This window comes from Pseudochaenichthys georgianus, chromosome 3 (genome assembly GCF_902827115.2).
Source record: "Pseudochaenichthys georgianus chromosome 3, fPseGeo1.2, whole genome shotgun sequence".
In the NCBI taxonomy this organism is placed as follows: Eukaryota; Metazoa; Chordata; class Actinopteri; order Perciformes; family Channichthyidae; genus Pseudochaenichthys; species Pseudochaenichthys georgianus.
Genome location: NC_047505.1, coordinates 32,455,343 through 32,526,917, shown reverse-complemented (window position 1 = coordinate 32,526,917; position 71,575 = coordinate 32,455,343). Strand labels below are relative to the sequence as shown.

The 71,575-nt window shown below is 42.4% G+C and overlaps 4 protein-coding genes across 5 annotated transcripts; 2 read left to right on the top strand and 2 right to left on the bottom strand.

The window, feature by feature from the left end:
* The first annotated feature begins 23,429 nt into the window (after window positions 1–23,429).
* Window positions 23,430–26,924, top strand: LOC117468238 (chemokine-like factor). Its single transcript, XM_034112268.2, has 4 exons — window positions 23,430–23,785; window positions 25,160–25,315; window positions 25,409–25,504; window positions 25,755–26,924. The coding sequence occupies exons 1-4, from the start codon at window positions 23,696–23,698 to the stop codon at window positions 25,887–25,889; spliced, it is 477 nt and encodes a 158-aa protein (XP_033968159.1). The 5' UTR covers window positions 23,430–23,695; the 3' UTR covers window positions 25,890–26,924.
* Window positions 26,925–26,995: 71 nt separating this feature from the next.
* On the top strand, window positions 26,996–33,855 carry cmtm3 (CKLF-like MARVEL transmembrane domain containing 3). Its single transcript, XM_034110089.1, has 5 exons — window positions 26,996–27,307; window positions 30,947–31,102; window positions 31,226–31,321; window positions 31,478–31,598; window positions 32,559–33,855. Exons 1-5 carry the CDS (start codon window positions 27,191–27,193, stop codon window positions 32,585–32,587), a joined length of 519 nt encoding a protein of 172 aa, XP_033965980.1. The 5' UTR covers window positions 26,996–27,190; the 3' UTR covers window positions 32,588–33,855.
* On the bottom strand, window positions 32,823–53,763 carry cmtm4 (CKLF-like MARVEL transmembrane domain containing 4). Its single transcript, XM_034110076.2, has 4 exons — window positions 52,903–53,763; window positions 45,132–45,308; window positions 37,329–37,427; window positions 32,823–36,828 (listed from the first exon to the last, which is right to left on the bottom strand). The coding sequence occupies exons 1-4, from the start codon at window positions 53,086–53,088 to the stop codon at window positions 36,664–36,666; spliced, it is 627 nt and encodes a 208-aa protein (XP_033965967.1). The 5' UTR covers window positions 53,089–53,763; the 3' UTR covers window positions 32,823–36,663.
* A 1,126-nt stretch (window positions 53,764–54,889) lies between these two features.
* On the bottom strand, window positions 54,890–68,638 carry dync1li2 (dynein, cytoplasmic 1, light intermediate chain 2). 2 transcript variants are annotated; one of them, XM_034110056.1, is made up of 11 exons: window positions 68,525–68,638; window positions 68,165–68,395; window positions 63,285–63,448; window positions 61,507–61,600; window positions 61,204–61,339; window positions 60,908–61,019; window positions 60,747–60,806; window positions 60,087–60,131; window positions 59,832–59,949; window positions 58,936–59,073; window positions 54,890–58,194 (listed from the first exon to the last, which is right to left on the bottom strand). In XM_034110056.1, exons 1-11 carry the CDS (start codon window positions 68,547–68,549, stop codon window positions 58,082–58,084), a joined length of 1,236 nt encoding a protein of 411 aa, XP_033965947.1. In that variant the 5' UTR covers window positions 68,550–68,638; the 3' UTR covers window positions 54,890–58,081. The 2 variants fall into 2 exon arrangements, with proteins under 2 accessions (XP_033965947.1, XP_033965956.1); XM_034110065.2 differs by having other exon boundaries at window positions 58,080–58,189.
* Window positions 68,639–71,575: the final 2,937 nt, after the last annotated feature.

The window sequence follows — 71,575 nt, the reverse complement described above, 5'->3', positions numbered from 1 at the left end:
CTGGACAGCAGATCCGCCCCGAGGTTCATCACTCCTGGTACGTGCGTCGCTCTCAGAGAGAGGAGACGTCCGCAGCTCCATAAGATCAGTTTGCGTGCCAGCATGTGTAACTGGAGAGAACGCAAACCCCCTTGGCGGTTTATATACGATATTGTGGTTGTGTTGTCTGTCCTCACGAGGACATGGTGTCCTCTGAGAAAAGGCAGAAAGCGTTTCAGGGTGAGGAACACCGCTAAAAGCTCCAGATAATTGATGTGTGACCGTTGGAGGTCTCTGCTCCAGAGACCCCTCACAGGTCGATCTTCGTATATACCCCCCCAGCCCGTCAGACATGCGTCTGTGGTGACCACCTTCCGCGATAGGACGGCACCCATAGGCACGCCCCGTACTAGAAAAGTCGGGTGCAGCCAGTGGCGCAGAGCCATTATGCATTTCATAGTGACCATCACTCTCCGCGCGCCATGACACACGGAGTCCAATCTGAGGGCAGCTACCCAGCGCTGAAACTCCCTCATGTGTAAGCGTCCCAGTCGTACCACCAGGACGGCTGACATGACCGCAGACATGATCTGAAGAGAACATATTTGCGTGGCTCTAAATGAGCGAGGCAAGCCCTGAAGGCTTTCACTCTCTCTGCTGACAGGCGGGCTGTAAAGGGCACGGAATTCAGGCGTAGGCCCAAGAAGAGTACAGTCTGGGCTGGAGACAACATGCTCTTTTCTGTGTTTATTACGAAACCCAGGTCGAGCAGGTGTTTTACGAGGACATTCGTCTGCGTAATAGCCTCTTGCTCCGACTGTGCGAGAAGGAGCCAATCGTCCAGATAAGTTGCCAGGCGAATACCCTGTTGTCTTAACGGGGCTATCGCGGCTTCCGTACACCGTACAAACACTCGTGGGCTGAGAGACAGACCGAAGGGAAGTACTAGGCTTGTTTGAGACACATTGCGGCTCGCCTCGAAAGTAGACGAGAGTAGCCGATCGCAGCCGGGGGAGGTGTCAAAATGCTCGTCTTAAGTCGGACAGCTCGGACTCGGAGTCGGCTTGACTGGCTGGGTTTGCAATGGCGGAAATTGCGTTGGCGTTTTTCGTTGCAGATGAAGTGGATGCAATAGAAATCCCACATGTATTGTATGGAGAATGACATGATCTAAAGGGACTGTGATTGAGAGAAAATTAAATATGTGTTTACAATAAACATGAATATGTCATTTGTTTGATTTGCATTAAAAGACAATATCATTTTTGATTTAAATGATAGATTACCTTGTGCATTTGTTGCAGCCCTTGCTTGCTGCATAAGTGCAGCTGCTAAACTGTTATCTGAAAAATAATTTACATCATTTAAAATCATATCCAGATTGTTGGAATGCAATTTAGTTGTTTACTCGCCATTTTGTAGTCTTTGGGAAATGTCTTGTGAGACTCTTACAGTGATGTCTCCCTGTCCATCACGCAGTGTAAGCACCACAAATTCCATTTTACCCACTGTAGACAAAGGTGATCACTATTGCTTTATATAGGTTTGTTAATTCAGTCATGATGAGGAACCACACCAGTGACTGGGTTCCATAATTAGAAATGCTCCTCCCTCTTAATGTTTGCAAAACTGATAGGTGGACAGGCTACAAATGATCAGTCCCTTCAGATCCGCACACATGAAGCTTCATGAGCATGAATTGAACAGACCTGCTGCTGTGTTAATTCTTTAGCTGCCACTTTAAGCTTTATGATGTGTACAACATGGATGTCATTTGATTTAATCTTGCCATTTTAAATGATGTATTCAATAAATAAGGTTAAACCAAATCATTACATTACAATAGATTTTATTTTAATGATTTGGTTTAACTTAAAGAGAAACTTTATTGTTATTGCACATATTACAGGTACTGAGACAACGAAATGCAGTTTAGCTTCTAACCAGGTGCAACAAGCAGCGAAGTGGAAAGTAATGTACACAATCTACAGAATAACATATAGAATGAATTGAATGATGAATACACAGTGGGGTATGAATACACTAGATATCAGCCTGAGAGCAGTATGAACAGTGTGTATTAATACACTAGATATCAGCCTGAGAGCAGTATGAACAGTGTGTATTAATACACTAGATATCAGCCTGTGAGCAGTATGAACAGTGTGTATTAATACACTAGATATCAGCCTGAGAGCAGTATGAACAGTGTGTATGAATACACTAGATATCAGCCTGAGAGCAGTATGAACAGTGTGTATGAATACACTAGATATCAGCCTGAGAGCAGTATGAACAGTGTGTATTAATACACTAGATATCAGCCTATGAGCAGTATGAACAGTGTGTATGAATATGCTAAGATATATAAAGTATGAAAACGGTAAGCAGTATAGTATACAATATATAGATATTAATTTCATGATGATAAACATTGTGGAACAATGATGAAAAATGGGAATGGATGTGGCGACGTAAAACGGACACAAACCAACAACAAACTTTTGCCAGCCAATTGGAGAGCTTCATCAGCAGCACGTGGTAAAACCCACCAATGAGCGCTCAGCTCGAGATACCAGCGAGCCGTTTCCCATCAAGCATTTCGCTTCCGCAGCTCGTGGAGAGCAACTGCGCCAACTCGCCTCGCTCTCAAGGCTGCGGGCGTCTTTGTCCCGCGAGATTTCAAAGTCTCATGTGGGCGAGCCTCCAGAGCAAGTCGGACAAAATGACTAACCATCATGCAACGCACTAGCAAGACGTTGATCGCAACTGCGCAGGTCTGCGCAGGTTTTGCTTGTCTCAAACAAGCCTACTCTGTACTCGTAACAGACACCCTGAAAGGCGAACCTCAGATATTTCCTGTGTGGATTATATACTGGGATGTGGAAATACGCGTCTCTCAGGTCGACTGATGTGAACCAATCGTTTTGGCGCACGAGACGCAACAGAGATGTGAGTGAGCATTCTGAATTTGTATATTTTGAGATATTGTTCAGAGCCCTCAAATCTAGTATAGGCCGAATCCCGTTCCCTCCCCGTTTGGGAACGAGGAAATACTTGGAATAAAAGCCGCTCTGACTCTGTTCGGAGGGTATTATAGATATAGCCTTCTTGTCTAATAGCGAGAGGATCTCTTGCTCTAGAATATGGGCCGACTCTCCCCGGGCCTGCGAATGCAGAATGCCCGAGAAGTGAGGGGGGGTGACAGTGAATTGGAGTCTGTAACCCCGTGTTATTATCTTGCAAACCCAAGAAGAATCTGTGAGCATCCTCCACTTTTCGCTTCTCAAAGCGAGTGGAGATGTCACATCCCTGTCGTCTGCCCTCTGTGTCTTTATTTGTTGTGTTATGGGGCCCTCTAGTGTCTGAACACGGTGGTACCCCAGGTTGACAACCCCGGTCGACACTGCGCATGCGCGTGGCGGTGATGCCTTCACAGCCCCGTCCATCGTCCGCCTTCTGAGAGCGGTAGCAGCCACTCTTAGAAGGGGGTAGACGTCAGACTGTTTATTGTTTTTATTGTCTTTCTTTTCATTTGTATTGACTGCGCCCTTGGCTTTAAGCCTGGAAACGACAGTGGAAAATTATTTATTAAAAGACAATAGTGATGACATGTGTTTGTGTGACTTAAACGAGCATTTCATTCATGGCGCGAACTTGAGGATGACGTTCTGACATCACTCGAGGCGGCGGGAAGATGGGGGCATGGTTGCACCCCGGAAACACATGAGCATCTAACACTGGAACGTGTTCTGGAGCTGGAGAACAGGGAACTTCCAGCTCCTTTATCGAGGAGAGGAGAGGAGGCTGTCAGGCCACCCTCTTCTTCTTCCTCGTCTGGTGGCTGAAAGTCTGGGCCGGCTGTGCCTGAGCGGCTGCTGCCGGAACCGGAGACTCTCTTGGCCAGCCCGTCCTCGCCTCGTGTCTGGGCTGGAGACACGGGCGGGCTGTAGCCTCTGCTGTTTCAGATCTTGAAACAGGCAGGACATGAGGCAGCTTGAGCGAAGGACTGCCGCGGGGGCCGTTGAAAGCGGCGGCTGGACCCTTCGGGGAAGACAAAGCTGGAGAGCCTCATCCTCCACATTTTTGGATGCATCGAAGCTAGAGCGGAGCCACATATGCCCTCGGGAGGTGGGCTACTACCAGCGGTTCCATGGGCGGCATGCGGAGCAGGCCGAGCTTCTCCATGCCGACACAGTCCAAAGAGGAGGCACCCTGGATTGGGGCCTTGTTGCTGAAAGGGCGGGTCTCTCCACGAGACCGACACCTCGTCCAGCATCTCTGGAAAGTCTGGGAGAAGCTGCTTCCTCATCCTCGTTGCTTGGGGCAAGTTCTTCCCCTCATAGCGAGATCTGGAGGTCTCCTTGGCCACTTCAGGCCAGGGGATGTCCAGCCTGGACGCAGCACTTTGGCACACGGCCTGAAAGTCCATACTGAGGCAGGCAGAAGCTGGTGTGCTTTCGCCCGGGGGAGCGGACATCGCCTCCGGCTTGGCAGCCTGGGCAGATGAAACGAAGATGTCATCTTCGTGCTCATCCGAGTCAGATAAGAGGAACTCAGAGGCATCTTCTTCATCCTCCTCCATATAATCCAGCTGTAGGACATCCTCCGCGGGTGGAACCACGGTTGAGGTCCAGTTGGGAGCCCCAGCTTGATATAGCGCGGGGGCTCCGCTCTCGCGGCTCTTGCCGCCACCGGGCCCCAGCCTGACACGGCGCGGGGCTCCGATTCCGCGGCTACAGCCGTTGTTGAACCCAGCCTGACACAGCGCGGGGCTCAATCTCCGCGGCGGTCGCCACCATGTCCCGATTGCCGGCCGGCGAATCAACGGTCATGAATGGGTCCCGTCCCGACAGGCTAGCTTGGCACGCTAGCCGTCGGCGGAGGCTCTTGATGGTTGAAGCGGGCACGATGCCCGCACGAACCGGGGGTATCGATAGCTTCCTGGGCGTGTTCCAGCCCAAGGCAGGACGAGCAGACCTGGTGTGAGTCCGTGCCCGAGATCCTAAGCTCGCAGCCTCCGAGCCGAGCCTCCGAGCCGAGCCTCCGACTCCTCTGGTGTGAGGGAGAGAATGGTCCATCCTCGTTTGCCGCGGTTGTCGGCGCGGAGAGACAAGCTAGTAACAGGTATGTTACCGAAAAACATCCAACATTATCATGATTCCGAAAGGAAAAACTACGGGGTGATTTTTCTTTAAAAAATATTAACTGGTGTGTTAATATCTTTCTTATCTCCGTCTCCTCTGGTGTGAGGGAGAGAAGAGTCCGTCCCCGCTCTCCCGTGGTGTCGGCGCGGAGGGATAACTAGCAACAGTTATGTTACTGTTTGAAGAAAAAAATCAAACCTTACCGTTATTTCGAAAGACAAAACGGCGGGGCAGATTACAATATTACTGGTGGTGTTAATATCTGTTAAATTCTTCTGCAAAGCAAAAAAGTAACAGGCAAGCGCCGTCGACTGAATGTTAGCTTGGGTTCAGTCTGTGGACCGTTAAGCTAGCCCGGCTACTGATATTCGAGATGTGCTCTGAAGCGAGAAGAGGTGTTTGAATGACGCTGCGACGTAGCGCAAGCTACTTAAAGGGCGGGTGGATTCCCTGACATAGACGTCAAGATCACCAACCAATCAGGATTGGCGTAATGACATTGATGCTTCTGTTTGCATACGCGTTGAGGCGCATCCCATAGTGCAGGGGTCTGCAACCTTTTTGAACAAAGAGCCATTTTGCTCCTTTTTCCAAAAAAATGTTGTCTGGAGCCGCAAAACATATTTCATAGTTTTTATTGTTATATCAGACAAAAACTACAGTTTTTTGCATTATTAGGCTATTTATTACATGATATAAAACTGTTGACCTCTAATAAGAAACAAAGAACTCTTATAAGGAGAATTAAAAATAATACACAGGCCTACTTTAAAATAAATTAAACACAGCACTTGGGGAGTCCTCTGCACATTTGAAGGGAACAAAAATATTATTAAAATGGGCCCACTTTGAAATAAATAAACATATAGCTGCACCCTAAAAAGAGTTAAAGGTAGGGTAGGTAAGAATGGAGAAACCAGCTTGAGTGCGCTAGAATTTGAAAATACACAACCTGAAAAAATATGCCTCTTCCTTCAGACTTTCTTACAGAGTCCCTCCTCCAACACACACGAACGCGCACATGACCAATGAGTGCACGAGATAAGTTTGTGCACAGATGGAAGGCTGACAGGCAGGTCGGCCATCCAGTTATTTTAGCAGATGATTGGTCGTGCTTTTTACAGCGCTACGGCTTCCACAGATACATTTTTGTATGTATTTATTGTCAAAGCATTTAATATATTCATTGCTATCGGGACGTTAGTGTTTTCTGAAATAAATTACATACCCCATTGAATTATGACTGAAGATCGTCAGCTGGCTTCCTCTCCCTTGTTGTTCCTCGATACGTAAAGGCTGCACCACCATTGACAACTTCTCTCTACATATCAAACATACCGGTAAACCAGCATCGTTTGCTGTGAAAGCAGGATACCTGTCCCACACAGAATTAAATCCTGTGTTCCTCCGGTACTTTTCTTTGATTTATCCATAGATCACTCATCGAGCCGGGGTTATTCGCCTCCAAGAAAAGGCCGCTCGCGCGGGACCGGAGCAGGATTGTGACGCATATTTTAGTTGACCTAATTAAAACCGTTTTGTTTTTTATTTATGTGTCACAGTATCACCTCAAAATACAAGATACGAAACATTTTTCCACCATGCAACAAAATATAATAGTCCTACAAATACTTTTATTTTATTTCCTTCTTATTTTTGTCTAAGCTCAAGGGAGCCAGAGCAGAGGGCTTAAAGGGCCGCATGCGGCCCGTGGACCGCGGGTTGCCAACCCCTGAGAGACATCGAACGGAGTGTTATGAATGAGAACTGTGAAAAAGTACTCGCTAGCTGGAACTACACCTAGTAGAAACGCAACCAAAAACGGGCCGGCACGGCACGCTTAAAACCGCGCTCCGCGACGTAGTGGAAATGCGCCATTAGAGGAACGCGGGATTTTGGGTCCTTAGCCTAAAATAAATAAATAGAGGAGGCGAAGCTAATGCCTGATCTGAAATCTACCGGAGATAAAGTTTAATTCTGCTGTTATAAAACGCCATCCTGTTCTAAACCACATCAAGGATTATTTCTGACACAGCATAGAGCTCAAATGCTTTTTCTCTTGCGGGTTTATCACATGGTGAGTTCCTTTTTTTATTTCCTGCATTTTAAATACATGTGCTCTGAGTGTTAGCGAGGCTTGCTAATGTAAACAAAGACGAGATTACGTCCAAAACACGTCAGGCATTGTTTCTGATGGCAACTTTCTGTGGGTCCACCATCCGAAATTACGTCATATCGGCAGCAAATCTGTATCGCTCATTGTACCCCCACCCCAGTTTTTTAACGATTTGGGTACAGAGGAAAAGAGGAAAGGGTTTTTTATTTTCGGACTGCGTGAGTTTTCCCTGACACACATATTATGTATTAAAGACATCAAAGTGCATTTTGCATGTCCCCTTTAAGTGATTGTCAACCAAACTCTCTAGCCTACTTCCATTTGATGGATTCTTGGCCTGGTGAGATTATGTTGAAATGTTTTGTCTGTAAAAGTCAGAGCTCATACTGTATAAAATAGCAGTATGGCCTGGCTCATAGTTCGTGGCATCTGCAGGCAAGTGGCAAGTCCTTCAGGAATAGTGCCACAGAGGCCGCTACTCTGTGGTAGCTGTGGCAAGTACTTCCGGCATATGCCACAGAGGCCGCAACTCTGTGGTAGCTGTGCACGAAACACACACACTCGTGAGTTTCGCCAACAGTAATCCAATGAAATATCTTCCCTCCGTAGTATTTTGATCATTTGCTCCGCTAATCAATCAGATCGATGGATTCCAGAGATTTTTCTCAAACATGATGACTCCGAAACAGTCAGTGGGCACCACTTAACAGCCAATCAGAATGAGAATATGTTTCACATGTGACTTATTTAAATTGCGAGTGATTGAGTGACAGATGAAGGTTGTTTAGGAGAAAAAGTTTGAGAAGAAAAAGTTTGAGAGTGGTGCTCGGGAAAGGAAATTGTTGAGGGAAAAGGAGTTTCGAGACAAGCAGCTATTACAAAACATGTCGAAGCTTACAGGTTATTTTAAACCTGTAGGCCAGGATGAGGAGAAGGACAGATGAGTTCTGTACCGAGCAGCAGCGGTGCCGGCCGCGGGGCCTCGGGGCCAAGTAGGCCGCCTGGTTCTGATAGCGATGGACTAGCGGCAGAGGAAAAACAGACAGGAGGGAGGGAGGGGAGGAGATGAAGAGGAAGACGAGGACTTGCTACGTGGAGGGGAGCCAACGGCAACCGGACAAATACATGAGGGAGGCCCGATACGTCACTCATCTGGAGGAGAGGACCAGGCGCGCGCAGAGCAGAGTGGAGAAGTGCGATCACAGAGCCTGCCTAGGCTATAAATGACTTTCATTTTTGTTGTTTAAATAGGGGGCCTACAAAACCTATCAGCCCCAGGGCCTGATGGCAGGTTAAGGCGGGCCTGGCAGCATGTCTGTGAGGCCCCGTCCCCGCACGCAGATGAGAGAGAGATCTCTTTTTAAATATATTGAAAGTTAGAAACGGAGATGGTTCGATAAAACGTGCAAGATAACGTTTATGTAGCATTTCTTTATTGTCGAAATTATGACATTTCATAACTGGATCAAATCAAAGTGAATGGCCTGCTGCTGCTGAAAGCATGGGGCAAATATAAGTCCTTTGCCTAATTTATAAAGTAAACTTAGCATCTCACTAGCAGTGGCAACTGCAATCAGTTACAGCTGCCCTAAGTCTGTAGCCAAGTCTAATAACACCAGTGTACACGTTGCTGTGTCAATACAGATATTTATTTGTTAATTATTTGTCTTTACTAGTCATAATACACCTGGTTTATCGTAGCAAGCAGTGGAAACTCCCCTCAAGAAGCGACAATTGCCAAGGGCGTTGCAACCCTCACTCGCCAATATTTCATCATAAATATAGCACGTTTGTTTTTTTAGCAAACCATGCTCCAAGTAAAATTGAATAGAAATGATAATGTATAATCTTTTTGAAAAATAGAGATCGCACATCAGCTCTGTGTACAGATCAGTTCGATAAAGTCATGCCTAAACAGCGACATTTTACACGATAAATACGCGTTTAAATAGCTGCATTTGCCACGGAAGGCGAGTGGCAGCTACAGTAAACGCTCACAGCTCCTCATATCTGTTCAGACACTAGGCAAAAGTTAAACAAGTACAAACCACAGACTGTCTGTGTCATGGCGAATACAGTCGCTGGTTTATTTATGTCTGTATAGGACGTTGTTGTGAGTGTGGACGGTCGGAGCATATACTGCGTTAGCTTAGCCTTCAGAAAATACGCATTTTAAAAGGTTTTTCGCCTGCCGTCTTGTCTGCAGACTTGTCAAAGCATTAATTCATGGTTTTTCTAACCGGTATCAGCATGTTGTTACTTCGGCATCATTTTGAAACGTGTATTACAATTAAATCACGGTAAAATATGTTTATTTTGTTGTAGTTGCCAGCGATTCTCTCACTAGTTTAGCATACTCAGCCCGGTTGTTGGCCCGGAAAGAACCTCGATTTTGGAGAGCCGTAAAACTACAGGTTACTTACGTAACCCCAGTATTCAGAGTAACATGAAGTGAGATGTCTCACTATGGGATGCGCCTCAACGCGTATGCAAACAGAAGCATCAATCTCATTACGCCGATCCTGATTGGCTGGTGATCTTGACGTCTACGTCAGGGAATCCACCCACCGCTACGTCGCAGCGTCATTCAAAATAAGCACCTCTTCTCGCTTCGCCTTAGCAAAGAAGGGCCGTCTGGTGAGACATCTCACTTCATGTTACTCTGAGAACTGGGGTTACGTAAGTAACCTATAGTTCTCATTCATAACAATCCATTCGATGTCTCACTATGGGATATTGAAACTCCTGTATTGCTAGACATGCTTATCTCGAAAATCACCAAAAACAACCAGAACTTAACGGGTAGACCAATGTCTTCAACACGGGGCCCAGCACTGCACGGGGCCACACTTGGAGCAGAGACATCTAGCCTGTATAAAGCGGGCAAAAGTGAGCGGTGAGGACCAGCTCGCTGCTGCACAAATGTCCTGGATGGAAACACCCTTGAACAAAGCCCAGGATGTAGCCAGTCCACGAGTAGAATGAGCATGCAGGTCTGTTGGGTGCCTGCAAACCCTGACTCGTATAAACCAGAGCAATCGCTTCCACAATCCAGTGGAAGAGCCGTTGCCTGGTAACGGGCTTGCCCTTCTGAGGGTTAGCCCAGGATACAAAGAGTTGGTCATTGCATTCGAAACTCCTGTCCATATAGGTGCGTAAAGCACGGACTGGGCACGGCAAATTCGGCCGCTGTTCCTCAGAGTGCATGAAGGATGTACAGAGAGCACATGAATGTCACTGACTCGCTTGGCAGATGCCAGAGCCAGTAACAGCACTGTCTTCAGTGACAGGTGTTTCATGTCAGCTTCTTCCAGGGGTTCAAATGGAGGTCGAGTGAGCCCATCTAAAACCACTGCCAAGTCCCATAAGGGCACCAGTGACCTGGAAACATGGAGGAGCCTGCGAGCCCCTTTCATAAAACGGCAGACCAAGGGATGTTGGCTAGCCTCCCTCAAAGCCCACATGGCCAGGCCCGCCTTAACCTGCCATCAGGCCCAGGGCCTGATGGCAGGTTTTGTAGGCCCCCTATTTAAACAACAAATGAAAGTCATTTATAGCCTCGGCAGGCTCTGTGATCGCACTTCTCCACTCTGCTCTACGCGCGCCTGGTCCTCTCCTCCAGATGAGTGACGTATCGGGCCTCCCTCATGTATTTGTCCGGTTGCCGTTGGCTCCCCTCCACGTAGCAAGTCCTCGTCGTCCTCTCCATCTCCTCCAACAGATAATGTCCCTCCTGTCTGTTTTTCCTCTCCCGCTACTCCATCGCTATCAGAACCAGACGGCCTACTTGGCTGCGGCCGGCACCGCTACCGCTCGGTACAGAACTCATCTGTCCTTCCTCCTCATCCCGGCCTACAGGTTTAAAATAACCTATAAGCTTCGGCATGTTTTGTAATAGCTGCTTGTCTCGAAACTCCTTTTCCCTCAACAATTTCCCTTTCCCGAGCGCCACTCTCAAACTTTTTCTTCTCAAACTTTTTCTCCTAAACAACTTTCATCTGTCACTCAATCACTCGCAATTTGAATAAGTCACATGTGAAACATATTCTCATTCTGATTGGCTGTGAAGTGGTGCCCACTGACTGTTACGGAGTCATCTCTGGAATCCATCGATCTGATTGATTAGCGGAGCAAATGATCAAAATACTACGGAGGGAAGATATTTTCGTTTGGATTACTGGTCTGGGGGAAACTCACGAGTGTGTGTGTTTGTGTATTTTTGCGTTTGTGTGTATTGTGTTTGTTTCCCGGGGAAAACACTCACGAGAAACACCGGCTTGTTGTTGTGCCTGCTGTGACGTCAAGTTACTCCGTTCTCCTCTTGTAATTATGCCGTTACAAGCTTCAATGTTGTATTTATCATCTGAATTTGCCGAAACAATTTTAATATTCTGAAAGCCAAGACTTTGTTTATTTGAAACCAGATGAAAACAAACTGTAACGGACCCTGCCGTGTTATCTATGATTACTATACGCCTTACATTCATAATGTCAGCCGGAGGGAGGGGGAGTGAGTGGCGAGTGAGAGCTGTCATCTTCCCTTTACAAGCTTCAAACATTTATTTATCGTGTGATTTTGGAAATAAAAGTTTCATATTCTGAAAGCCAAGACTTTGTTTATCTAAATGTTTTTTTAAAAACATCCGAAAAAGAAAAAAAATGTAATTAAATGTTTTTTTTAAACTTTTTTATTGGCTCATGATAGGCACCTGATCTCCGTAGGCCCCTGGGCTTCAGCCCAGGTCAGCCCGTGCATTAAGGCGGCCCTGCACATGGCATGCAGCAATAGCAGCCAGGTACACTTTGATCGTAGAGAAAGCTCTGTGTTTATCAATCAGATCCTAGAAATTATAGAATCACCCCGACAGGACATTGAAAAGAGATGTGTCCTTTTTTAAGGCACCACTCCTCAAACACCCTCCACTTACAGTCATAAGCCGCGTTCACACCGCAGGACTTTCCCTGGTACTTTAGTTCTTTAGTTCCGTTAGTACCAATAATGTCGCGTTCACACCGCCGGGACTACTCAGTGCCGGGAACTCTTTTGGAACTCTTTTGGTACTTTTTAGTCCCTGCTAGAGAGGTGGTACGAACCTGGTGACAAAAGAGTGCCAATTTCTATTCTATTTCTATTGGCTGGGCGAATTGCAAACCACGCCCCGTTAGACTCTGAATTTGTTTTGTTAGGCAGCCATTTTTTTCCTCGCTACAAAACCACATCCACACCTGAGCGAGTGGTTTTTTTGTACTTTAAAGCAGTTATGACCACACGTACTACAACACCGGAGCGGTGGAATGATGAGGAAGTGTCGGTGCTTCTGGCAATTTACTCCAAGGACGGGATGCAGCAGCTTCTACAGAAAGCAGTTCCCAACTCCAAATGTTTTGAGCGATGTTCGCTACTTGAGCTGGGAATCGTGCACAGTGCACACGGATGCCGGGTAAAAATAAAGAAACTCAGGCAGGACTATAAAAAAATGAAAGACCACAATAATAAGAGTGGTAACGATTTTCTATTGTTATTATATATATATATATTGCCACTGTTTTTTAATACTGACACCTAACTTGCACTAAGGCGTGTCTGCTGCTATATATATTGCCACTGTTACATTGTTTTGAAACTACTTACACTTTATTTTACATTTCACACTGTTATTTAACTTCAATTTACATGCATACGACACACCTGGAACAGCATGATGCCGTTATTGTTATGTCTTGACTGTGCAATAAAACAAACAAACTGGCGAAGCTTTATTTATTGTGTCCCACCCCAAATTTGCAGAATAGAAGAATGTGAGAGCAGACAGGTGTCGGTGGTTGAATTTATCAGAAACACAAGTCTTACACACATAAACACAAGTAATTTATCATGTCATTTGTTTTAGATAAATAAGGGAAAAACACCAAACAAGGGTTGATGTCCTTTTCCAAAATCAGCCTGAGGGGGTAATATATAATAAATACATAAAGATAAAGTCCATTGTTATAATGGGGTATTTTATTTGTAAATTACCCTTATGAACTCCATCATGTCTGAGGTCGGAAAGTAAACAAACGCCTCATACAGCGGATGGGCTTTATACCCCCTCCCCCCCGTGTAGTTCTTCTTCTCTCGTTTTTTTGTTGTACTCGCCGTGAAGTGGTTTTGCGGCCTGCCAGTAAACCCAGAGAAGAAGAAAACGAAGTGACGTCAGCGTAATCGTGCCTCAGGGAAAGTACTGCGGTGTGAATGCGATTGGCACTAGCCCCCTGGCGGATTTAGTGCCGTGGTACTTTAGTGGTACTTTAGTGGTACTTTAGTGCCGGCACTAAAGTACCGCAAGTCCTGCGGTGTGAAAGAGGCTATTGAGGGACCTGGTGGAGGAAGCTCTCGCACTCTGAATAGTGTTTATCACCTTCTGAGGGAGTCTCACTGTATTCAGGTTATACCACTCACGGGCCAGGCCCATAGTGCCAAGCTCTCTGGGTGTGGGTGAAAAATGGTCTCCCCCGCCTGAGACAGTATGTCCCTGCGTAGCGGGAGCTGCCACCGCTGCCCGCACAGCAGCTGATATATCTCCGCCAGCCAGTACATTGCAGGCCAGTGTGGAGCTATTAGGATCAGTGTGTGGCGTTGTTCTCTCACTCTGGCCAGAGTTGGGGGTATCAGAGCCAGCGGTGGGAACGCGTACAGAAGGACCGGAGGCCAAACGTGCGTCCACGCCTAACGGTGCGTTTAAATCGCGCATTGAAAAGAACAGCTGACATTGAGCGTTTTCTTTTGATGCAAACAGATCCACCGCGGCCCGGCCGTAACGCACCCACAGCTGACTCACAATCATTGGATGTAGAGTCCAGTCTGCATATAGTGGTGCACCTCTGGACAGCAGATCCGCCCCGAGGTTCATCACTCCTGGTACGTGCGTCGCTCTCAGAGAGAGGAGACGTCCGCAGCTCCATAAGATCAGTTTGCGTGCCAGCATGTGTAACTGGAGAGAACGCAAACCCCCTTGGCGGTTTATATACGATATTGTGGTTGTGTTGTCTGTCCTCACGAGGACATGGTGTCCTCTGAGAAAAGGCAGAAAGCGTTTCAGGGTGAGGAACACCGCTAAAAGCTCCAGATAATTGATGTGTGACCGTTGGAGGTCTCTGCTCCAGAGACCCCTCACAGGTCGATCTTCGTATATACCCCCCCAGCCCGTCAGACATGCGTCTGTGGTGACCACCTTCCGCGATAGGACGGCACCCATAGGCACGCCCCGTACTAGAAAAGTCGGGTGCAGCCAGTGGCGCAGAGCCATTATGCATTTCATAGTGACCATCACTCTCCGCGCGCCATGACACACGGAGTCCAATCTGAGGGCAGCTACCCAGCGCTGAAACTCCCTCATGTGTAAGCGTCCCAGTCGTACCACCAGGACGGCTGACATGACCGCAGACATGATCTGAAGAGAACATATTTGCGTGGCTCTAAATGAGCGAGGCAAGCCCTGAAGGCTTTCACTCTCTCTGCTGACAGGCGGGCTGTAAAGGGCACGGAATTCAGGCGTAGGCCCAGGAAGAGTACAGTCTGGGCTGGAGACAACATGCTCTTTTCTGTGTTTATTACGAAACCCAGGTCGAGCAGGTGTTTTACGAGGACATTCGTCTGCGTAATAGCCTCTTGCTCCGACTGTGCGAGAAGGAGCCAATCGTCCAGATAAGTTGCCAGGCGAATACCCTGTTGTCTTAACGGGGCTATCGCGGCTTCCGTACACCGTACAAACACTCGTGGGCTGAGAGACAGACCGAAGGGAAGTACTAGGCTTGTTTGAGACACATTGCGGCTCGCCTCGAAAGTAGACGAGAGTAGCCGATCGCAGCCGGGGGAGGTGTCAAAATGCTCGTCTTAAGTCGGACAGCTCGGACTCGGAGTCGGCTTGACTGGCTGGGTTTGCAATGGCGGAAATTGCGTTGGCGTTTTTCGTTGCAGATGAAGTGGATGCAATAGAAATCCCACATGTATTGTATGGAGAATGACATGATCTAAAGGGACTGTGATTGAGAGAAAATTAAATATGTGTTTACAATAAACATGAATATGTCATTTGTTTGATTTGCATTAAAAGACAATATCATTTTTGATTTAAATGATAGATTACCTTGTGCATTTGTTGCAGCCCTTGCTTGCTGCATAAGTGCAGCTGCTAAACTGTTATCTGAAAAATAATTTACATCATTTAAAATCATATCCAGATTGTTGGAATGCAATTTAGTTGTTTACTCGCCATTTTGTAGTCTTTGGGAAATGTCTTGTGAGACTCTTACAGTGATGTCTCCCTGTCCATCACGCAGTGTAAGCACCACAAATTCCATTTTACCCACTGTAGACAAAGGTGATCACTATTGCTTTATATAGGTTTGTTAATTCAGTCATGATGAGGAACCACACCAGTGACTGGGTTCCATAATTAGAAATGCTCCTCCCTCTTAATGTTTGCAAAACTGATAGGTGGACAGGCTACAAATGATCAGTCCCTTCAGATCCGCACACATGAAGCTTCATGAGCATGAATTGAACAGACCTGCTGCTGTGTTAATTCTTTAGCTGCCACTTTAAGCTTTATGATGTGTACAACATGGATGTCATTTGATTTAATCTTGCCATTTTAAATGATGTATTCAATAAATAAGGTTAAACCAAATCATTACATTACAATAGATTTTATTTTAATGATTTGGTTTAACTTAAAGAGAAACTTTATTGTTATTGCACATATTACAGGTACTGAGACAACGAAATGCAGTTTAGCTTCTAACCAGGTGCAACAAGCAGCGAAGTGGAAAGTAATGTACACAATCTACAGAATAACATATAGAATGAATTGAATGATGAATACACAGTGGGGTATGAATACACTAGATATCAGCCTGAGAGCAGTATGAACAGTGTGTATTAATACACTAGATATCAGCCTGAGAGCAGTATGAACAGTGTGTATTAATACACTAGATATCAGCCTGTGAGCAGTATGAACAGTGTGTATTAATACACTAGATATCAGCCTGAGAGCAGTATGAACAGTGTGTATGAATACACTAGATATCAGCCTGAGAGCAGTATGAACAGTGTGTATGAATACACTAGATATCAGCCTGAGAGCAGTATGAACAGTGTGTATTAATACACTAGATATCAGCCTATGAGCAGTATGAACAGTGTGTATGAATATGCTAAGATATATAAAGTATGAAAACGGTAAGCAGTATAGTATACAATATATAGATATTAATTTCATGATGATAAACATTGTGGAACAATGATGAAAAATGGGAATGGATGTGGCGACGTAAAACGGACACAAACCAACAACAAACTTTTGCCAGCCAATTGGAGAGCTTCATCAGCAGCACGTGGTAAAACCCACCAATGAGCGCTCAGCTCGAGATACCAGCGAGCCGTTTCCCATCAAGCATTTCGCTTCCGCAGCTCGTGGAGAGCAACTGCGCCAACTCGCCTCGCTCTCAAGGCTGCGGGCGTCTTTGTCCCGCGAGATTTCAAAGTCTCATGTGGGCGAGCCTCCAGAGCAAGTCGGACAAAATGACTAACCATCATGCAACGCACTAGCAAGACGTTGATCGCAACTGCGCAGGTCTGCGCAGGTTTTGCTTGTCTCAAACAAGCCTACTCTGTACTCGTAACAGACACCCTGAAAGGCGAACCTCAGATATTTCCTGTGTGGATTATATACTGGGATGTGGAAATACGCGTCTCTCAGGTCGACTGATGTGAACCAATCGTTTTGGCGCACGAGACGCAACAGAGATGTGAGTGAGCATTCTGAATTTGTATATTTTGAGATATTTGTTCAGAGCCCTCAAATCTAGTATAGGCCGAATCCCGTTCCCTCCCCGTTTGGGAACGAGGAAATACTTGGAATAAAAGCCGCTCTGACTCTGTTCGGAGGGTATTATAGATATAGCCTTCTTGTCTAATAGCGAGAGGATCTCTTGCTCTAGAATATGGGCCGACTCTCCCCGGGCCTGCGAATGCAGAATGCCCGAGAAGTGAGGGGGGGTGACAGTGAATTGGAGTCTGTAACCCCGTGTTATTATCTTGCAAACCCAAGAAGAATCTGTGAGCATCCTCCACTTTTCGCTTCTCAAAGCGAGTGGAGATGTCACATCCCTGTCGTCTGCCCTCTGTGTCTTTATTTGTTGTGTTATGGGGCCCTCTAGTGTCTGAACACGGTGGTACCCCAGGTTGACAACCCCGGTCGACACTGCGCATGCGCGTGGCGGTGATGCCTTCACAGCCCCGTCCATCGTCCGCCTTCTGAGAGCGGTAGCAGCCACTCTTAGAAGGGGGTAGACGTCAGACTGTTTATTGTTTTTATTGTCTTTCTTTTCATTTGTATTGACTGCGCCCTTGGCTTTAAGCCTGGAAACGACAGTGGAAAATTATTTATTAAAAGACAATAGTGATGACATGTGTTTGTGTGACTTAAACGAGCATTTCATTCATGGCGCGAACTTGAGGATGACGTTCTGACATCACTCGAGGCGGCGGGAAGATGGGGGCATGGTTGCACCCCGGAAACACATGAGCATCTAACACTGGAACGTGTTCTGGAGCTGGAGAACAGTGAACTTCCAGCTCCTTTATCGAGGAGAGGAGAGGAGGCTGTCAGGCCACCCTCTTCTTCTTCCTCGTCTGGTGGCTGAAAGTCTGGGCCGGCTGTGCCTGAGCGGCTGCTGCCGGAACCGGAGACTCTCTTGGCCAGCCCGTCCTCGCCTCGTGTCTGGGCTGGAGACACGGGCGGGCTGTAGCCTCTGCTGTTTCAGGATCTTGAAACAGGCAGGACATGAGGCAGCTTGAGCGAAGGACTGCCGCGGGGCCGTTGAAAGCGGCGGCTGGACCCTTCGGGGAAGACAAAGCTGGAGAGCCTCATCCTCCACATTTTTGGATGCATCGAAGCTAGAGCGGAGCCACATATGCCCTCGGGAGGTGGGCTACTACCAGCGGTTCCATGGGCGGCATGCGGAGCAGGCCGAGCTTCTCCATGCCGACACAGTCCAAAGAGGAGGCACCCTGGATTGGGGCCTTGTTGCTGAAAGGGCGGTCTCTCCACGAGACCGACACCTCGTCCAGCATCTCTGGAAAGTCTGGGAGAAGCTGCTTCCTCATCCTCGTTGCTTGGGGCAAGTTCTTCCCCTCATAGCGAGATCTGGAGGTCTCCTTGGCCACTTCAGGCCAGGGGATGTCCAGCCTGGACGCAGCACTTTGGCACACGGCCTGAAAGTCCATACTGAGGCAGGCAGAAGCTGGTGTGCTTTCGCCCGGGGGAGCGGACATCGCCTCCGGCTTGGCAGCCTGGGCAGATGAAACGAAGATGTCATCTTCGTGCTCATCCGAGTCAGATAAGAGGAACTCAGAGGCATCTTCTTCATCCTCCTCCATATAATCCAGCTGTAGGACATCCTCCGCGGGTGGAACCACGGTGAGGTCCAGTTGGGAGCCCCAGCTTGATATAGCGCGGGGCTCCGCTCTCGCGGCTCTTGCCGCCACCGGGCCCCAGCCTGACACGGCGCGGGGCTCCGATTCCGCGGCTACAGCCGTTGTTGAACCCCAGCCTGACACAGCGCGGGGCTCAATCTCCGCGGCGGTCGCCACCATGTCCCGATTGCCGGCCGGCGAATCAACGGTCATGAATGGGTCCCGTCCCGACAGGCTAGCTTGGCACGCTAGCCGTCGGCGGAGGCTCTTGATGGTGAAGCGGGCACGATGCCCGCACGAACCGGGGGTATCGATAGCTTCCTGGGCGTGTTCCAGCCCAAGGCAGGACGAGCAGACCTGGTGTGAGTCCGTGCCCGAGATCCTAAGCTCGCAGCCTCCGAGCCGAGCCTCCGAGCCGAGCCTCCGACTCCTCTGGTGTGAGGGAGAGAATGGTCCATCCTCGTTTGCCGCGGTGTCGGCGCGGAGAGACAAGCTAGTAACAGGTATGTTACCGAAAAACATCCAACATTATCATTATTCCGAAAGGAAAAAACTACGGGGTAGATTTTTCTTTAAAAAATATTAACTGGTGTGTTAATATCTTTCTTATCTCCGTCTCCTCTGGTGTGAGGGAGAGAAGAGTCCGTCCCCGCTCTCCGTGGTGTCGGCGCGGAGGGATAAACTAGCAACAGTTATGTTACTGTTTGAAGAAAAAAATCAAACCTTACCGTTATTTCGAAAGACAAAACGGCGGGGCAGATTACAATATTAACTGGTGTGTTAATATCTGTTAAATTCTTCTGCAAAGCAAAAAAGTAACAGGCAAGCGCCCGTCGACTGAATGTTAGCTTGGGTTCAGTCTGTGGACCGTTAAGCTAGCCCGGCTACTGATATTCGAGATGTGCTCTGAAGCGAGAAGAGGTGTTTGAATGACGCTGCGACGTAGCGCAAGCTACTTAAAGGGCGGGTGGATTCCCTGACATAGACGTCAAGATCACCAACCAATCAGGATTGGCGTAATGACATTGATGCTTCTGTTTGCATACGCGTTGAGGCGCATCCCATAGTGCAGGGGTCTGCAACCTTTTTGAACAAAAGAGCCATTTTGCTCCTTTTTCCAAAAAAATGTTGTCTGGAGCCGCAAAACATATTTCATAGTTTTTTATTGTTATATCAGACAAAAACTACAGTTTTTTTGCATTTATTAGGCTATTTATTACATGATATAAAACTGTTGACCTCTAATAAGAAACAAAGAACTCTTATAAGGAGAATTAAAAATAATACACAGGCCTACTTTAAAATAAATTAAACACAGCACTTGGGGAGTCCTCTGCACATTTGAAGGGAACAAAAATATTATTAAAATGGGCCCACTTTGAAATAAATAAAACATATAGCTGCACCCTAAAAAGAGTTAAAGGTAGGGTAGGTAAGAATGGAGAAACCAGCTTGAGTGCGCTAGAATTTGAAAATACACAACCTGAAAAAATATGCCTCTTCCTTCAGACTTTCTTACAGAGTCCCTCCTCCAACACACACGAACGCGCACATGACCAATGAGTGCACGAGATAAGTTTGTGCACAGATGGAAGGCTGACAGGCAGGTCGGCCATCCAGTTATTTTAGCAGATGATTGGTCGTGCTTTTTACAGCGCTACGGCTTCCACAGATACATTTTTGTATGTATTTATTGTCAAAGCATTTAATATATTCATTGCTATCGGGACGTTAGTGTTTTCTGAAATAAATTACATACCCCATTGAATTATGACTGAAGATCGTCAGCTGGCTTCCTCTCCCTTGTTGTTCCTCGATACGTAAAGGCTGCACCACCATTGACAACTTCTCTCTACATATCAAACATACCGGTAAACCAGCATCGTTTGCTGTGAAAGCAGATAACTCTGTCCACACAGAATTAAATCCTGTGTTCCTCCGGTACTTTTCTTTGATTTATCCATAGATCACTCATCGAGCCGGGGGTTATTCGCCTCCAAGAAAAGGCGCTCGCGCGGGACCGGAGCAGGATGTGACGCATATTTTAGTTGACCTAATTAAAACCGTTTTGTTTTTTATTTATGTGTCACAGTATCACCTCAAAATACAAGATACGAAACATTTTCAACCATGCAACAAAATATAAATAGTCCTACAAATACTTTTATTTTATTTCCTTCTTATTTTTGTCTAAGCTCAAGGGAGCCAGAGCAGAGGGCTTAAAGGGCCGCATGCGGCCCGTGGACCGCGGGTTGCCGACCCCTGAGAGACATCGAACGGAGTGTTATGAATGAGAACTGTGAAAAAGTACTCGCTAGCTGGAACTACACCTAGTAGAAACGCAACCAAAAACGGGCCGGGCACGGCACGCTTAAACCGCGCTCCGCGACGTAGTGGAAATGCGCCATTAGAGGAACGCGGATTTTGGGTCCTTAGCCTAAAATAAATAAATAGAGGAGGCGAAGCTAATGCCTGATCTGAAATCTACCGGAGATAAAGTTAAATTCTGCTGTTATAAAACGCCATCCTGTTCTAAACCACATCAAGGATTATTTCTGACACAGCATAGAGCTCAAATGCTTTTTCTCTTGCGGGTTTATCACATGGTGAGTTCCTTTTTTTATTTCCTGCATTTTAAATACATGTGCTCTGAGTGTTAGCGAGGCTTGCTAATGTAAACAAAGACGAGATTACGTCCAAAACACGTCAGGCATTGTTTCTGATGGCAACTTTCTGTGGGTCCACCATCCGAAATTACGTCATATCGGCAGCAAATCTGTATCCGCTCATTGTACCCCCGTTTTTAACGATTTGGGTACAGAGGAAAAGAGAAAGGGTTTTATTTTCTGACTGCGTGAGTTCCCTGACACACATATTTATGTATTAAAGACATCAAAAAGTGCATTTTGCATGTCCCCTTTAAGTGATTGTCAACCAAACTCTCTAGGCCTACTTCCATTTTGATGGATTACTTGGCCTGGTGGAGATTATGTTGAAATGTTTTGTCCTGTAAAAGTCAGAGCTCATACTGTATAAAATAGCAGTATGGCCTGGCTCATTTCGTGGCATCTGCAGGCAGTGGCAAGTCCTTCCGGCATATGCCACAGAGGCCGCTACTCTGTGGTAGCTGTGGCAAGTACTTCCGGCATATGCCACAGAGGCCGCAACTCTGTGGTAGCTGTGGCACGAACACACACACACTCGTGAGTTTCCCCCAGACCAGTAATCCAATGAAAATATCTTCCCTCCGTAGTATTTTGATCATTTGCTCCGCTAATCAATCAGATCGATGGATTCCAGAGATTTTTCTCAAACATGATGACTCCGAAACAGTCAGTGGGCACCACTTAACAGCCAATCAGAATGAGAATATGTTTCACATGTGACTTATTTAAATTGCGAGTGATTGAGTGACAGATGAAGGTTGTTTAGGAGAAAAAGTTTGAGAAGAAAAAGTTTGAGAGTGGTGCTCGGGAAAGGAAATTGTTGAGGGAAAAGGAGTTTCGAGACAAGCAGCTATTACAAAACATGTCGAAGCTTACAGGTTATTTTAAACCTGTAGGCCAGGATGAGGAGGAAGGACAGATGAGTTCTGTACCGAGCAGCAGCGGTGCCGGCCGCGGGGCCTCGGGGCCAAGTAGGCCGCCTGGTTCTGATAGCGATGGACTAGCGGCAGAGGAAAAACAGACAGGAGGGAGGGAGGGGAGGAGATGAAGAGGAAGACGAGGACTTGCTACGTGGAGGGGAGCCAACGGCAACCGGACAAATACATGAGGGAGGCCCGATACGTCACTCATCTGGAGGAGAGGACCAGGCGCGCGCAGAGCAGAGTGGAGAAGTGCGATCACAGAGCCTGCCTAGGCTATAAATGACTTTCATTTGTTGTTTAAATAGGGGGCCTACAAAACCTATCAGCCCCAGGGCCTGATGGCAGGTTAAGGCGGGCCTGGCAGCATGTCTGTGAGGCCCCGTCCCCGCACGCAGATGAGAGAGAGATCTCTTTTTAAATATATTGAAAGTTAGAAACGGAGATGGTTCGATAAAACGTGCAAGATAACGTTTATGTAGCATTTCTTTATTGTCGAAATTATGACATTTCATAACTGGATCAAATCAAAGTGAATGGCCTGCTGCTGCTGAAAGCATGGGGCAAATATAAGTCCTTTGCCTAATTTATAAAGTAAACTTAGCATCTCACTAGCAGTGGCAACTGCAATCAGTTACAGCTGCCCTAAGTCTGTAGCCAAGTCTAATAACACCAGTGTACACGTTGCTGTGTCAATACAGATATTTATTTGTTAATTATTTGTCTTTACTAGTCATAATACACCTGGTTTATCGTAGCAAGCAGTGGAAACTCCCCTCAAGAAGCGACAATTGCCAAGGGCGTTGCAACCCTCACTCGCCAATATTTCATCATAAATATAGCACGTTTGTTTATTTTAGCAAACCATGCTCCAAGTAAAATTGAATAGAAATGATAATGTATAATCTTTTTGAAAAATAGAGATCGCACATCAGCTCTGTGTACAGATCAGTTCGATAAAGTCATGCCTAAACAGCGACATTTTACACGATAAATACGCGTTTAAATAGCTGCATTTGCCACGGAAGGCGAGTGGCAGCTACAGTAAACCTTCTCTTACTCTAGCATCTTGTGGCAACTCCCGTTGAGCAGCGGCAGATGCCTCTGCAAGTTGTGGCATCTGTGGCATATGCCGGAAGGACTTGCCACAGCTACCACAGAGTAGCGGCCTCTGTGGCATATGCCGGAAGGACTTGCCACTGCCTGCAGATGCCACGAAATGCGCTTGCTGTCTCTCTAAAATAGTGCAAATCTTTCATAGCTTTCACAGCAGATGTGGCAAGTAGCTGGTGTGAAAATATTGCGCTTATTTTGGCTGACACTCATTTCCTTTACAGCTAAAAGGAAATTGCCTGTTTCAGGAAACAGACTGTGAGCTGTCTTGCAAATGAACTTGCACCATCATGTCAGAGGATCCAAGTAGAATAACAGCCATGGAGGTGGACACTGCGTTTATCAAATCCAAGAGGGGCATCCTGAAAGTAGCAGAGATGGTGAGACAGATCGCACATCACCATGAGGTTAACAGTTTCATGGTTGGCAACATAAGTAAGGAACTAAAATATATAATATAATATTAAAGGGGAAGCAGATACAGCATGTGAAGAAACAACAGCATGTAACACATCTGCTCTATAGAGTGTTTAACAACTGTTTACCAGTCTGTTTATCATTGTAGGATTTCTGCCATGTCTCTACCACTTTCGTTTGACCATCTCTGTTATTAAGTTATGAAATAAGTAATTTGATACCTTACCGTTACTGCGCTCTTAAAGAATGATAAGAATAATGCGTATTGAACTGGTTTCATTAATTAGTGAGTTTATTTAAGGTAATTAGTTAGAGGCCCTATGTTATCAGTATGTCTGGACTGTACAGCAGTTACAATGGTCTGGTAAAACTACATTAGAACAGAATTGTCCCCATGTTGTCTTTAATAGTTACTAACATTAGATATTTTAATGAGATATGGACCGCAAAACAAAAAATGCACCGAATGCAAGTAGTCACCTTAGCTTATTTTGTTATGAGATGTGAATTACTGTTTAATTTAGTTGATGTAATAATAGCTTGGTTTCTTTTACATTAAAAACAAGTTCCAATTTTCGAAAGACGTCTTATGTTTTATTTCGGGGGGGAGGCCCTTTTTCCAGTTTAGAGCAATAGCCCCTCCAAATGTCTGTGCACGTCCCTGCAATGAACATTAACAATTCCAAATGCTCTACAACTGATACATTTCCCTGAGCTTACTGTACAATGTGACTCGAAGTGTTGTAAACTGGCATGTTTCAAACTCTGTATTCAAATGTTTTTATTGCAATGTATTTCTGATTTGTGTTTGACGATATTTTTTTATTTGATACAAATCTCAATAAGACACAAATATCAATAAAGCCTTTACAAGGGCTAGTTTGTTAATGCAGTGAGCAACATTAAAATATAATATTAGCAACTGTATTAGTTACTTGTATTTAAAAATAAATGTGATGTTGAAATATTAGCCAACACTCAGTTCCTCTTTTTCTATAGGATGTGCAACAGGTCCTATGAAGGAAGAGTAAATCAGCTGATGTTCTGGTTCCTGTTGGAAGTTTAGAATACAAACTCTAGATAGAGAATACAAGACAAATTAAGACACAAGAAATAAACAGTCCACAAATATTTCTGAAATCGAAATAAAATAGCGTAAAAAAAAATATGTGGAAAATATACATGTGGAAATACAAATTTCCAGTAATGCGGGATATTATTGTGCAGAATCGTCCTGATACGAAAGCTCAATATTGTGTTTATATTTAAAGAAGTTTTCAAATTGCATTTATTGCAGTTACCATTTTCTAACTGTTGTGTCTCTGTTTCTGCTTTAGGTGACTCTGTTTGTGGCCTTTGTGTGTTTCGCTGTAGCCTCCAGACCAAAGTACATTGCAGCCACAGTGATGGAGTTTGTTATCACTTCCCTTCTACTGCTGCTCTACCTGTTCAAACTCAACAAGAGGCTGACATTCTTCTTCTGGCCTCTCGTTGTGGGTGATGTTTTACAGCACATAACAATTTAAGTCTACTGTAAGTGTTGCATTTTAAAAGTCATTGTTCTAAAGCTATTTTTGTTTGTGCAGGATGCTTTTAATTCAGTGTTTGCAGCAGTCTACTTTATTGTCTTGAGCCTGTTGGCGGCGACTACCTACACTGTCACAGGCACACTGGTTGGAGGGGTGAGAAATATATATTCTTTAATCTATAATTGAAATCTCAGTTGTGGGGGTCAAATTTGAAATGGATTTTAGTTTCCCCTCATACATTGGCATCAAAATAATAAATAGCAGATAGCAATCATAACATTGCTTGTTATCTGCATTCATCTTCTGACTAACCCAATGTACATGACATTTGATTTTCTCTTTAGTTACACACACTGGAGTTTTGACAGGAAATATGCATGTCAAATATGCTCTTCATTTCCAGATATTTGGTCTTGTCTTCGCTGGGCTGATGTGTGCGGACAGCTTCGTACTTTTCAAGAACATCACATTCAACCAGCCAAGAAGTGAAATGAATACAGTAAACAATGAACCAGGGACGTGCACAGGTACGGGCTAATGTTGCCCGGGCAATGGCCCGTTTGGCCTTTTTGGCTGACCTGCCCCTCTGGAGAGAGCGAGAGTTTGTTTTTGTTTTTTCTGTTGTGGCCGAATCAACATGATAAGCCCACAATTAGTATTGTAGCGTCTCGCTGCGGGAAACACACTTTGTCAGCGCTGTCATCTGCCTACTTGTTGTTATTGTGCTTCCGTCTTTCTGTGTCTTTTCATCTGTAAACTACCTCAATGGGGCTGCACGCTCTCTTTTCTTGATCGCCCTCTCACGGGTGAACAGTTTAATGTCTGTTTATCATTGTAGGATTTCTGCCATGTCTCTACCACTTTCGTTTGACCATCTCTGTTATTAAGTTATGAAATAAGTAATTTGATACCTTACCGTTACTGCGCTCTTAAAGAATGATAAGAACAATGCGTATTGAACTGGTTTCATTAATTAGTGAGTTTATTTAAGGTAATTAGTTAGAGGCCCTATGTTATCAGTATGTCTGGACTGTACAGCAGTTACAATGGTCTGGTAAAACTACATTAGAACAGAATTGTCCCCATGTTGTCTTTAATAGTTTGTAACATTAGATATTTTAATGAGATATGGACCGCAAAACAAAAAATGCACCGAATGCAAGTAGTCACCTTAGCTTATTTTGTTATGAGATGTGAATTACTGTTTAATTTAGTTGATGTAATAATAGCTTGGTTTCTTTTACATTAAAAACAAGTTACAATTTTCGAAAGATGTCTTATGTTTTTTTTCGGGGGGGAGGCCCTTTTTCCAGTTTAGAGCAATAGCCCCTCCAAATGTCTGTGCACGTCCCTGCAATGGACATTAACAATTCCAAATGCTCTACAACTGATACATTTCCCTGAGCTTACTGTACAATGTGACTCGAAGTGTTGTAAACTGGCATGTTTCAAACTCTGTATTCAAATGTATTTATTGCAATGTATTTCTGATTTGTGTTTGACGATATTTTTTTATTTGATACAAATCTCAATAAGACACAAATATCAATAAAGCCTTTTCTTTGCCTTCTGACATGAGGAGTTGGATATTTCCACGGAATGGCGGACGATTGTGTTGTGTGTGCAGCTGGGGGGCATCACATTTCACATCTGGAGAAAGCAGATGTTGCGCTTGTTGGGAACTCGCGCTGCGTTTCCGCGATGTCATTGTTTCCGTTTCCACCTCCGAGAAGCCTCACGCCTCCACATATATTTTCTTTAGCTTTTGATCCGTTACATTGCGGGTTAGTTTGAACTCTCTGACTGTTGAGGAGAGTTGATATCTCTTTTTATCCAACCATGGGGGACATCGAGACTCCCAGCTCGACTCACCCGCGCCAGACTGTCCTGCTGTCGGTCCTCCCGACCAAAGAGTTCGCCTCCTCAAGGAAAGGAATGCTGCTTATTGCTGAAGTGGTAAGAAATGGACCAGAGCGATCTGAAACCACTGATATTATTACTGTGCAATGCCTTCGCCAAACGGGCCCAAAAGTCAAATCGCTAGTTAGTTGTATTTTCTCTTTTGTAAGAGATATGGCAGCCATGACAATGTGTTGCATTAATGCATTAATGTAACTAATTTGGAAATAACTTTAACGGACTATTTAACTCTCATTTTGAATATGGGTGAGTCGGTTTTCGTCTCAGGGTTTCTAAAGGGAAGAATAGTGAGCAACTTTGAGGGACACTTCGGAAAGTTGGAATACAGTTTTCTATGGATTATGGAGACACTGAAGATCACTGTAACCATCTTCTCCATTGAAAATAGCCATCATGTGCTGCTAGGGATCAAGCTAGATAACAGTATACACATTTTTAAGACTGTTTGTTTAATACATTTAATCAGCTAATAAAAACAACTTCCGAATTGCTTTTTCAATGACTTTTCAAATGCTTTTGAACAAAGCAGGAACTGACTGTAGCTACTCGTGTTTGATAGTGGTGGGGGGTGGATGTCTTATTGCTTGTTACTGCTATGAACTCTCAGATTTGTGTCATGTGAGAGAGCATGCAGTCATCTTCCTCTCAGTCACATCCTTTGGTCTGTTGCCATAACATGTAGCCTGGAGCACAGTCCTTACTGTGTGTGCATGCAGAGCTCAGCAGCCCCTTGCACTCTCTCACACACACAATGCAGTCTCTTTACTGCCACTCAGCAATGTGACTGTGATCTTCATCCTGAGGCTAAAATGTTTCTGCATAGCTTAACTAAAAGGCCACAGGAAGATCCACAGAATGGATACACTTCTCTTTCAAATCTAAAGACACACTTTTAGAAACACGCTTTTTTATGTGAATCACTCCCTATGTACTTTTAAGTCTTGATCTGTTGTTTATTGCATTGCAAGAATAGCTTTAAACAATAATAGTGTTACATTTAGGCTAATTCAGTAAATTAAACAATGGACAAGTAAAAAGGAGCTTACAATGTCAACAAAAGCAAATAACAACCCAACCTTGCCATAAAACCTTGATGCTACTAGATTCTTAACATTGCCCACACAGATGTAGTACAGTCAGAGATGGTAAAAGGAGAGCTACTCCAGTATAACAGTATGGTAGAACATTTTGTCTCATGGTATCTCCCAACCCTAACTGCAACAAATTGTTACAGAAGAAACTGACGCTGCAAATTGCATTAAATGTTGTTCAAGTGTTCGTTGCCAGCCGAAAAAAATAAGCCTCATCATTATCTATGAGTGAGGGCAAAGACAAATGTCCTAAATCCTGCATTGATACCAATATATGTAATGAGAGATGTTTTTTTATTTTGTATTTATTATGCTGTTATTCCCTCTACAATCCTAACTGATGCATTCAGAAACTCAACTTGTATTGGTTTGTAGAACATTAGAACACGGAATTCATTTGATTAATCTGTGTATGTCGTTGTTGTTGTATGTGTTTATCAATGGTATTTTTTCTGTTGATATTATTATGTTATTTACTGTACTGTGCCATGTGCACTGTGTGAGTTCAAACTCAATGCTGGGAAGCTGTTGTTTATTTCATTAAGTATGCAGTTGTACAGTAAAATGAACGCAGGCTGTAGCTTTTCCCTTCCTGGGAGTATTAGTCAGACACATATTCTGCTGAGCATACCTTATTATACACAATGTGTCAGAGCACTGTGTATTCCTCATTAGGCTTCAGTCTTTGCCAGCAACAGGCCCAATAAGAAACACAGGTTGTATATGCGCTTGAAAAAAGCAGATTTTTGTAACATTTGAAACATTTCCATAATGCAAACAGGCTGTTAATACGCGTGCATGGTGTGTTAAAGTTGTGCTGTCTCCCTAGGTGGTATAAACTGGATTGTCAGAATTCTTCGCTCAGTATGCCATTTTCTGGCCCTCAGAACTTATAATGTATTTAGGTGTTTAACACTCATGCACTCACAGGTTTCACTACACCTTTAATACCTGCGCAGTTGACTCATCGCAAACCTTTTAAGGGCAAAGCTTTCAAAACAAGCTCCCTCACATCGGACCTAATTTCAAAGCACATAGCTTTTGGTATGGATTTATAAGCAAATGAGTAGACGATTAAACAATTATCAACAATTATCTTTCAGCCCTAGACCAGTGTTATTCTCTGGACTCGAAACAAAAGGAAACATTATTGTCTCACTGATGTGATGTGTTTTCCTTTCTTTTTTGCCAGAGGATGCAACAAATTGTCAAGATTACACAAGCTCATCCTGTGCTGTTGCTCAGTCATTCCAACATATACTTTATTCTCTTTGAGCAAACAATACCTGAGGATCTACTGAAAAACGAGAATAAAAGCTTCCTGAAGCTGTTATGTGTCTGATTACCGAGAAATATTATATATCCCTGACAGCATACTGCTTAGTTGCAGCATTTTTAAGTAATAGCAGCTGCAGCAGTGGGTTCAGGCAGGGGGAGTTCCTAACCTCAGGCCAGGGTAGGAGGACTGAGACAAAGACAAGATGGCTGGGCCTGTCTAAGATTACAGTGTCTGGATATGATCTGTTCAGCACTCCTAATAGAGAGCGTCAAACACAGTGCAGGCTCATTTACATACATTTGAACTACTTGTTGCACAGAGCCCGTTTGAACGTCCTCTTTCAGTAACAGCTCTGTGTTTGTGGGTGCTTGCACAAATGTGTGTGAGAGAGAACGACTAGGCCTGAGTGAATAAACGTTGTTTTTTACAGCTCTTAACAGCTGTATCATCTGTAAACAGGAAGTGGGCCTGAAGCTGTAACTCACACAGACTCACAGATGCAGGGCAGGGTAACATGATCTTAGGGAGCAGATCATAAAAGAGTAAATGTATTTATCTGTTGGGTCGAAAATGTAAATGTGCCTTTTGGTTCCAGCGCAGCTCCTCTTGCTTGGAACAGTATGCAAACATAATGGAAACTGAGCAATTTGGTTCCACTGCATGTTTTTAAAGCTTGGATAGATGCTATGCAATCTGATACTGTTGGTACGTCGTTAGGTATGTCAATTGTAACCCTGTAACTATGTTGTATGATGTCCTTTTTGTTTTTCTGTTGTTTTCTGTCTTTGTGTAACCTAACTGCTGCAGGTCTCCCGTGAAAAAGAGATCAATGATCTCAATGGGATTCACCTGGTTAAATAAAGGTTTGAAATGAAATAAATAAATTGGTTAAAGGATTCAAAAGCTTTATTTGTTATATGCATAAAAGCTACTGTGTCGTTTTAGCAATACAAATATTGAGACAGCTCCTCCGGGTGAAACAAAAACACATAACATAGTGAAATACAAATGGTGGCAAGTTGCAGGATGAACAAAAACATTTACATATAAAATAGAATAAGATAATCAGAATGCAAAATTAAATACTTTACTGTGAAATAAATACTTTGTATTTACCGTATGTATGTGGAATTAACATAAACTCAAGACAGGGGGATATGTCCCTTCCTCAATAACTCTAGTTGTCTTCAATCACAGAAGAAAACACATGTTTTATTTCTTTGTTTGAGGCATGAGTCATTAACTCCTCATTGATCCAAACTTGCTGTACATGTTGCACTTACTTCTCTTTTATTTGTCTTTCAGGCGCTGTCCTTTGTTTCATTTATCTGTTTCGCGGCATCCACAGCAGCAGCCTTTGTGACATTTCCGCTGCTGGAGTTCCTCACTGCTCTCTTCTTGTTGTTCGCCTACTCCATCAAATTCAATGAGAGGTTTAAAGGCTTCCTCTGGCCTCTTATGGTAAGAGCACTTTTACCATAACTTAACAGTGATACTCATGATCTTGTACATGAGAAAACAAAGAAATGTTTAAAAAAGTTACGATTTTCCTCTAAAACATGTTATTTCTTTCTTTTCTTAAAGGATTTCTTGAGATGTGTGACTGCCTCCATTATTTTCTTCATCATCTCCATAATGTCAGTATCCAAATATGTGGACGCTGCCTCTAAGGCTGCTGGGGTAAATTCTCCTTTTTATCTCTGATTATAGCCTACAACTCCATTGTTTATGTATTGTTAAGTACATACAACTCTTTAAATCGTTGTTGAATAATTCAGTTTTTGTCGCACCAGTAATTTTTCCCTGTATTGATATCAAATGCCTTTCTTTTCACAGATATTTGGGTTCATTGCCACCATCGTCTTTGCTTTAGATTTTTATCTCATTTTTAATGAGCTGGCCACTTTCCTGAAGCAAGGAGGAGGGGAGACCAACGAGGAGCCATCGAGACAGCAAGGTAATACCCAAAGGACAATCTGATTTAAATCAGACAAATAAGACTATTTGATTTTAAATAAATATACTCTATTTATTAAAATAAACATTACTTAGTATAGGCCTTTAAGATATGATTTATTGCGCAGTATGTTTTGTTAAATGTAAACAAAATCCACATTTCTTAAACTAAAATGTGTTTGCTTTAACTGCTGTGTTTTATTTTTTATCAATCCACCATTTAAAGTTGTACGGTTGACTTATTGGGGCCGATTTTGCCAGTGCACATACAATGACTGAGCCGAGTTGTTTCATGTGTATGACAGTATCAATTTAGACATGATATTTAAGGGTTAGTGCTTCAGCCACTTCCTTTGGTTCCCTGTTTTTGGCTGACGCAAGTTCACAACTTGCATCAGACCGCTTTAATATTCGAGACAACCCTTTTTGCTTGCTTGAATGTGCCTCCTTAACTTTGATGTTGATAGATCAAAGAACGATAGAGAAAGATACTTTAGTTATTTTTCAATTGTATTTGTGATGCAATAAATGAGAACCTTTCACCTCATTTACTTTGCTGTGTTAGTGCAAGTTTTTAGAGAATAACTTTTTAAACCTTTTCTAAAAAAAAATCGAACTAACTAACTAGTGATACATCTAGAGGGGTGTGAAGATGCTTTATGTGATGATGGTGACCCATACAGTCTATGGGGTGAACCAGCACTTTAACAAACAGAGTTGTTGTATCTTTCAAAGTTTGGGCTTGTTCTGTAGTTTCATTAAAGTAGAAGCCATAGATTCTGCGACATCATAACTCAACGTCAGATACTTAAATCCATGATGTCCTCCAACATGTATGCATGTCTTCAAGTGCACCATATTGTTCAATTACTTGTTATTTTCTGGCATTAAAGTTAAATATTAATGTACCTGGTACACACCAATCCAGATACCTAATCTGTTGTTTGCATTTTTTTTCTAGGTGAGTTTTCAGACTCTGACTCGGACTGAGCACAAGGACCACCAGCAGGTCTTCACCAGCATGTTCGATCGTCACATAAGGGTCACATTGATTGTCAGCTAAGTGAATGAATTGGTGGATTGGGGACTTTCTCCAGAAAGTAGTTGGTCTTCTGTGAGGTGAACGGACTCTCTCTTCTTCCCACTTTGAATTCTCCTGTTGAGCGTTCACAGGTGGAAATGTATTTCACACATTAATCAGGTCCACAAATTCAGAAAATGTCTAAACTGATGTGTCAAATCTGTGTTTTTTTTTTAATGACTAATTTACTGTTCATTACATGTTGTGTTCCATGCATTAACACAAACCTATAGTGTCTTAGACGATTTAGAAAAAAATACCTGATACTTAAATAATCATTAAGCTGTGAAATAGTTTGAAGATACTGAGTTTCAAGAGCCTTTTGTACAATCTGCATGTAGAAGCATACGTCTTAATCTGCAATATCAGTTAGTATTGACTTTTAGGTATTTACAGTGTCCCTATTTACAGACATACTGTATCCAACAACACTAAATTGCTGTCCTTAGTGAATCAATGTTTATGAATACTAATAGTGAAGAAGGTAAGTGCAGTATTATCATCATTTATACATTTGCAGTATTGCTATAAAAACACATATGTACAGTATAAAGAAGAAACAATTGGTTTGAGGCTGGCTGGTTACAACCTCTGTCAAATTTTTAACAGAGTGCATTTTCTATAAATTGAAGAAAAAGTTTGCTTATCTTCTTTAAAAACGATAAAACGATGGCGTGTACTGCATAAGCTCTTCTTTCTGGGTAATTATGTGGTTTACATGTCCCACAACTTTTGTTTAGAGTTGCCATGAATGAAAGCTATAAACACATTTTCAAACCTGTTCAAAAGACGCTCTGCTCTAATGTTTCCGTTTGTCTACTGTATGTGCTTCGTACAACCTGTGTGTGTAAATGACACTTCATGCATTATTATTTTGTTGAATTGTTTAATATGTGATTTGTTTTTGTTTGTATCGAAAGCATATTTTCTTATGTTGGTTGTGCATTTATTTTTTTTGCTTGCAAGTCTGATTTTTCAGTTTTTCCAGAAACATTACTGAAGAATTAGATGCACTAAAAGCCACAGTGACTGATATGTATTATACACTGCACTGCACTAGTGTTATTAACAGCACTGTGAATTTAAAGCAGATGAATCAGAGGCTTTTCACTTCCCTGAGGAATTCTAACTGTTGAGCGAAATTGGCTCAATAAAGATATTCTAAAGTTGCAATCAATTGTTTACTGTTGTACCATTTACTGTAAACACATTTGCAGTGAGAACTGAACCGGCGATTATCTTCACTATCCTAAATAAAGATATAAACAATTAATCTCCAAAACTCCACATTTTCACAAGCTCACAACAACAGTGTCAACTTTTTGATAATTGACATTTTCAATGGGGTTTCGAATGATTTATTTATCATAAGAAGTCAAAGAATGTGTTATCTTGTAAAATGTAACATCACTAAATCTGGAGATGCCCGGTTTTCACAAGACAGCAACTGAATTAAACCATAGCCATTTGCTGTGCATACAAAATAAAGGATAATGATCTCGTTATTCGAAGGAACACTGCATCGTTATATAAAAGAGGCCCCTTACTGAACTATTGTTTGTCAGCTAAAGTTTGTTTTTTATTGTTATTCCCTTTTGTGCAAAACATGTTGGAATGAAAAAGTGAGCTATTTTCAATAATGTCCAAATCACTTTATTTCAATTGTCACTGTAAACTGATGTGAAGCCTTTTGTGAATGTTTAAATACAAAAATACAGCTACTGCAAATAGCAAGTACAAGTTGGGCTCCATGCTGTAAAGGACAGACGTTATTGAAACCAAAGCACACAGGATTAAAAGGAAACAAAAGAGCGCTTCACCTCCAATTTCATTCTAACAATCATAATGATCATTCACGGTTTAAAGCACCTGGAAACTTGTGGAAAGCATTTCTTCTCTTTCCCATAAATAAAAAATATGTAAAATCCTAATACAGCATAGCGTTCTAAATAGAGCTGCAATATTGAGTTTTAATGGATAAAATGGTCAATTTATATTATCAAATAGAATAGTGATTGTGTTACTAAATGTAAATATGTTTACATCACTCAGAAACAAATCCATGTCTGTTCAGAAAAGTACTTCAGTCACTAAACCAGGAAAAAAGCTGTTGTTTATAATATAATTGACTAAAAACACGATTAAGGCTAATAGCTCTCTGAATAGTGTGAACCTTTTAAGCTATTTAAGAAGTCTTACAGTTTATATTTCAAATGTTTACCCCCAGTCAAACACACATCTGCTTCTCTTCTTATGAACACAAACCAGTGAGGGTATCAGGCTGTACAGCAACACGGAGTGCATTTTAGAAGACCACCAGGAGATGGAGCCATAGAGTCAATCTAGAGACTTAGAAGACTTTAAAGAGGTCTCAAACAACAAATACAACACACATGTGGGACTATAGTGTAATATCAAAGCATCAAGAAGCCAAGAATTAGGTTAATTTCTTTCTTCATTTTAAAAAGCATTTAATTTTCCAAGATGTATCCTCCTGTTAGTCAACTGGTCAAACAGAAAAAGCATTTAAGGAATAGCAAATATGTTTCGGGCTCTGCATGTATAGAGCTTCATGACAACTGCATTGTGGAGTTATACATATTTTCATTATACGAAGTGTGATAATATTCTGCAGATACATTTATTCTACCAAACAGAGTGAAAGCTTTTACAATTATGTTAAAAGTACCGTATTTGCATCCTTCACTTGACTCTTCCATTTAAAAAAAATCATTAAAGTTTCACTAAAATGGTATTCTCTATGACAGTCATATCATAACTTGTGGTTTTAATGGCATAAAGAAATGCAGATCAGAACGAGGCAACCTGTGATTCAATTTCAAATCCTTTTTTTAGACTCAAGATGGAAGGAGGGTGTCAATACCTGAGATTCAGTCTAGAGGCTTTGATCCTGACCAGGTCACCAACTCAATTACTGTCACTGATGTACCATCAACACACGTGTAGCCTGAAGCCATAGATATGTGCAAAAGTCACAAGATACCAATTACCTTATGATCACCTGATACAACCTAATCCTGCCTCACAATGTTGACCCAACACAGACCTTGAAATTAAAATGTTAGGAATGCTAGTGTGAATATCTTTTTGATGGTTACCACAACCTGAGATAAGGAAGATGAAATGAAGGATTTTTAGTTTGGTCTCATTATTGTGTCAATCCCATCGGATGAATGTGTGTTGAATCTGTTTCACTGCTGTCTTTATTGCAGTTAAGAGTGGCGCTGTACTGTTACTGTTTACGTGTTGGCAGCAGAGATATTCAAAGCAGCTAGAGGTCCGGTGTTAGAGGCATTCGTAAAGTTAGTGTAGACAAAGGAGAAACACACACAGCATGTGTAATCTTAACATTCAAATATCTAATGTCAGCCTTGATAACCAAAGGCTGAAGTCAGTATCTGAGAGATAACAGTAAATGTCATGGTGCCTCTGTCGTGGAGCAGGTTACTATATGCTGCAGGTCCTGGATCCACGGCTACATTTATTACCACAGACATCGGCGCAAAATAAGCAAACTGTACAAAAAGCTGACCTTCTTTAACTTCATTCACAGTGAAACACAAAACCTTCTAAAAAGTCAACACCTACGCCAGAACAGGAGTTAGTGCGCATTGGAGTGTAGTCAGACATTTTTAGTTTTGGCTCTTCGTTGGAGTCATCCTTCATGCTGACTTGGAAAAACATGAGGATGAAAAGTTTGACAGAGAATACCTTCTTTCTGACTGGAGCTCTTTACTTTAGAGTCTGTATGTGTCACTGAAGCCCGGAGGCCTGATGAACCAAACCATAGAGCTCATCTGTGGATTTGAAATGAACACTTGATGAGAAGTCAAAAGCATGTGGTGAGCTGGAGATGCCCTTCCACTGGACACTTGAATGAAATGCTGATCTGAAGACAGACTCCATCTCAGTCTGGTGCTGGTAGTGTGTCTTTCCTTTAGTCCGTCTGATTCTCTGCCTGCTTTCATGCCAGCTCGGGTCTGGCCTCCATTTCTCCACGAGACGCCGTGCGTGCTCGCATGTACTCGCTGGTCTGAGCCGCCCCCTGACAACCATTGCCCCGGCGCCACCTCCGTACCGCCAGGAAGGAGTTGACTCCGTACACACCTGTCACCAGGAAGCCGAAGATCTGCATACAAGTGGAAAATGGAAGTATAATAACAATGTCAGAATTAAATGGGAAGCAAAGAGCTAACCTAAGCTAGCATGGCCACACAGGTTCTTTAATTAGACTGAAGAAGTTACATCTGACAGACTTGATAAATTGTACAGACCTAAAAGCTTACATATTATATAGTTCATGATATATATAATACAAATGCAGACATGGTCTTGATCCAGGTTTATTTTGGCAGCTTTCTGCACACTAAACCTATAGCATGTGACTCAGATCAGCTAGAGCTACCCAGCAGCAGATGGTTCAATAATCTGGTCAGTCTCCTCTGCTAACACACCCATGAGTTAAATGAAATAAGTAAGACATTTGCTCAAATCTAAGCTGACAGTTTTAAAATCAACCTGTATAGATTTGCCTTGATAGGAAGCTAGATGACTGAAGATGGAGGTTTGTAAAGATGTTTTCCATGCATCTGAATAACGTGGAAATAGAGGAGGGTTGTGAATACTCACCACAGCTGCTATTTCAGCTCCAGTGTTGTGGTTGATGCAGGCCAACACGAGAGAGGACAAGAAGAAGAAGAAGGTGCTGGCCGCTGTGTTAACCAGGTCCTACAGAAAGACACACAGATAAATAAAAGATAAGATTAGACTTCAAGTGGGCATCACAAGTATTTTTTACAGGATGAAGCTCAAAGGGTTTCTTAAGGGTAGCTGCTGATGCAGAGTCATTTATGATGCCAGTTTTCACTACTTGTTTTAAATACATTTGGTCAAATGCTGAAAAGGGTTGATGTTCAATGCTCAGCTCCACATAAAGTATATATCATATGTAAATTCAGAAATTCACAAAAAGGGAATTCATACAGCAGGTGTAGAATTACACTTTAATGTAATGCATCTATAGCACTCAGTGACAATGTTATAAACGCCTGCCTTTTACATTTTCAAATGTTTTTTACCCCAAAGCACATCAAAGTGCTATTTGAAAAATATTACACAATTCATTCAGTAAACAAATGCAATAGAGCTCCATCGATGCTGATACCAACGCATCATTTTAGACTTTCTCTTTTCAATATATGAGGGCGTTGGTTATAACCAATTATACATTTCAAGAACAAGTCGGACAGGTAGGACATCCTGGATGATGTTTTAACATGTTGAACAAACTGCTTGCTCACACTCTTATAAATATCCAAACTGCTGCTTCACCAAAAGTCTTAAACTGCAGGAGGGCAAAGAAGCCAACAGCATACATGTATACTTAAATGTCACCTAGCACCTCATATTACTACACACGACAGACATGTAACTGGCTCCATCCCCCACCTTTTACACATGGGAAGGAGAATGAAAGAGACACTTCCCTTTGATGTTTGTACTGCAGGACAGGCTGTTAGGGAAGGGTTAATAATGAGCCTGACTGGGGCTCGGCCCTCGTGATCAGATGCATGATTGTGATTATTGCAGACGTGGTGTCTCATAGGACACACAGCGCCCTTACAATGGCCACAGACACACACACTGACACAGATACACAGACAGACAACTCAGCAGGGCAGAACCCATTGCAGCTATGTGTGGTTTAATCAGTAACACATTAAGATGAAAACCATAACATCTCATGCTAACTGGAACAGCCAATGTACACCAGTGTTATACTATAATCTCACAATAAAAAAACTCCACCCTCCATACACACACATACGCGCACACAGTCACATGCACACACTACACAAACATTGACGACAATACTAACAAACACTCCTATCTATCTCTCCCAACTGGTTAAACAGGAAATGCTGCTCATGTTCAACTGTCCCGCTTTCTTGTGCAGAAAAGCGGGATCCAATTTGTTCCCAATAGGCAGTCAGTTCAGTCCCTTCAGTTGACCCTCAGCCTCTCCGCTTCACTCATTTCCCAAATTCCACAATTCAACCAAACCGGCACTCCGTAAAACCTTAAATAACACAACCAAAACCACTGGCTCTCTGGCTTACTATTGGCCCGGTCATTGCTTTATCATCTGTATGTCTGCTAACATTCAAAGCATTGCACCAACTAGTATGCTTTAAAATATTAGTTGCATTTGAAGTTTTTCCAAAGCCCCTTTGGACTGAGCTAGAGCTGGCTCCAAAATAAATGTTGCGTGACAAGAGGAGAACCGGCCCACTATACTAACAAGGAGAGGTGTGACATGTTTTAGGAGGCACTTACTTAATATCCTCAGTGAACCATAGCTAATTATGTTATCTTGAACCTAAAAAACTGTAAAAAAACTAAAACGTTGCTTATTTTAAAACAAGAGGGCATGCGCACATCCAATTAATTTTTTCGCGACATAAATCATAAAAAATTTTTGTAGGTGTGTTAAACATACAGTAGATCTGTGTCACAAATAGTCTTTTTGATAGTTATCTTTAAGGAGATCCCCTACAGAAACGAGTGATAATTGGATTTTCCACTATATCAGGTTTCTACAGAAGAAGGGGTGCTTCTATATATATGCTATATACTATATATATATATGTTCAATATTCCTATACGTGCGTCTATGTTCATGTTTTGCTTTCAAGATAGAAGCTGGGAATATTCATTGGACCGGAACCATGGGAACCCTAGAGGACGAGCAGAGCATTAATTATGAAATCTATTCCGCATCAAGTCCCGCAGGGCCTGAAAGCTTCATGCAAAAATAAATCGTCTCTCAGGCTTTCTCATCCACGCCTGACTGATTATTTTTGAAAGACAAATAAAGATATCAGGGAACTATTTCATGTCTTTTGTCTGCCTGGGTGGCAAAGTTCAGAGGTCAAAACCCAGAAAGCTTTTAATGGATTCAGCTTTTAGGTAAAGTAAATACAACATGAGCAAAGTGCTCTCCGGTCTGAACTGATGATAGATTAATTACTACGGCTAATAATAACCACAAATCTCAGCTATGTGCACAAATTCAGCAGGGGGGTGTAGATCATAACCGGCAGAATAACAAAGAGTAAAAAAGCTGGATTAAAATACACATGCATACTGCAGGTACAGGCTTTAAGTTCACAAGGTAACTTATGTTGGAACCCATCAGGAATCCTAAGCATTAAGCAGAACTAAAGGGATGTTTTGGTACCGTTATGTGTGTGTAGTAAGGATTTCAATGACTACTAATACATTGGTTGAATATAAACAAATATAATACACCCATAAATCAGTTTAGAAATCACACAATATTGCTTCTGATTTTGGCTCAGCTCGGTACGTCCACACAGCAGCTTTTAAAAAATCTTGAAAATCTTGGAGCTGGGCGTGTCTGAAAGCTTGGGGATTTTTTGCGAGCAATGCGACCAACAACCAATCACATGAATCTCCCGCCCCCGACATACAAAGCAAAAAACCCCGGGGATTTTATGCGAGCAATATAAATATATATATAAACTCCCCAAACAGGCGAAAACCTACCAGTTTCACCCAGTGTCTCTGCCACCTCCCTCCATGCCTGGTTCCTCCGGTTTGTATCCCGTTAATAGTTCTGGTCGTAAAGAACCGGGTGATTTGCTACCGTAATTTCTCGTTTGGAATATGAGGAAATGAACTGCGGTCTGGTTCTCCCTGCTTACACGCGGTTTGATTGGCTAGCGCTTCTACTGTCAGATTTGCATAAACGTGATTTGATTGGCTGACGCTTCCAGCTCAGCTTCAAAAGTTGAACATTGCTCAACTTTTGAATCCTGGAAATCCTGGAAATCTTCGCTTCCCCACAATGCAGTTCGGCGAAAAGCGAGGCAAAGTGACGTCATCCCCATTCAAAGTCAATGGGCAGAGAAGCGTTGGAAGCGGTGGAAGATTCGTCTAAAGCTGCTGTGTGGACGTACCGTAACGGCCCGTCCACACACAGGCATGAAAAAAATCTTTCAAAGCTTCGCCCATTCACTTGAATGGGGTGACGTAGAAGATTTTGAATCTTCGACGAATTGCATTGTGGGGAGCGGAGCATGGCTTTGCAAGCATCGTGACGGCCCCTACACACGGCGGCGTGTGTTGCCGCTTCAACGCTTCTGCCCATTCACTTTGAATGGGGTGACGTCACGATTCGCCGAACTGCATTGTGGGAGCAAAGCGTAGCTTCTCTCGCGGTGCTCGCTGCAAAAGTAGAGCAATGTTCTACTTTTGCCGCCTCGACGGAGGCGTCAGCCAATCAAATCCCGCGTATGCAAATCTGACAGTACAAGCACTAGCCAATCAAACCGCGTGTATTTTGGGAGAGCCAGACCGCAGTTATTTCCCATATGTCAAAAAATGGAGGAGAAAATTATCGTGGCGGTAGGGAATCACCCGGTACTCTATGACCAGTCCCTCTTTACATACAGGGATACAAACCGGAGGAGCCAGGCATGGGGGGGAGGTGGCAGAGACAGTGGGTGAAACTGGTAGGTTTTCGCTTGTTTGGGGAGTTTATATCCAGTGTACTTCGTTTGAATGGACAGCTAGCAAGCATAGACAGTATATTTAGCCAGCATGGATGTAGCATGAATGCTTTGCTTTGTATGTCCGGGGCGGGATATTCATGTGATTGGTTGTTGGTCGCGTTGACTCCCCAAGCTCAAGACACGCCCACCGCCAAGCGGCAACGCACGCCGCTGTGTGTAGGGGCCGTGAGCATCAAAAGTTGAGCAATGTTCAACTTTTGATGCTTTCGAAGCTGGCATCAGCCAATCAAATCCCATTTATGCAAATCCCGCCAGTACAAGCGCTAGCCAATCAAAACGCGTGCAAGCTGGGAGAGCCAGACCGCAGTTCATTTCCTCATATTCCAAACGAGAAATTACAGTAGCAAATCACCCGGTTCTTTACGACCAGAACTATTTACCGGGATACAAACTGGAGGAACCAGGCATGGAGGGAGGAGGCAGAGACAGTGGGTGAAACTGGAGTTTATATCCAGTTTACATTTTAACATTGCTATTGCTTTGTATGTCGGGGGCGGGAGATTCATGTGATTGGTTGTTGGCCGCAAAAAAATCGCCAAGCTTCAGACACGCCCAGCATCAAGATTTTTCAAGATTTTTTTCATGCCTGTGTGTGGACGCATCCAGCAGATTATTATTTCAGTAAGTATTCCAGGTGATAAACTATGGACGTTTTATGATGCTGATTTTCCAAATGTTAACAAAAAGGCTATTAAAACAAACTGCAGATTTTAGGTTCAATAATAGATAGGGCTCCAATAACATGTCATGTACAAATGTGATTTTTTTTTAAGCACAAACATTTGGATTCTTTTGTATAAAATGTCAAAAGCTAAACACATAAGGATGAAAAGCATATATGGTAGTAGAAAACAATGAAGAGATCTGAATGCCATCCAACCAATTGCATACACATACACGTATTTTGTGATATGATACAGACAGCAGCTTTTTATTACATTCCTGGTGTATAATGTAACAGGACCAGCCATTCATACCAAACTGGGATGATTTACTGTCTGTCCCCACAACAAAGCAACCAGAATATATTGGGCCAATTTGCAGAGTATTCAAACAGTTGAATAATACAACTATTCTATTATTGTCCTCAGGGTCACCCCATTTCTGTCCCAAAACCCCTCAGCTTTGCCAGAATATATGGCTGTGAATATAAGGGAAACAATTCACTGTGCGGTGTGTCTTTATCTGCCTGCTTCTAGCATGTAGTGCAAAGTAGAGCTCATTCACGTAAACTAAACCCTGAAGAGTCACCCAGTGGCTTTACAACCAGATCCCAGGACAGCACTCATGTCTGTGTTGGAGAGGCGGGAGAAGAGGTCAGAACCGGGTTTCCCCTCTGAGCTGCCAAAGTCATCAGAGGGTGAATTGGAGGAGATGGGATCACATAGCACATCATTTTACCATCAAAACCTCCTTCTGAGACGTTTAACTGCATTATAAAACAACTCACTCCACAGAGGAGGAATGCTCGGTTTGTCTTCTCTTTGACTTTTGCTTGCGATGTTTTTGTCTTTACAGATATACTTTTTGCTAAGTGCGCTTTGTTTTAGTTGTTCACAAGTTATAAAGCTTTTTTTACCTGTTTGAATAGAGGAAGAATCTGAGTAAGCCTCTTTTGTTCCTACATTGTAATTAATCTGTTTCCCTATTGAATGGATTTTGAGTCTTCTTTAGTGTTTAAATAAACTAAACTAAGTCCACAGTGTTGAGTTTGGAAACAAGGGAAGGCAGCAGAAGGGTTGACACTCTGAAATGCTTACTCATGATGACATTCTCAAGGGCCTGATGTGATTGGAGCAGCTTTGAACTTGATATACATAAACAGCGTGGTGCACAACCTACACCTGTGGAGTGGAGCTGAGCATCTTGTGCTTGTAAACTACACAGCAGTTAGGAGTCAGGGCACAGACTGTTAGAAATAGCTCATAATACTGAAAAGCAGAGGGATTTTTGTGCTGTAAACACAGAATTTGTTGTCATCCAAATATTCGGTTTTAACAAAATATAAAAGACTCAAAATCTTTGTGCATACAGCATGATTCCAGCAATAACAATAAGTCAGACTGCGGCCGACAATTCTAATTTCTTTGAAGAACAACTTCCTTTGTGAGTCTAAAAGGCACGGACACACCAGGCCGATTATTGGCGTCGGTGGGCGTCAGGCCGACGATGAACGTCGACACGCCCTACTCAGATTGGTGTGTCCTGCACAGGGGCGGACTGGGACTAAAAATCAGCCCGGGAATCTCACACAGCCCAGCCCAAACTGTCAACGGGGGGGGAGCCTCGCTGCGGGGAAACGGTGGACCTAGTGGCCCGATCGGAGTGGGCCGAGTGGCCTGACCGGCCCACTTCGGTACCGGCCCATCAGGATTAGTCCCGAACGTCCCGATGGCCAGTCCGCCACTGGTCCCGCACCGTCGGGTCTTTTCAGGCGTACCGACGCCTTTTCGGCCGAAAACCTGCCGATTCAGGCCAAAGGCAGTCGGCAAAAGAAATCACTCTGATTGGCTGTTTAGCTAGCGAATCAGTGCATGAGAAGCGAAAAAGAAGTGAGGGACCCAAACAAACTATTAAGAAGGCAAATCTGAGATTTCATTTAACTCCAGCTCTCGACACAGGTTCGGGAAAGCCCCATGAGCTTCTCGCTGTTGAGTGAAAATGGAACGCACACGCTATTTGTTGTTTGTTTATATCACGCTGTCTGTTCTTCTTCTCTCGGTGTATACGTAGTCTGTCTTCCGGTTGTTGTCTCCTTTGAATGACGAATACACACTACCGCCGCCTGCTGGTAAGGAGAGTTATTGCCACTCACGCATGCGCAGTTCGTACGTGCTTCTTGGCCGTCGGCTGAAATCTTTGCGGTGTGCTCCAGTGCGAAACATGGCAAAGACGCAGAGACGTGAGGCGACACAACAGTCTGTTGTGGTCCGACTGTGTCAGTTCTTTGTTGTCAGATTGGTGTGTCCGGGCCTTAAGGCGATGCACAACCAAACTCACTTCTCAACATGCCTCTGCCTACAAATAATATGTGTTAATTACATATTTCTAGACTGCTCATCACATGAGAGGAAGATCATTAGAAAATCAGAGGCAACCTGAGAAATGCCTCAGCAGAAAATTACTAGAATGTCTAAGAAAAAGTACGAACAGTAGGATTTTTGATTATATGGACTCCCACTCCGAGACTGTGAAAAGCTTTCATTTGATGTCTTTCTGGCAAAAGTAGAATCCAAAGGCACCTCTCTTTCTGTATGAGGTGGAATACTGTACCACGGATGCCATAAAGCAATCTGATAGCTATGGTTGGATTTGGACATCTGGCTTAACATCCACAGCGTACATACTACAATAATCTACGCTGTGTGGCCTCTGGAAAATCACTTTTTCCACTCTCTTCTGCAAAGGATACTTGGCTGCCGCTCAGAAAACACCAACGTGTGTATGCAGGCAAATACTGAAAGGCAACCAGTATCTGCTGGAGAACACCCACCACCACATTTGCTTACAGCTGACAATGCAACATCCTGGTGGTAACACTGAAGCTGTTCCCCTCCCAAACAGTTTTATACTCTAATAAGCTTCACAATTTACTGGTACAACCAGCTTGTGCTGCGTCCGATAGGTAACGCAAGACTCGAGCAGTCCAATTAAAGCTTTTTTAGATTTGGTCGGAAATAGATACTAGGTTCTTAGTTTAATATTGCACATGTCCAAAACCAATGTGGCATAGAGGGCTGACATTTTGTCTCATACAAGGGGTTTTAAGTACCTTTTATTCTAAACTGAGTCATATAGTCTGGTCCTATCACACATCACGTCTGTGTGTACCTACCGTGAGGCTCCAGTTGACGTGGGGCACCTTGGTGTGCAGGTTGAGGCAGAAGATGAGGAGGAGGACTCCGGTCACCACGAAGCAACTGCAGCTGACAAACTCGAAGAAGTAGACCCCCCCGCAGGGAGAACACATCATGATAGTCTCTATGCAGATGAATCCAATCAGTGATAGGACCTGAGGTGAAGAAGAAAAGTAGAAGGGCATGTTAAGTATTCTGTTTATTGTGTTTTTTAAATGTCAGTCTCTCTTAATGCCTGTTATATCAGTCAAACCTTTTGCATCGATTTGTATTAATGGTATCTGGATATATCGTCGTCAGAGCTAAGTCATCCTCGGAACTACAATATGGCAAAAAAAAGGGTCATATGTCATATTTTCTTCAATGCATAATGAAAATGTCACTAAGTAAATGCTTCTTGGTAAAAGTGCTCCTCAGCATGTAGGTCAAACCATTTTTCTTTAACTTTATGAGTCTATTTGTGCTGAAATTCCAAGGTTTCCAGATGATGAAGTGATTGTCCTATGAATAGACCGGAGGCCATAAGCCCATCTCAAGAGTCCCAGTCCTGGCAGCCTGTGAAGATGCCTCCCTCCGGCCAATAGCCATCAACAAACCACAGTATGGGAAGAATTCTGCTATTTAGGTGTTCCTCTTGCCATCCAGACCCCGAAAATAACCACACACAGATTACCGATTGGCTTGGAGCGGTCTAAAAACCAGAGACATAACAGAACCAGGAGAAACTCACTGAGACTAATCACTGACCTGACGCTGCTGAATTAAAACCAGTTTAGACCAGATCTGCTTGGTCTTTTGTCTTATCTGTGTTTATCTTTCCTTTAGCATTAGAGTAATTTCATGCAAAGCAAGTCTTACAGTAATGTCTGATTTAAACTGCCGCATACAAAAAACAAAATGCTGGTAACAGTCTAAAAAGCAAAAGATTGAGGAAGTTCATCAATCATTTGGTAGAAACACACTTTCTCTAAAGACAGACGGAACAATCTGACAGGTATGTGTTACAATTCCTGTTAAGCCAGTCTAATGTTTTCAATAAACTGCTGTAGTCATTTCATTCATGTACAGTCTACAACATTCACTGCTTCTTCTCTATCAGCCTGACACTTAAGTCTGTATGCTCCAGGTTGCTTTGATGACTTGACATATTCAAGGTTGCAGGGTTTCAATCTCGGTTACTACTTTTTTCCATAGAATATATAATAATACAATTGTGGCTTGTTTTCATTTTTACGTATATATTATGTTAAAATGAATAAGAACCCCGGGCTGAAGTGAGGGACTTTTACATTATGCGAAGGCTATTACTCCAGGCAGCTTTGCTCCATTTACAAAAGCTAAGCTCCATTTACAAAACTTCAAGACCCACAAATCTATAAACCAGAGTTCCAACCTCTTTGAAATACACTTCTTACGTTTCATCAGGGACACAAAGTCAAGGGAATTATGCAGGTATGGGTTTAGGGATGCCATCAGGTTATTTCAAGAATTTCAGGGGGCAGTGAGAGAAAAAAGACTTGAGAGAGATGGTCACATGGCTGTTATATGTGGGAGGTAACAGACATGGGAATAGGGGAGAGCAACAGTAATGTATAAAAGCAACATGTCAGATGACACAGAAAGGAAGGAGGAATAACTGAGAATTGGGAAGCATCAGCACTAGGATTAAAACTATGCAATGCACCAAGTGTTTCAAATAAATGTATCAATGGAACACCTTACTCCAAAAACCAAGTTCATACAGGACAGAACGATATGCATTGTAAAAATGCACACATAAATAGATGGCTCCAACATAAGCCCAGTCTAAAAATAATCTTTAAAGCCTTAGAAATGTTTTTCATCCGAACAAAAATGGCTTCACAATAGTAGTGATTCAGGCTGCGGCCACACGGGGACGAAAACGGCTAAACGCATAGGATTAACGTAAACGCAATCGCAAATGGCTTCCGTCCACATGCAATAGTTATCCGGATAGTGTCTGCCCACACGAGACCGCTCCGTTTAGCTCCAACCGCTGGAGAAGCTGCAGTACATATGCAGGAGCCTGTACGTGGCGCTGTAACTTCCTCCACAAAAGCAGCGAAGAAGCATGGTTGTCATGGTTGCCCTTCTGTTTATTCTCCGCGGTGGGGGCCGAGGGAACCGGGCAGAGTTTTTCGCCAGTCAACGTGTATTAAAGTTTAAATCTTCCGGACAAAATGATAAAAGTGCCGGTCAAAGGTCTTCTTTGTTATTTATTGAGCTTTAAAACAAATGAATAACGACTCTATATAATATAATAATAAAATACACGGAGCGGAGCCTCTCTTTTTCCTCCCTCTCTTCGGACAGCGTCAGTGTCTGTCTCATGCAGCATCTGATCCAGTAATGAGTGACCTGGCCGACAGTAAAAATAAACATATTTATAACTAGTTTAGGGAGTTTGAGAGGTAATTAAAATAGCTAAGGGTGATGATCTGACTTGAAGTGTGTGTTTTGCTGCAGCGGGAGGAGCTGCAGGTGAGCAGAGCTGCGTGTCTCCGTCCAGTCAGATTAGACTTCACTCGCGAGAGAAAGATAAATAATCTGAATTCAGTGTTTACTTTGACGCGGGGGTGAGCAGCAGAGGTGGGGAGAGGCGGGGCTATTGCCTCATCATTATTGCTGTAGATGTTGCACAAACAACTGTAGCATGGTCAATAGCGTCCGGAGCACGATAGCAACTCTGCGATCCGCCATTGTTGTTGTTGTTGGTGGCGAAACACTTCAGCACTGGCGCGGGGTAAGCGGAGGTGAGCAGAAGAGGTGGGGAGAGGCGGGGCTATTGCGCAATCACTATCAGTGATCTGAAAATGTTCGGATAGGGCGCACATACGGAGCCGTTTGACCCCCCAGAGAGTGGCGTATGCCTTTCTATCCACCTTGGGACCCGTTATCGTTTCCTCAGTCGTTTAGTGCCGTATTCGGTCGTCCTCGTGTGGCCGAACGGTCTATATGACACTAAACAGTAACGCAAACGGCCGAATTCGTCCTCGTGGGGCCGCAGCCTCAAACAAACATACCAGACAAGCACACACAGCATTGGTCTATCTACTCTCCATGCAAAGCTTTGTTCTGAGCTGCTTTTGACATGGAAATGAAATGAGAGCTGTCACACTGCTTAGATCTGTGTAAGTGTGTGTGGACTCTCATTGAGAAGATGTAGGAAGTGCAATGATTTGCAAATACTGTGCCTTGTATTTAGAGACTGGTCATACGTGTTTCTATGAAAAGTTGAAATCCTGACTTAAAATCCAAACAATGAGATGGTTTGTGAAACCCAATATAGATTTGTCTGAATCCCCACAGCTAATAGCATCTCATTGCTTCACAGAATAAATGTATTTGAGCACAAACCCAAACAGCCTCATTAGCAGAAACCCCCTCCTCCCCTCCCTGAGCTCTCAGCAGCTCAATAGACAGCCCTATTTATCCGTCTTAATGAGCAGAGTGTACTGTTTCTGACAGACAAACTGTTGTGTGCTGACTGCTACTGGTGACCTGTCAGTGGAGGACTCTCCTGTTTGTGACAGACTCTTTGTCCATTCTTTCAAATATCTGGCTCTGCCACAGAGAAACCTAAAGATCCAAAGATAGTAATACATGTACACGACATGTCCTGCACTAACATTACCAGAAATACACTAAAGACAATAGACAGCAAATCCACTGGGCGGGCCACCATTAAGACAAAAGCTGTATTTTGTGCAGCTGCTGCAGCGTCATTAGATCGTGTAGTTAGATAGTAATACATCCAAAAAGGTTACACCCAAACAGGAGTGGAGGGCTGCATGGGTTGAGGTCATGTCTGTTGAAGTAAGCCGATTGCTTTCCCCAAGTCCCTGTGCAGCAGGTGTCAGGCCGCCTGGGGGGGAGGCAGGGGATGGTAAAGCACCACACCGGATAATCCTGTAGGTAATGATTTTATGTCAACATTCTACACAACCTGTTTATTGCACATGGATAAGTGCACAATGAACAGCACATCAACCCTCTTCCTCCCACATGTACACAAATCCTTATCTTAAGGATTATGCACATTATTAGTTGCATTAGAGGGCCTCTTGAACTCAGATCCCCTTCTTACACGCCATCTGTTCTGGGCATAAATCTAAAGGGTGAGTAAAAGAGGCGTCGCTGCGAAGAATATGCTAAAGCATATGGTGCACTCCAAGTCTATGGGACCTCATGCACACAAAATTACAACAAATGTAGAATATACCAGCAGCAGCCCACAGTGTATGTGATGGAAAATGTGGCCTGAATGCAGGTTATATTTCACCCCAGAGGATAAGGAAAGTATGTTGTGTGTGTGTGTGTGTGTGTGTGTGTGTGTGTGTGTGTGTGTGTGTGTGTGTGTGTGTGTGTGTGTGTGTGTGTGTAGTCAATGCATGCATGTTTCCCACATGCATTCACAGTGTTCTTGTAGTCTTTATGTCTCCCATCAAGCTCAGAATAAGTAATGTTTCAAACAGAAGAGAAAGTAGCATATGGCGTCCCTCTCTCTCTCCCTCTCTCTCTCTCTCTCAGAGCAGGAAGTGCTCACTGACATTTCGGAGCATCTGGTAACTTCATTACACAACATCCACAGATCCAGAAAAAAACCACCTTAGCATATTGTTCTACGACTTGTTAGAATAGGAAAATGTGGGTTCGAATACCATCACGAGTGAACTGTTATTCATCCTGAGGGCATGGGGCTTGTTGAGAAACAAAGAAGGTTTGACTGGTGTGCTGTCAGGCCTACAAGGTATCAGGTTCCAGTTAGTGTCGAGGAGAAGGAGCCGAATATCAGTTGGTCTTTATTGACCCAGTCACAGCAGGGAGGCATTGCCAAACCTGTTGGCAGGATTGACACACCTTGCTCAGGTTACATCCTACAGGGGGTTATTTCTGACCAGGACGGGGTCAGCAGCAGCAGCAGCAGCAGCCTGCCTGTCCATTCATCCAAGGAATGACTGGCTCTATAAAAGCATGTGCAAATGCATTTTAGTGCTCTGGAGAGAAGCAACTACACAGCTCTATTAGCACTAAGCACCTTGGACTGTTCATAGGGATACTGAATTTCTCAGTAAACATGGGTCAGTGCAAAGGTCTTCCTTAGTGCAACAAGGCTAGGTGTAAGGTAATATAATACTCTATTGCGTGCCAAACTCATAAGTAAGTGCATATTGCCAAAGGGGTGTTTAAGAGGCATTTGTGTGAGCTTTACATATATAACACGTATTTCATACAACAGGATTCCCTATCACTCCATATTTACAATGTGTGTGCATTGATGCGAATCATTACTCCATCCAGGTAACTTATTTCTGTTGGGATCATCTATTAACAACACACAACTACTGCTGCTTTTTCAGCCAAGGAGTAACTTTCCGTTTCCACAGTGATCTGAATAACAGACACAAAACCTCCTTTGCAGTGTTTCCAGATAGAGCATAAACTGACCTACATCAGACATGTAAAGACCATCAAATGCAGTTAGCCTTGCATTGTCATCAACATTATCGTGTAGCCTTAGCTAGCACAGAGCTACACTTTTAGACAGAACGATACAAATAAATGCTGATTAAGCTATTAGTTTGGAAGCAAGCCAAGTTGTAGGCCTCTCCGAAGGTACTGAATGTAAACTTGGATGACTTTCAATTGTACTGTCCTTGTCGGTGAAGGACATAATATGACTAGCTTTTTCTGGAAATACAGTATCAGCCCTGAACAAACTGTTCAAGTACAAATTAAGTACAAACAGTAGATTAGTAATGAGAACTAAGATAATGTGTTACACTTGTATATAACTTAGATGTACCAAATTGCAAATACAATATAACTGCAACTTTTTGTGTTATAGTGTAGCATCTACTTTCAACTGGCGTTAGTGCTTTTGCAATATTGTGAGCAGATTCCAATCATTATATTATCCACATGAAGGAAAGGCTCACTGGGAAGCCTGTTAGTGAACCTATTGTCACATTATGGCAAGTACTATAACATCAGATAAAGACTGTTATTTATTTACTTATTTTGTTAAATGAAAAAGGGTTGGAAGAAAGCATTTTTTTATGTTTTGGGATGTATCAGTCTTGAAATGCAGGTATTAAATTAATAAAAGTAAACATTTAAATATAGCCAGCCCTATACCTTTGGGCTCATAGATCTCTGATGTTGCATTAGAAAAATCGTGAATGCTAGGATATAAATCATCATGTTCATATACAGCAGGCATCAGCACACGTGTGCACATGTATTCTAACAATTATACTTATTATTACTAAATGTTTTCATCTGTAGTTAGTTAGCCTCTGCAACAAAAGGAATGATATTTAATGTATTCTTGGAGAGCCAAGTCAAAGACAGTATTTTATCAATCTCTGGTAAAATACTGTGAATATGAATCTTCTAGTTCTCCCTGCTCCAAACTCCTACACTGATGACAGATGGCTTCCTATCCTCGCCTCCCACGTACACAGAGGTAAACATCACAGGTGTGTGCAACAGGCCGATTGTTCTGCTGTAGGACCAGTGGGAGACACAGACGCCCACATGCTGAAAATCATTTTTTTCATTTTCAAAAGCTTTAAGTGAAGCAGAGAAGCCATAACTCTGCAGCATATCTTCCAACCGTTTGGACTTCTAGTTTGCTTGTGCTATCCACAAACATTGTTAGAAGTAATTGCTAGTTTCCTCAACTCCATGGCTTTTCCTGTTGTGGACCCACATCATGTGCATGAGTGTGCAGGCCTGTCTGCGTTTTTTGGCACCAGAAGAAGAGAAATGGCTCTGGCTCGATAGATATTTCCTCCTCTGGTGAATTGTCAGAGATTTGGGAGCCCTCATTTGTGCTTTGTTGCTGCCTTTGTCCCAGTTCAGACATCTGGTTTAGGTGTATTGGTTTAATATAACGCTGGAAATAGGTTATTTTTTCCCAATACATACCAACAGAAATGATGATAACCGGGTTTTTTCTAAGAGCAATTCATATCAGGACACAATCAAATACTACCACTGGGGCATTGTTGAGTGGGAAAGCAATGATTTAAGGACTTTGCAGCATTGGAATAGCAGCAATGCATTCCAATAAAGAAGTGATTTAGATTCAAACCAAAGGTTGCCAAGTCCCTAATAAACACAATTATGTCACAATAGACAAAGTATCACGAGACAGACACTATGAAATCACTAGTAAGGCACTGTGGGGGGAACCATTGAAATACTGTAAACATGTTGTTGAAGCCAATGAGCATCCTTCAGAATAAGAGTCTACCGGAAACAAACAACGTTTAGCAAGGTGTGCAAAACGTTACTAAATCGAGAAGGGTAATCCGTAGAGAATTCAAGCTCATATTTAAGCGTAATGGGGTCGTCATAGCTACTGTTAGCATGAAACCTGACTGTCCACTATAAGTTATGTGATACAGGTTTAACAAACCAAGACCTGTGGAGCAACTTTGAGTTGAATTACAATTTTGAGTTTACTATTTCAGGTAAACTGTCTGTAAGTATGAGTGTTAAAACATACTGCATTAAAGACATTGCTTTGAGGAAAACAGTACTTTCCCTGAAGGTACGTTGGCCATATGTTAGTGGCCACTAACATATGGCCAACGTGCCTTCAGCCGGCTGCTTAGTTGATGTTCTCCAACAATGGTGCGTCATAGTTTGTGTTACTAACTTCAATGAGGCTGTACATCTTTGAATGTTACAGTAATTTAGCGTCGTTCTCACACTTACCACTTCAACCACCTTTAAAATCCCAAAGTATGACTTCAGGTACTCCATGTCGCACCTTATCCCCCCCAGAACGTTCCTAGAGATGACGGGCTCGGTGGTGGGCTGATACGGGCTGCTGGCCCCGGAGATCATGGAGGTGTTGGAGGCCTCGCCGTCAAAGCCCTCTGCATCCTCGGTGGTCCTCATGATGCAGGTCGGCAGGAGCTGGAATCTCGACAGGCAATATTACCACATAAAACCCCACGCTGACAAACCGCCTGGATCCACGTCAAGACAGCAGGTTATGTTTCACAAAGCACAATTTGTTCGATGCAGGTTCGAAGTGGATGGAGAAAACAAACCAGACGGTCCACTTTTCAGAGCCGCCCCACGGGGAAGCAGCCGCGGAGGGTGCTCTGCAATATCACGCGCAGAAATACCAGGCTGGGGTCCGTGGATGTGACCATGCGCTGATTCCTCCTGGGTACAATGTTGCGTCTCTCCAAAATAGCCGCACTTCTAACTATGTTAGGCGGGTCACTTGTTCGAGTCCCAGTGTCACTCCACCGTGTACGATTCTGGTTAGTTCAGCAGCATCGCATCGGGACACAAATGCCTACCGGGCCGTGTGACTCGTCTGAGCGACCGAAAAACATCCGCCCATTATGGCCGGGAAGAACCGAGAGAGACGCTTTGTGTTCCTATTGTAAACTTATGCAAGTCCCTGCAGCAGCCTACAGTGAGGCTGCCTGTACGCCGCTTTCCTCACTATGGATGCGAGGCAAGCTTGTCTCCGCCCCTCTGAAAACTGCACATTCTTGTGTAGGCTCTGCGCCAGTTTTAAGTATTCCCTAACAGCCTGCAAAACGAATCCAGCCGGAACCACGCCGACAGGACGGAGCTATGCCGCTTTTCTTCTGGTCCTTTCTCACCGTCAGTATACGCCTGCAGCTAGGTCTGATACAATTATGTCTATTCTCCTGAGGGTTGCAGTCAGAAAGCAGTATGGAGTTTTTACTGTCTTTAAGGAGCCTATGCCTACAATTATCCTGGAAAAGTTGGCTGTATTATCTTTCAAAGCCTATTGTTACTTTAAAACAAATCCTCAAATATCAAATTATAAGAAACTAAATAGATGTTACTGTATTCTTCATCCAAATGAAAGAAAACAGCCCTAGCAAGAAATAGATTAATTGATTAACAGATGTGTGACAGCAAACATCCTGGATTTCTATCAGATGTCATGTCAAATAAACTTTCAGAATTCAGGGAAAGATCTCATTTTAAATTAAGTAAACTGTGTTTCGCTGCCCTCGTATGGAAGGCTGTGGTATTGATAGCTGTGTAGGTGATAATGGGCTAGAGATGCTGCATATCTGATACATACTTGAAATCCAACAGTACAGTTGCGTCTTAAAGTGGCCCTGCTGGGCGACAACAATGATTAAAGACTCTGATCTAATGTAAAACAGAAATGTGCAAACTGACCCTTACACTGTTTTTCTAGTAATTCCTCGGCCAATACAATTTGCAATGTTGGCTTCAACGAGGGGACTTTGAAGTAGTATGATGAATATAAGCAGTTCAATTAAAAAAGGATGACTGGAATAAAAACTATGACTAAACAAGTTTGTTTAAATAAATCGTATTATAGAAATAATCTCTCTAGGAGTCCCATCAGAAAGAGTATGATATTTTACATACACAGCACGATTCTGGAATACATTATTACTGTAGTATAATTATGATATTTAGCAGCAAAGCGACAATAGGTGATTTGAATTTGTATTTTAAACATTTTAAGACATTAAAAGTTCAATAGTAAACAATCTTGCATTTTTAGAAATTTACATTATCTTTCTGATGGAGCAACCGTCACCATAGTTTCCATTAATGCCCATTTTTTTTAGAGTGTGAGGGGTGGCGTTAGGGGTTGTCAGGTAATTAAAATCAATCAAATCAACATACATTGTACAATTAAATGCAAAAATGTGAAGGTCCACCAAAGTTTGGATTCTTGGTTTTATTGAAGCCAGGGGTCTGATAAACATTTTCCTTATCTTTGTCGGCATAAGAAGCGAGAATCCACATGGCAGCGGAAAGGCTACAGAAATGTGTTAAAGTCATACAATCAAACTTCTAAATTAATTCAGGACACACAAATGCAGCCAGCCATGTGCTTACAATGTCTCGATATCCTGAATACAAAAGGACTGGAAGCAGAAGCTCATTGTCTTGTATAGATGTGGACTGACAATAGTGGTCGAAGGCAATTCAGTTAGCATGTGAGGAGGCAGACGTTTGAATACAAAAGTTAAAACAACTGTTCATTATTCAACTTTGGGAGAAACATAAAACCCTAATAAAGAGCGAGTACAACTTTGACACCAAGCAGCATGAGAGCACTTCATTCTGCTTAGCTAAATGCAAAATTAAACAAGTGTGGCCATTTTATGAAGAAATGTCAGTGTGGTCAGTCAGGTTAGGATGGCATTTCAAATGATTCTAAACAGAAAGTGTCAAAGGGCAACACAAACACATTTTAAATAGGTTGTAAACATAAACAAGAGGTGATTCATGGGCAAAAAGGCATAGGTCAAACCTGAAAATGAATTGACATTTTGTTTTGGTTTATCTATTGCAAGATGCCCAAAATATGTCCCTATCACAGGTGTAATATCAATGATTTTAAAGGATTTATTATATTAAAAAAAGAAAAGAATCACCAGTAGAAAGCAGTTATTCCATAGTAACCACAAGGGGCACCTTCCATAACTTAAGCAGCAAATGCAGATAAATAATGCAGTTTTACTCGGGAGATTAGCTTCTAGTTTCATTACTAAATATTCTAAAAGGGCAAAGCAAAAACAAAAGTGATATGCATTCTTTATGTAACTGTAGGAATAGGGAATTGATACAAGTGTCCAAGGAAAAGTGCTTATTACATGTGGCCGTACTTCTCCTGGCTGTTATTAAATTGTGCTTCGGCCACATGCTTGAACATTCCACAGTCACAAAAAAACAAAACAATAAGAGCCTAATTTTAATCAAAAATAAATCCAGAAAAGTTGTGTAGTATCATTTTAAATCAAATCATGCATAAAGTATACTGTACACCATATGGTCTTGTGGTAATTGCATTGCATTTGTAGACCAGTTTAGAGAATGTACCATAATCAACTGTCCATAATTATGGCATAGTATATTGAACAATGAAACCACGGGTATGGTTGAATGGAGTAAGGCATTTTCTACCATTAGGATGTTATGAAAACAAGAATTCATATGCAGGTCTGAAGTTTAGGATTATAGGCAAGAGTGGGACGAGAAAGCATCCACTGGTTAATCTTAAGGACTATTACCAACTATAAAAGCAGAACAACTTGACTAAAATGCATCTTTGGTTCCACATCCCAATCTTTTTATAGCATATAGCTGCACTCCTCATGCTTGCCTTTCAGTGTAGGCCAATGTAGACATAGTGCTCAATGTAGGCTTTCGATGAACACTATTCATAAGATTAAGTAGGGCCTTGCATACAGACTTAATGATGATGTACACTTCATTTTAATTAGACTATGGTGACCTGAAACCATAAATAGTTGTACAGATTATTTGATATGGTACAGTATAATCATTTTATATAAAAGAAAATTACAGGACACAGTTGAGCAACCCCTTAAGGACACAGGTATTAGGAGCATTCCTGTGAAGGCAAGGTGGCCGTTGTGACAAACTGTTAGCTGTACAGTGAAGGCAAAGGTTGTTATTTTAAACAGGGCACTGAAGGAGACGGACAAACGGGTTTCACTACTGGGATGTGTTTCTACAGCTATTCCATGTGAAAACGGGGAATGTTTAACAGATATGCTAAGTACAGTGTGAATAAAACATGCAAACCCAAAGGAAGAGAGTGCTGTCAGACACTGTATGATACTATACGTCATTTTGATCACACCACAGCAATTCATTGTTTGTCTTTTGGCTGCAAAGCGAGTGGTTTCCACCACAGTGAGTGTTGTTGTGTGGTTCCTTCTAAATATGAGCAGCCTTTACAGTTTTCATTAAGGCATTCAATCTAATGCTCTATTGAATACCATCAAGTAGGCCACAGAAATCTAGTTTCTGAAAAATAACAGACCACAGGCTTATTGTACATTAACAAAATTGTAAAACGAAATAAATTATTTGGATGTCAAAAAATGGACAAAAACCTTTTAACCGATGGTGCTACAGTGCATTTCCTCTTACGAAGACAAGCATTTCTACTATGAAACAAACAGCTAACTGTGCGAGGCACTTAGGAGTTATAGTAGGAAAGATGCCGCCTAACCCAATCCCCAAATATACACACCTGTAGCAAAATAAGTGGTTCCATCGCAACCTCTAAACTCATCAAATCACATTCTCATTTAGCCTAAGAAGCTATTTTTAAAAATGTTGACAGAATTGCATTTTTATACAAAATCAAAGTTAACCTGAATAGATTTTTTTGTATATATATTTACAGAATCCTTCGAGATAATTAGGGAAAATTATATGATATGCTTTCAGCTATCTGGACTTGTCAAATTAGTGTCATGACGTCAGTGGCATTTTAACATGTTTTGCGATACAGACACATTTTTTCTTTAAACCGGTTAATGGTGCACAAAATAAAATACATCAGTATCATATCCAATATGTTGTACATACATATGTTTGCAAGTATTCTAATATTTTTTCTAAATGAATAAATGTAAAGTTGAAATACCTTTCCAATCGTGACCAAATTCCTTCCATGAGATAAGCTGACCCAGAGGCCACATGACCGGTAGATTTCCACTCTTTAAACCCATGAGGAGAGGGAGTTAACCCCAGAAACTGGGGGGCCTGCAGCCCAGCGCATCGAGCTGGCTGCCTGGGGGTGTGCACACATTTCAATAAACCAACATCCCTCACAAAATTACATTTAAAGTGGAAGAGAGGACAGAAATAAAGCCAAGCCTTTAGCGTGTAGCACCTATAAGCAACAGCTTCGTCTCTGTTGTGTCTCTCTTCCCATCCCACCAGAACACCAACATAGCTGATAGCATCTGAAACTCCTTTTGGTGAAACCACTGTATGCTGACTGATATAGACATTGGGAATTTGGTCAATTTTTTAAGCTCACATGTACATGTATAATTCCAGAGTATTAACGCAGCTGTTTTTGTTGCCTTCACGCTTCGTTCCCTGTTGGCGGCGGTACGTTGTTAGCTGAAACCATGGAGTCCTGTTTGCGAGTCATCCGGTCCAACTCCGCCTGGACGTCAGTCAAACCCGGCTTCTGCCCTTGGAAAAACAGGAGACAAAGTCCAAAGTAATCTCCTGTAGTCTCTGTGTGTATTCAAAATGAACAGTTTTCTACAGGCAGTAAGCAGACAGATGAGGGTGGGATGGTGAGGCGGTCCCATGCTGGAGTGTGGCTGCTCGCTGCCACAGTTAACACTCATGCAAAACGTATCATCGGACAAAGGAAACATTCTCATGCGTTCCCCTTCCAGCTGGGTCAGAGAAATGTTACCACAGCTCAGCACTGGAAGTAGAGGTACATGTCAACGGAGAGATGAGTTATGCAATGGTTCCTTCAATGTTTTTACTGCGTAGTACATTCAGCCAGCATTTGACTTTGTTACATTTACCTGATGTAACAAAAAATGAAGCTGGTTGACATGCGAAACAGCCGTGTTTACTCAAGCATAACAAATTAGTTGAGCAAGAGATATGACATGGAGTGAGTGACATTAGTTGTATGGAGGACGTTTATGAGTGGAGGTTTGGTGCATACAGGCCTGTGACACAAGTTTCCTCAGATGTTTAGTCAAAAATAACTTTTATTTTTCTATTGATTTAACTTTTCTCTCTCTTTCTCTCTCCCAGGCATGATTTGAGATCTCAATACACAAGATGCTGTAGTAAACGTTTTTTTTTATTAAAGAACAACTGCTAACCTGTGAGGTAGAATGATTAAAAACAGTGAGGCTACTGTTTGACTGAGTTCAGAGGTGAGCATGCTGGAATAAGAGATGGTACCTGTTTTCTTGGCGGACCCTTGCACTCCAGCTCCAACGGCTCCACTTCCCGGGCTCCCGGGGCTCCCGGGGGATCCGGTCTTTTTACTCAGCAGACTGTTGAAGAAGTTAGCCAGCACTCCCTCATTGGCCGCCCCCGCTGCAGGAGAAACATAAAGCTTAAAATCCCTTCTGTAATATGGAAAACTTCCTTTTCTGTTCGGCATTGTCAAAAATTGCAATAGGAGTTTTTAAATAGGTTGAACATATACACATATACTATACTTAATTATTGAGTTTTCAGTCACTCCTTCAACACGTACAATACTGAGAAAAGCGGCTGATTATAAACAGACTTTTGTGCTTTAATGCTTAACATCTGATAATGTTATGATTCCAGATAAGCAATCAGAGTTATCTTGAGTGAACTTTTTATTGAAAGGTTGTGTAGCATATGACACCCTCTATCTTAGGATCCTTGATTTGGAGAAGGAAGAAATTAAAAAAATAAAAAATGTTTCAAAAAAGGGGAAGAAATTGTGTTGAAGTCACACCGCAATGCAAACCACAATAGGCAAGGGTTAAGAGACCTATATTAAATCTAGCTAAACCCAATGGAATGCACCAGCACCCTACTGCACGGAATGAAGGAGAGAAAGTAAATACTTCTGCTTTATGCTGAGCTCAGGAGGTGTGAAGGAATTTGTGGTTATGTTAATCATTTTAGTTGCTACCTCTTCAGACGTAGGAGAGTAGAAAACAACTGTGATCTAAAATGTTTTATCATTGTTATTCTTTTACAGGGGTCTTACAATTTGTTTCAAAACATGCACCCCATGAAAATCAAGAGAGCACTGGAGAGAAAACTATGATTCTCAATAATCGTATATGAAGATTAATGAGCACCAGAGCTCCTACCTTTCATGTTGGGGTCTGGCTTTTTGACAGCAGCCATTGGTGAGCCGCTGGTCATGTTGGGTTGGCCGGCGCGGCCTGCAGGTCGGGGAGACCCCGAGGTGGTCCTGCCCGGAGACTCCTGCAACACACAAACCAGGACAGGACTGTGGTCAGAAACACAAGCGTGTCTATCGAGGAGAAATCGGATAAAGTGGCAAGAGGAATAAATCCATCCACTACAAATATTGCACATTACAGGGACTTTAAGACACTTACTGTTGCTCCTCTGGTTGGTGTGGCGGGCTGCTTTGATAACAAAGACTGCAGGGGAATAAAAGTAAACATCTTTATTCCGCCATGGTTAAACTAATACTTTCCATGCACAATCCATTTAAGGCAATATGCAAAAGGATTTACTAATTATAAAACATACATATTTATACCATTTATTCAAGATAATAGAATAATTCTTTAAAAACTTTCATTTAGATGTCTCTAACAGGGACATTCAGCAAAGATGCATTACATTACATTTTGTAGAGAAAACTAAAAGTGTAACTATTAAATAATTCTTGCAAAACAAAAACCTCTTAAGTTTTTTTCTTAGATCTCCTTCCTGGTTTATTTGTGTACAAAATAGGAAGTGAAGGCAAAGTCAGGTGGAAGTGTCACATATACATCAGCGAAATGTGCTTGTTCAGAATCAGTAAAAATGTACAAAAGGATTCTTGGGTCTACTTATTCACTGAATTGAAAACAACGTTTTTTTGTTCAGGCTACCATGTCTCATGTTTCACTTCTAAAGCACCTACACCATTTGGAAATATCAGTACTATGCTTTCCTGTTTAATCAGGGGAGTGAATTCTTCAATACACTGTCAAACTTGGCAGTCGCAGACAGAACATATGAAATATTCAAGAAAGACTGACACATACCTGTTGCTTCATTAGGAAAACTTGCTCATCCTCTGCATTAATCTCTTTGTCATGTACCAGCTGTAAACAAGAGCAAAGGAGAAAGCATGTTCTTATTCATTTAGCACTTTAGGTTGTGATTTCATACTCTAAAAGTTCACATTTTGTTTGATCTGCCATACCTTTCGTACTGGAGGCATTGTGATAAAATCTTCAAATGGATCGTCTGGTCTGACTGTTGTTAGGTTTTCATGCAAAATCGCAATTTTCTTCTCATTATCCCATCCACATGGACTGAAAGGAAAAAGAGACGGTTCAAAAAAGTGGACACAATGATCTGATTTCTGGTTTGGAGGATTTTTCTTTTAATAAATTGGAGATTTGGTTTTGCTATGTCAGTGATAACAAAAGAAGAAGGAAAAATGGCTGTTGGCAAAAAATAAACATGATTAAGTTAAAATAAAATAGCTTTACTCACATGAACACTGCATCCTTCTCTACCACTAAGGCTGGTGAGGTGAACTTGAAGTCATACATCTTATGCACTATATATTTGTAAAGCAGATCCAGGTTCTTCTCCTCTTTGACGGAAGTATAGATCAGGCCAGCTCCATCTGTTTACTTAAATTAAGGCTTGTTGGGTCAACGATGTAGATGGTCGATTAATTGATGACAATAAATAAACCTCATGTGCAATATGAACAACATTTAGAACACTCAATCATATAGGTATCATGACATTTGTGATAGAATTGTAAACAATTGTGTATTGGAAGGATACACTGTAAGCAAAATCGCCTGACGTTGGACTGGATGAAATCAAAGTGCTCATCTCTGAAATCGTGCTCTTTCTCAAGAACGCCGACTGCGTCACACTTGAGGAGAAATAGAGAGAGGAAAAAGAGATAACACATTTAATGACAGACAATGAAAAGTCAGGATGAAAAACATGAATACTGCTCCCTACATCCTGAGCCCATTTTACTGTGTCCTTTGTTGTGATTCTAGATGGTATTCCTAAAAGTCCCCTAACTGTCTAGGGGGGACGCAAGTGCAATGCACAAATTGATACGCTTCGCCTCCAGTGTTGTTGTTTTTTTGCATAGAGTGAAACATCATTTCCATAGGAGGTTTTTCACAGCACAACAATTTTACAGACCAATCGTTTTTCTGTTGGTTTTGATATTAGTCTGCCTGGCGAGGATCATTTTGATAGCCTCTGAAAGTATAGTGGATGCAGAGGACAGAGACAGTTGATAGCGGAGGTAGGAGTTAGTGTGGTGTGTTGTCATAGGAACAAGGGGGAGAAACATGCCCTTGGGAGGCTCCAGGCAGAGATGATGTGCTGCTTTAGTGTTTATTGTTCTTCTGGTGAAGCTTCCATGATTAGTCTTGCCAGAAGTTGTGATGGTCAACAGAAGATTGACAGCCCAATTGAACTACTTTTGAACAGCAAACTATAGTCTTGAACTTTTTCTAAAGCTGAACATTTCTTCTCCGATGACAGCTAGATAGAAGCACCAGTGATAAAGAGCACATTCACCATGTCACGGCTAGCATGTGAAGCTCTGCTGACGGCTACAGGGTGTTTTTCAGCACTAGCATTTGCCTGGAGGGTTAACAGGCAAGTATAATGGCTGCTTTTTATTAGAGTTTGCTGCCTCACAAAGCACAACATAAAAAGCATGTATAAAAGGTCTGAGCCTGAATGTGCGCATCATGGAGGCCATTAAAGAACCCAGCAGAAGGAAACCAGCAGTAAGCACGGCTGTGATGGAGTTAAAAAGAGGCTTCCTGTGCCTGTTTGTCTCAGGCAGATCAGGGGAAAGTTGTGAGAGGTTCCTACAGGAACAGTCTAGAACTGCTTGGGCTACACATGTTTAAAAAAGCAGATCCAAGGGAGTAAGGGGAGTTTAGAGAAGCTATGAACCACAGCCACATGTGGGCTGAATGAGCTTCTGGAAAACCATTCAGCAACTAAGGAGTGAGCGGCAGGATGTTACTTAGGGGGTGGACCATGTGTTTCTAAGGCTTTTTATGAGGATATTGTGAATTAGGAGCTTTTTGAGGAACTGCTAAATGCAGTGGAAACAGAAGGCTCATTAGGGGGCAAAGATAGGACAAGTACAATTTCTTAAAACCAAATTAGCCAGATGTAAAGATTAAGGTAAATTGTACTTTTTAGGAAATGAAAATGGGTTAAACAATCTCATGCTTTACGATAAACCAGTAAAGGTTTTACATCACATTTGGAAAAACACCAAACACAAAACAACAGTGATGTTTTTGCATTAGGGTTTATTGTTTTCTTTTGTAGCTAACGGAACAATTTTGTTGTACTGCATAAGTATTCCATTCGATTATCATTCTTTTGACTCTCTGTTGACAAGGATGTTTTATCCGTCAGAGAACTAGCAAATATCTTATCTCAGAGTGAAGTACCTCTAAAAATCTTTGATAGATTGGTAAAAACCTTGGAGCAACAACAAAACATTATTGTCTGTTGATAAGAGTCTATGGCTTCAAACATAAGACTTTTTGCATGTAGGACATATTTACCTTTGTGCAAACTATTAGCACTGGAATGCCCAGGTTGTGTGTGAGTGTGCTCTCTCCCAGTGGGAGCACAACGGCCTCGTCTTCCCCTGCTGTGGGGGCCCGTCTCTGTGGGGACGATTGGGCGGCATCCTCTGGTTCTGTGTACTCTTGGAACGCTTTCACCACTAGCGGAGAGACGCAGGAAGCAAAATAAAGAATGTAATTAGTTATAAGTGAACACCACAACATAATTAACATTTCAAATTTTACCCAACATTTTTTTTATTTTTAGAAGGTCAAGTAGTCATGAATAAAACATGTGACCAACAGTATTTATGAAGACTACAGTAAACCTGCCTCTGCTTCTCTTTCCTACACTGGCAGTCTAATAAGAATGTTCACTTTGGTCATGTTAGCTCTCTCTGAAGTGTAGTGATCCAAAACACAGAATAACACTCTCAGGATCCTGGGCAAAAGTTGTTTAACTGCCTATTTACAAACAATCGTAACTACAAATAATCCAGGCATTAGCAGCACATTGAGCAAGATTACTTATTCACACCTAATAGCCCGCTTCTCAGGTGCGCACCAGACCACAGTTTGTTACATTGTTTCATTTTTCAGAAGGTTGGGTTTGCGTTCAGGGCAAAACTCAAACGGACTATAAACTTTAAACACAAGTCATGTGCACGGAAATGCTGTTCAACCATTGGTCAGACATTAAGGGGGTAAAAACGCAAATCCCGGCAATTTCTACCGGAGCCTCCGCCATGGAGCATCGGCACTTTCGGCAGGTTATTCTCATGCTGCTGTTAGTCTGGAGATCAACAGACACTAGCGGCCCGCGCATATGATTATATAATCAGACAACGTCCGTTAAAAAACATTATAACACATATAATGAGAATTCTGTAGTAAGGAGGGGCGTTTCACCGACGACAGGTGTTCTTAATTTTATGTAGTTGACGGAGCATTTTTACTTTACACAACACTGTTCAACACTTAATTCTGCTTCACTCTTTAACTAAACAACCGCGGATGTCTTGAAAGACTCTTTCGCTAAAGATTTTTGACCGCGTTTATTCAATGCATTCAATCAGTCTTAACTCACATACCCACCATAACCAGTAAAACAAGATAGAAATGTAGACGCACTAAAAATCATTAACCATGTGCTAGTCATCACTTGGCAACTGGATATACTTTCTCTTTTAAACTGGCCAGCAGACTTGTAAACACATGTCACTGCTTGAGCATGTTATATATTCAGAACCTGTTCTGTAACACTAATTAAAAAATCATTAAATAATTATGCTTCATTGTGATTAGTTCTTATAGACTTGTAAGAGCAGTACGGAATCTTTGGTGCCAAACAAGAACTCTCTGTTGAACCCTGAAGACTCAACTAACTTGCATCAGAGGGGCACGTAAATACTACACTTCCTATGTTTTGGTGCGGACTGCGTTCACACCAGCAATTAACCGCTTCAGAGTTCACAAGCAAGCGTTCCGAGCCCACCTATTTTAGCGGACCAGAGTCCGGTTGTTTAGTTCACTTAAGAGGTCTCGGACTGTGTTCACACCGACCCAAATGAACCGCACCAAGCGGCTAAACGCATCAGAGTTCGATTCAACCGGACTATACAAGGCAGGTGTGAACGCACCCTTAGTCATTGTAGTAACAAACTATTCAAACACAACAACAAAAACACAACAACATTAAGCTGAAAGTCTTGAAAGCTGTAAGAATTCTCCACTTGGTCTGTCTGTAGCCATCATCTGCACTTGACCTTCAGGGGAACCTTTGGTGTAGTTACAGAACCAGACATCCCCTGCTTTAATGAACAGTACTAATTTATGCGCTCCACCTCAAACTGTGGGCCTCATGCTGACACATTTCTAAAACCCAAGATGCACCAAACACTCTACAAGTACTAATGTAATTATTACTCTGCAACATATTAAAATCATATTTAGATTATTTTTTGTTATTATTTCAATGTTCAAAACGTTTGTTTCTTTGCGTTTTGGAGTTACTTTTGAATGAACAAAACAAATGGTAAATTACAGAAATCAATGGGTACCAAAAAAGAAGTTAGAGAACTGGGCAGGGAGGGGAGGGGACTGTAAGCAGGAAGCTCTGGCCTACTTCCTCAGGAGCTTTGGAAACGTAGTAGGGGTGAGCCAACAAAGCCAGATTGCCATTTCGAGCCAATTTCTTAACTTTTAAACATGGAATTTAGTATTTAGGGCGAGGACTAATAGTACAAGCAATCTAAAGAGTAACTATCATTGGACACAGGATTAACACAAATCTAGTGCACATGCACAAATAGTTTGGTATTATGTACACTATTCAACATGCTGATTTATAACCATTCAAATTGATGACTATTGAAAATATCCTTCAGAGGGGTTTATACAGAAGACATCTGGACCTCATGTAAAAGAATATTGAATGGATGACTGCTGCAAAAATCTGAATTCGATCGAATCCTTTCCTGTGCAGTTTAAGCTTCACAGGGGGTCTGCTCGGCCAAGACATGGCATGCCAGAAAGAATTAAGATAAAATAGGAGTAGCTAGCTGCTAGATACAAATAAACATCGCTCAAACATTAACTGCCAGTCATTTATTATGGTGTTCCGTCTTCACCACAACCGTGTGCGAGAAAGCTTAGCAATGAAATGTGTTTTAAATCAAATATGACTTGAGTATCTTGTATGGATGTTCGAATATATGTTATATAAAACATCAATCTCTCTTTAAGGCCAACAGGGGGCAAGTACATGATGATGTCTCTTAGTGGGACAAAGTCTGTCTAACTGTTATTCAAACAAAGGTGGGGTCAAAAAATGTTGGCAAACATAATTGACAACTGCTCAACCTTCCATAAATGTGTTATACAGTAACACTTAAAGGTTTCCTTTTTTTTTTTAAATACCAAAAGAACATAACTGCAATAATTGAGAGCATGAAAAGGAATATTAGTTTGCTTGAATATGTTAAATATTTGTAGCTAAAGTTCAGCTTGAAATTAAATGTATCTTTCCTGGATAACTAAATGTCAAATAAGCAAATTCGGTGTGTCTGGCTGTTGTAAAAAAAAGCGTGACATTTACTCTTAATCTGTTTAGTAGTTAATGCTGCTTGGCTGATGGGTTGATTTTTAAAGCTGTCTGGTTACTTCTTTCCTCTAATTTTAGAGAAGCAGAGTCAAAACAAAATACCAAAGTTGTTTGCTTAATGCCTGCACACCATTCCAAAATACTGTAGCTAAAAGTCTCTGTGACGTCACTACCACATCAGTCATAAAGCGACATATTTCTCATTTAAATGTGTGGTCCAGCAATAGTTTGAACCTGTAATTCAACTTGAGACGTTTCCAGCAGCCAGCCGACTACAGTTACAGCAGAACGTCCGGCCCACACAATGAATTCAGACCCTCTCACTTACGTCCCTTCCTCCTTCTCCCTGACGCTGCTGTTGGAGGGGAGGGAACCATGATGCAAGACGCCTGCAAGACTCGCTGGACAAAAGCCACTCACAGTCTATCTGTATTTGTCATTCAAATACTCATGTCTACAAATATGTAATCTGACGAGGTCTCACCAATCTGCTACTGACATCACGGCTGGACTGTTCAAAAATATCTTGCCAAAGAGAGGAAAGTAGGAGAAAGCCAAGACGAATTTGACAAAACAGTTTCAATGTTAAGACTTTAAGAAAAGATAATTAAAGAGAACACAACCCTACAATTACAACTGAAATATATGCTCTCACGAATATTTAATGAATACAAGTTACAGTGTATACATTTCAGGCAGTGTTTCCTTTCTACTGCTTGTTTATTCAATGCATTCAATCAGTCTTAACTCATATACCCACCATAACTTAAGTAATGCAGTAAAACAAGATAGAAATGTAGACGCACTAAAAATCATTAACCATGTGCTAGTCATCACTTGGCAACTGGATATACTTTCTCTTTTAAACTGGCCAGCAGACTTGTAAACACATGTCACTGCTTGAGCATGTTATATATTCAGAACCTGTTCTGTAACATTCATTAAAAAATCATTAAATAATGATGCTTCTTTGTGATTAGTTCTTAGAGACTTGTAAGAGCAGTACGGAATCTTTGGTGCCAAACAAGAACTCTCTGTTAAACCCTGCAGACTCAACTTACTTGCAAGCCCCTAAACACAAAAGAACTGTTCATAAGGGAGAGATGATGTTCTAAAATTAACAGGAGAACAACATCTGAGTGCATCACACTCATTGATCTGCAGAACTCGCCTCTAGCCAAAACACACAGCTGAGGATCATGGGCCCCTCTGATGATGACCTAGAAACATCCATGACAATGTGTAATGTTACACAGTGCTCGTCTGGCAAGGTACTCAGCGACCACTTTCTTTTCCTTGAAGCCAGTCAGCAAGGAGACTGCCTCTAATTATGTAAGACTAACAATGATTCCACCCTGGGATTCTTCAGGAATTCATAAGAGCTTCTTCATTCAAACCCTCTTCAAATCTTACAATTAATCAAAGTCTAGGTGTGTCATATTTTCATTTTCGTCTCAGGTTTTTGCATATTGAGACACTAAAACCTAAAATTGACAACTTATATCAGTCTTAACCAACGGTCTGCTTAAACGTAAGTAAGACTGGTGTGGATGTATGCTTGTCGCTGCCATTCATTACATTTAACATAATGATGATCGTTTCATCAATCAAATTGAATTCAATTATCACCTACATGTTTATTTTACATTGGTCAAATGCTCCACCAGTGAACAATCAATGTACCTGATAAAGTGTACAATTTCTAAGGTAGGGCCGTACTATAAGAGAGTACGGCATAATCACTCATAGTTATATAAATTCAAACATTACTTACTGTTCTGCTCCATTTCTCTAATGTCCTCTGGTGGGATCTTGAGTTTGTCCACATGGTCACGTAGTACACTGGCCCATTTCTGCAAAGACTCCATAATGGTCCAGGGCCGTGACATGTCCGCAACAAACACAGCTAGACAGTTAGGTAGAGACTGAGGTGAGACAGCAAACTTGAGTAGGCCTTTGTGGTATAGGTCTCCATCCAGGATCCACACGCTACAGCGAGTAAGGTCTGCAAATAAAAAGACAAAATACCAGTTTAATACAAGCAATACTATTATTGTTTTAAACTACAGTCATTTTGCAAAGACTACTGTCTGTTAAACAAACACACGGTAAAGATAAAACAGGTTAACCTCACCATCTCTGTCCTCGGTCATGGACATTTAGGTACAGATACTCCAGTCCTCTCCCTCTCTTGTTGTGATCAGTCCTTGAAGTTTGGCCATAAGTGCTGTTTTTTTCCAGATCCATCTTCGCCTGAAGATATGTCATTCATGTATTATGTTATCTGCCTTAAATACAATTACTAGTCTCATGTTTTATGGCTGTCAAGAGGCTGGCACACATTTTTATGGTCAATAAATGTATTACTTAATATTTGAAGTCACAACGACCCCTAACGAGACATACTCTTTGTATATTGTGGTTTATTTTGCTTTCCTTCCAGAATGTGGCAAGAATACATAGCAGGCCTGCAGACTATTTAATAAATCAGAAAATTATTTATTTCCTATAATAAGCTTTTTGTTTTTGCACTTGACAACAGACAAACTCCAAACATTGCAGAAACATAGAATTCACACATCTAGAAAGAGTTGCACTTACCAAATAACACGATATTTTTTCCCTGATGGCAAACTTTGAACTTGATGTAGTAGAAAACTTCACTCAGAATTTTCGGTCCTACAACAAAAAAACATAGTGTCCCGTTAGCTTGACAGCCAAGTGGCACAATGACAGCTACATAGTTGCTACCAAAACGGTTATAGATTCAGCTAGCTATGTAACATAACTTAACTATTACTTGTACTGGTCAGAGATTATTCAACCGTTTTCAGCAAGAGTTAAGTCAGCCCTGTGTGTGTCCACGACAACACTTGAAAAAAAGCAGGAAATGATAAGTCATATCCACTGACCCGGCAACGATACTTACAGATAAAAGTAACTATGGATCTGAATATATGAAACATGTCAAGCCCAATAACGATACGAGCCCTTGTGACAAGCGTCGAGTAAAGCCAAGATATATTTCTGCAGAATGAAACTTCAGTTAGTCAGTTGTACTTTCTATTAAGGTTCCTGTTAGCTTGTATCCTGCATAACATGAGCTGGTTTTAAGGTGTTGTCATGACATGAACTAGAAGTCTCTCAAACAAGAGAGACACTTGACTCGTTGATTCAATAGCTTTGCCTGAAACTGTTAACTCGTCTAATGAACAATATTTGCTAACTACAATGTAGCTAATCGGCACTTTGCTGTAGTTAGCTGGGCTGCTAGCAGGAGTACCGTTGACCGCCCAGCTTCTTGCTAATGTTCCTGCTAACCGGGCCGGTGTCTGGTTGTCAGCAACCGTCAGTGACAAAGCAGAACCAAAGCATTTAGTCTTTTCCGAGACGTGTCTCGGTAAACATCTAAGAGTAAAACAGAAAAACAGGAACTTGCCAAAGGTTTTGTCCTTCTTCATCTTCGTTGTTATTGTCGCCTGCGCCCGGGAGCTGTTTCTCCAGAACGGGAGCCATCTTCTCTTTCTACAACCACAAAGGCAAGGCCCTACTGCTTGGCCACCACTAGCACCGCCTTCATCCAAGTAACCGAGGGTAGGTTGCATTCATTCACTGTGACGCCGCGACGGGACATTTGGTGCACCTCTGCACTGCAGACCTGGCGTCCACGTAAGGTAGCTTTAAAGTTTGGTCTATATAACCATCCTTAAGTATTTTCGTACACAATGGGATAACCATGTATGAAAAAAAGAAGATTGGACTATTCATTTGTGGTTCAAACGTGGTTCAAACCCATCAAGCACTTCTGGCCACATGCCAGTGAATGATGTCATGGCACTGATGGCAGGTTCTTTCTCTTTAACAGCTGATGAGAACAGAGTGTGATATCAACATTTGACTTGTAGCCAGAGTTTCAAAATGCTTAAAGCCTTAAAGTCTGTCAATGGGTATTGTGTCAAACTTTCTTAAAGGCTAATTTGGGTCATGTAATGGATCAAATAAAAGTTTTTAATGCCGACATCAGAGCTTCTAAAATGATTAATGATACAAAATGCAAGGCCTCAATACCTGATACAAAAAAAAACTGGAGTGCCCTGAGCAATATCACCTTGGTGACACGTAGAGAGTGGTAATGTGTCTTAATGGTATCCTGTTCCTTCTCTGTTCTCCTTTGCACTGTATCACTCTCTATAGAGGCTTCTCAATACTCAAATGTCCCCCTCCTCGACTTCTCGGTCCTCAAAGTAGTGACCCGGAAATGAATTTCAGCGCGCCATTTTGAAGGACGTCTCATTTCTCTAAATGCACACCGAGGATCGAGCATCGAGGAGGCTCTCTGGAGGAGCATATAACCGAGGATACACTGATGGTTCCTCCACGGATGCATTTCCGGGAACGGTGGAGGCGTGACGCACGGCCGGACTTATCTCAGCCAATGACAGCTCTGCATGCAACCCCTGGATATTATTTTAGAAAGCTTTCATCGCGTAGCGATGTTTCCAGAGAGAACAGCTGTGAGGTCCGCAGAAAGCAGAGCAGTGTGTACAATATATATCACTCAGTATAACAGGCCTACTCTCTTTATTTGCTTTAGTTTAGTAGATAACTACAAACAAAGAGTCGATATTTTTCTAAGACCATTTAGTGCTTCACATAATAAAATACACAACGGCTGTAGCCTGATTATGCTTTGGAGCTAGGTGTGTGTGGTACAGTAGAGGCTTCTCAATACTCAAATTTCCCCTCCTCGACTCCTCGACTCCTCGGTCCTCCGGTAGTGACCCGGAAATGAATTTCAGCGCGCCATTTTGAAGGACATCTCATTTCTCTAAATGCACACCGAGGATCGAGCGTCGAGGAGGCTCTCTGGAGGAGCTATGACCGAGGATACACTGATGGTTCCTCCACGGCTCCTCCGCGGATGCATTTCCGGGAACGGTTGGAGGCGTGACGCACGGCCGGACTTATCTCAGCCAATGACAGCTCTGCATGCATCCCCTGGATATTATTTTTAGAAACTGCTCTCATCGCAAAGGATGTTTACAGTGAGAACAGCTGTGAGGTCCATGCAGAAAGCAGAGCAGTGTGTAAAATATGTATCACTCAGTATAACAGGCCTACTCTCTTATTTGCTTTAGTTTAGTAGATATCTACAAACAAAGAGTCGATATTTTTCCAAAACCAT

Coding starts and splice junctions, on each gene's coding strand:
- LOC117468238 (XM_034112268.2), top strand. CDS start 23,696: ATGTCAGAGGATCCAAGTAGAATAACAGCCATGGAGGTGGACACTGCG. Junction 23,786..25,159: donor TCCTGAAAGTAGCAGAGATG/GTGAGACAGATC, acceptor TTTCTGCTTTAG/GTGACTCTGTTTGTGGCCTT. Junction 25,316..25,408: donor TCTTCTTCTGGCCTCTCGTT/GTGGGTGATGTT, acceptor TTGTTTGTGCAG/GATGCTTTTAATTCAGTGTT.
- dync1li2 (XM_034110056.1), bottom strand. CDS start 68,549: ATGTCCATGACCGAGGACAGAGATG. Junction 59,950..60,086: donor CACCAACCAGAGGAGCAACA/GTAAGTGTCTTA, acceptor TGTGTGTTGCAG/GAGTCTCCGGGCAGGACCAC. Junction 59,074..59,831: donor GCCAGACCCCAACATGAAAG/GTAGGAGCTCTG, acceptor TTTCTCCTGCAG/CGGGGGCGGCCAATGAGGGA.
- cmtm4 (XM_034110076.2), bottom strand. CDS start 53,088: ATGAGGACCACCGAGGATGCAGAGGGCTTTGACGGCGAGGCCTCCAAC. Junction 45,309..52,902: donor TTTTAAAGGTGGTTGAAGTG/GTAAGTGTGAGA, acceptor TCTTCACCTCAG/GTCCTATCACTGATTGGATT. Junction 36,829..37,328: donor GAGCTGAAATAGCAGCTGTG/GTGAGTATTCAC, acceptor ACTTGTATGCAG/ATCTTCGGCTTCCTGGTGAC.
- cmtm3 (XM_034110089.1), top strand. CDS start 27,191: ATGGGGGACATCGAGACTCCCAGCTCGACTCACCCGCGCCAGACTGTC. Junction 27,308..30,946: donor TGCTGCTTATTGCTGAAGTG/GTAAGAAATGGA, acceptor TTTGTCTTTCAG/GCGCTGTCCTTTGTTTCATT. Junction 31,103..31,225: donor GCTTCCTCTGGCCTCTTATG/GTAAGAGCACTT, acceptor CTTTTCTTAAAG/GATTTCTTGAGATGTGTGAC.